General features: G+C 32.5%; 2 protein-coding genes and 1 long non-coding RNA gene across 4 annotated transcripts; all 3 read right to left on the bottom strand.

The window, feature by feature from the left end:
• Window positions 1–8,251: 8,251 nt before the first annotated feature.
• Window positions 8,252–18,990, bottom strand: LOC139499915 (uncharacterized). Its single transcript, XR_011658268.1, has 3 exons — window positions 18,812–18,990; window positions 15,264–15,300; window positions 8,252–8,921 (listed from the first exon to the last, which is right to left on the bottom strand). It is a non-coding gene; the product is annotated as an uncharacterized lncRNA (long non-coding RNA).
• A 3,558-nt stretch (window positions 18,991–22,548) lies between these two features.
• On the bottom strand, window positions 22,549–26,941 carry LOC139499914 (uncharacterized). Of its 2 annotated transcripts, none has more exons than XM_071288551.1 (5): window positions 26,876–26,941; window positions 26,034–26,627; window positions 25,643–25,679; window positions 23,663–23,785; window positions 22,549–23,552 (listed from the first exon to the last, which is right to left on the bottom strand). In XM_071288551.1, the coding sequence occupies exons 2-5, from the start codon at window positions 26,553–26,555 to the stop codon at window positions 23,137–23,139; spliced, it is 1,098 nt and encodes a 365-aa protein (XP_071144652.1). In that variant the 5' UTR covers window positions 26,556–26,627; window positions 26,876–26,941; the 3' UTR covers window positions 22,549–23,136. The 2 variants fall into 2 exon arrangements, with proteins under 2 accessions (XP_071144652.1, XP_071144651.1); XM_071288550.1 differs by having other exon boundaries at window positions 26,738–26,905.
• Window positions 26,942–39,482: 12,541 nt separating this feature from the next.
• On the bottom strand, window positions 39,483–42,587 carry LOC139499913 (CD40 ligand-like). Its single transcript, XM_071288549.1, has 4 exons — window positions 41,924–42,587; window positions 41,419–41,455; window positions 40,858–40,974; window positions 39,483–40,208 (listed from the first exon to the last, which is right to left on the bottom strand). The coding sequence occupies exons 1-4, from the start codon at window positions 42,512–42,514 to the stop codon at window positions 39,790–39,792; spliced, it is 1,164 nt and encodes a 387-aa protein (XP_071144650.1). The 5' UTR covers window positions 42,515–42,587; the 3' UTR covers window positions 39,483–39,789.
• Window positions 42,588–68,035: the final 25,448 nt, after the last annotated feature.

Below are 68,035 nucleotides of genomic sequence, written 5' to 3'. Positions count from 1 at the left end.
TTTTGTGCTTTGTTATGAATTGAACCTGCATTAATTTTTCATGAAATATCCAATGAAGTGACCACTGTCCAGTAAGAAAATCATTTGAGCTCGTTTAAACTGTATAATGTGATTCCAAAATCATTTCTGTCTAGAAAAACACGAAAACTTTCATTGAAACACTTCTTTCTGTACTGATTGTGTATTTTTTGTTTATTAGGACCTGAACTATATGTAAGAACATCATAATATTCAGTATGCTAAAAATTAGTGTTATGAAAGCGGCAGGGGCGGATCCAGCCATTTTAAAAAGGGGGGTCCTAACCCTGGACAAAAGGGGAGGGGGTTACATCTACATGTGCCAATCCAAATGCACTTATCGTCCAAAAAAGGGGTCCATCCCCCGCCTCCTGGATCCTCCACTGAGCGGGTACGGTATATAGCTCAATACATTTTTTTATAGTTTCATCCATCGATAATATCCGTTTGTTGCTAATTTTATCACAACATATACCTCAGAGGTTTTTTTTATCGTTCGTCTGCTGTCCTGTTGACATATGTAAAATATCTCCAATATTAAAAGTCTCTGGATCATAGTGGGTGCCATATTACCTATTATTTTTTTTGCCAAATAAGACATCTTTCCAACAAAGACATAATTTAGTAAAGTAAGCAGTCATAGGTTCAATGCTGAAAAGTAAGCTATTAATGACCCAAAAATTACTTGTGTAAAACAATCCAAACAAAATTAAACAAAAAAAAAAAAAACACGGCCCAATTAAATATATAAAAGAACAAGAAATCTATCCCATTAAAAAATATATATATTGTATATATAGGAGCCTGTATTTCAGTGGTTGTCGTTTGTTTATGTGTTACATATTTGTTTTTCGTTCATTTTTTTTTTATATATAATTAAGGCCGTTAGTTTTCTCGTTTGAATTGTTTTACATTTTCATATTGGGGTCTTTTATAGCTGACTATGCGATATGGGCTTTGCTCATTGTTGAAGGCCGTACGGTGATACATAAATGTTAATTTCTGTGTCATTTTGGTCTCTTGTGGACAGCTGTCTCATTGGCAATCATACCACATCTTCTTTTTTATTATAGGTCCAACTCTGTAATTTTCACAAAACATATCAAATTTTCCACCTTGTCGCACATACATATGGATAAAATCATTACAGCTTATTACCTAATGCATGTAGAGCAAAACTTTGGTTAGCTTGCTTGCTTTGTTTGTATATTGTACAAAATATAAAATATACAAGTTAAACTATGCCTTTATATACATTGTTTAAAGATGTCAATCTTATTTTCAAAGCTTGTATAAACAACTATACAAACAAAGCAAGCAAGCCAACCAAAGTTTTACTTTGCAGGTATAAGAAATCAGCTGTAATGATTTTATTCAGTTTGGCAAACGTCCGAGCCCGTTAAAAAACGAACAAACTGAAACTACAGTTGCTGGCTTCACTACCTTTAAAACAAAGGGAATAGTTTGGAAGTCCCATATACTGAAATGTGACAAAAAAAAAATACTTATAGATTTTGTTAACACTGCCATGTATGTAAATATTTCTTCGCCTTTTTTACGAACACAAAATTTAAGGATCCCACATTAATTATCTTTTCGAACATTGCTGTACTCGTGAATATCAGCGACGGCTTACTTTACACTAGTAAGTTTGTCTCATGGGTAGTTGTGTTTTTTCTCTGTTTTTTCGTTGCTGTCTGGTGGACAAATACATGAAATCTCTGTGCCACCATCAAACATGTTAATGGCTATATATCGGGTAATTCAAACCCCTTTTTCTTCGCATAGAAACAACTCTTCGCTAATCTGAGCATGGAAGTAATACTCTATATCACGAACGATAGATGAAGATACACAAAATGAAAAACTAAGCGAAATTGTGAATCCCGCATTGCACGAAAAAATGTGTTGTATTTCAGTAAATAACACGTGTTCTTGGTTGATTGTAAACACGTAGTAGTCCATCATGCATTGCGACTCATTTAGTGGATTGGTCAAAAACCTAGGTAAAAATAAATTGCGTCATATGTAAATAAACAATTACATGTGCGATAACATAAGTATGCTAATTTATGCATTTCCATATAAGGTAGTGGTCCTGACCTGTTTAAATGTAGTTATAAAAAACTTTATATTGATGTTTATATATATTATGTAATATGTTTAATTAAAAAATACTAACATTAATATAATATTTTATTATATATTCTCCCTGGATGTATAATGAGTAATGTACAGGGATACTTAGCCCAATATTAATGCTGTAAGCTAAGTAAATTGTTAAACATCATTTAGCGCAATAAAGATGATTTTATTTAAAAAAAAAAAGAAAAAAAAATATTTTCAGTATAAATTGAACAGCTATATATTATTAGTTTGTCACATATAATAGTTGCTAAAGAATAGTAAAATGAATATCCTGAGATGTCAGTTTGAGAGTAATGTCTTATGAATTTATCTTTTGTCCTCCACTGTAGGGTTTGTTGACAATCTTGAACTTCCTGTCGTGGTTTTCCTGGTAAAACATTTTAAAAGCAGTTTTGAATCCAAGGACCAATAAAAAGTTCTTTATTATCAAATAAAAAGTAAATCACCAAATTACCGATCTCCGGGGAAAATTCTAAACGGAAGTCCCTAATAAAATGGCAAAATGAAAAACTGTCATTTAACTGACTTGTGTAAGTGTAAGTTAGATGTTCAATATGTTATTGCAATAAACCAACTAAGTGCTTGATGGAAAGTGTAAAAGTTATACAAATATTTCAAAATTGGGTTAAACAATGAACATTGAAACAATAGTTTGATATCTAATAATGTCATCATCAACATGTGTTACAAACCAATCAAAGTCCAAAACTGTTTATTTATTTACAAACACTGCATGATCAAAATGTGTAACAGATTATATAGTCCAAAAGTGTTTATTTATTTACAAAAAATTATCTAAATGGGTCACAAATACAATAATGTATTGATGACGTAAATCAACCTCAAGTTTATTTTCATTTTGATATGAAAGTGTTTTTTTTTATAATCTGGCTCAAAGGCAACTATGTTTCTATTAAAAGTAGACAGATAGAAAAATCACTTATTGGTAATCAGAAGAAATATATTTTTATATTAATATCAGAGCAACACGAAGATGAAATGACAAACAATACCCAACAAATAATAAAGTACATGGAAATACAGACTGTACCTTGATAAAATGTAAGGAATTGTTCTTCACAGTCAAATATTGCGATACGGAATCTGCTCACCCCTTCTGGACCACCTGAGTTCACTTCCGGATTTTGTTTTGTTTTTTTCGTATTGCTAAATCTTTAATTGTTGACGTAGTTTTTTTGTGTCTTCTATTGTCTAATGGTCATGATATTTCTACGCATTTTTAATGTCCCCTCAGTTATATTTTTCTCTTTTCCTGGTCGTTGGTTTATTGGTTAAGCATAACTCATGCAGTTGGTTATCTTATTTGAATTATTCCATATCTGCTTCATGTCGAGGTTTTCTACAGCTTTAGGTGCTTTGTTCATTGTTTAATTTCTTACATTGTTGAACGTTAAATTACGTCCGTTAACAGAAGAATGTCTCGTGTGCATACATACATCATATTTTTATACAAAAGAATATCTATTAAAGTTAAAAGAATATTGGTTATTAAGAATTGGACCATCTGAGATCACCCCCATTGTTTTGTAAGGTTCGTGTTGCTAAGTCTTTAGTTTTAATGTTGTGTCTTGTGTTCTTTTGATTGTCTGTTTGTCTTTTATTTTTTAGCAATGCGTTGTCAGTTTATTTTCGATCTATGAAATTGACTATCCCTCTGGTATCTTTCGCCCTCTTTTATAAAAATGTATATGATATGCATACCACATGGAAGACGATAAAACTGTCTCCAGTAAATCTGTCCAAAACACCCCAGTATAAAACTTAGTTAAAACAAAATAATCAATACATAAAAAGTATATAAAATTAATTAAAACAATACTTACTAGTTACATGCATTCTGATAAAGTGTGTAAGTTATCGAGGCACAGCACTCACAATGAACTATTTAATTGCTACATATTCATCCTTCAAGAATAACATGTGTATTGCAATGGTCAACTTATGTTAAAAATCAACTGTCAAAAATAGAACCATTGCTGTATAATTATTTATTTTTGTAATTTATGTAATATAAATGAATGAAACTTTTTAATAACTTATAACAGAAAATTTAGACCTGACGTTCTATTTTCTTACCAAAAACATATAGAATGGCTTGGAAAAAAAAGAAGCACGTTTGGCTTTCAATCTATTCAAACTCTTGGTGGACTGTATCTTTGGAAACGATATATTTGTCACTATTCTGTTCAGACTGCTGGTGGACTGTATCTTTGGGGAATAAATCTATGAGTAAGTCATTTATCAAATTGAGAATTTATTAAACCATTTAAGAGTGTAATTTTGTCTTAAGTATTCAGATCTTACCATCTTTTATATGGGTAAAACAACATTTGATTCATATCAGTAAGCAGTATAATTTTATTTTACTGACAATGATCTAAATCCGGAGTATGCCTTAGTTTTTTTTATTAATAATTTCTGACGTATCTTTATATCTATTTGGTATTATTGGATTACAATTAATGTCAAGGCAATCTGATATGTTTACATATACCTTGTACCGTTTATATAACGCAGGGTAACAAAGGTGACTGTCATACAAATCAGAAACTGGGTTACTTTTTCACTTTTTTTTTTTATATTTCTAGGCCAAACTTTGGTCTTTCATGGAGTTTTATGTTCTTAGGTGATATCCAATAAACGATCCATACCATGATTCTTCTGATATTACTTAATCTTTGCCAATTCTATTACAATATACCTGTAGTGAATCATTAATGTAAAAAATACTCATTTTAGGATTTAAATAAAGCTACCAAAGGGACAGTCAAACTCGTAAATCTAAAACAAACTGACAACGCCATGGCTAAAAATGAAAAAGACAAACAATATTACACATTACACAACATAGAACACTTAAGAATAAACAACACGAACCACACCAAACCTAGTGGTTATCTCAGGTGCTCCGGAAGGGTAAGCAGATCCTGCTCTGGAAGGGTAAGCAGATCCTGCTCCACATGTGGCATCCGTCGTGCTGCTTATGTGAAAACAAATCCGGTAAATAGTCAAATTCGGTAGGTCACATTCATGAAAGGGAAGGGGATTGTAGGAACATATCCGATATCATTTTTGAAACGGTTATTCTATAACGGTTAACCAACTCGTGATGGCGTCCGTAAAATTTACGAAGGAATGATTTCAACTCCACCATTTGGAACTCTTGGTTTGAAAGCTTCCTTGTGAGCAGCAACCCTCTATCAAGAAAATCATGATAGGAAATGCAAGCACGGGAATATCGTACCAATTGGGAGATATATACCCCGTGTGCAGGTGATGCTGGAATGTTGCTACTTAGAAATGGAAAGTTCACAATTGGAAAGCTGAAATCATCTCTTTTGTCGTGAAGTTTTGTTTTCAATCGACCCTCATTGTCAATTTCTAGTCAAGATATGAAGCCGACTTGACTGTATATGTACATCAGTCAACATTGTGTTATGATCTTCATCACTATAAACACAAACAAATAATTCAGAAAAGAAAAACAAAGAGACATATAGAAAAAAAAGGCAAATAAGCAAAATCGAAAGAAAAACATAAAAATTTACAAAAGCACACTAATGCAATGCCTGGATATATAAGAACTAAACCACATCAAATTGATATTACAAAAAAAAAAGACTGATCATTAAAAGTAATACTCTACAAAGACAGATAAAGAACACTATAACATGTAGTTAAGATGATAAAAAAGGTCAGTACTTAGAATCTAAAGTTCAAGACCATGTAACAAATGGACGAATGAAAGTGAGAAACAGAAAAAAAATAGCACATATTCAAGGAATATCCAATCACCTGCCCTCACGATGGATGTTTTGTAATAACGTTGAGGTGAATCTTTCGGTAATGTTAGTTGGACAAATAAACCAAATAAGTTCTTGAGCTAGTTAATTCTGCTAATGTGATAACCATTAGCCAGTTGTAAGAACTGTGCTTATTGGTGACAACATATGCCGCAGCTTTCAACGGCCGAAACCACCGAATTTCAAGGTTAAGCAGTGACTTCTCCTCCATGGCCAACTGTGATCCTGAATTTGGATCCAATAGAAAATGTTAGTGACAGTTTAGGCCGTCGTCTTAATGCAGTCGATTATCCTTATCAAAACTTAAACACGACGGGTGCCGTATGAGGAGCAGAGTCTGCTTACCTTCCGGAGCACATGAGATCACCCCTAGTTTTTGATGGGAGTCATGTTGCTCAGTCTTTAGTTTTCTATGTTTCTTGTGTACTATTAATAGTCTGTTTGTCTTTTTTCATTATAAATCATGGCGTTGTCAGTTTATTTTCGATTTATGAGTTTGACTGTTCCTGGTATCTTTCGCCCACTTCTTCAAAGCCAACGACAGACTGGAAGAATTAGACACAGGCTTTAGAGCGTCAACAAAGAACATCTATATGTTCAATACTTCAAACTGACATGTTTTAGTGTAATGACTGGGTTTGTGATTTTTCGATTATATTTTTATTAAATTGTCATTTCTGTTTATATGTTTTGTGTTGCTCCAAGCTAATGCAATAGTCAGCAGGCCACATTTGTATTTTTGATTTTTTTGTCCGTATTGTTTTTCACTTCTCACATCATTTTTCATTTCAAGATTTTTTTCCTTATGTATCTTACATGTTTTATACTTTTACTGCAGGTATGCTAACATTTCTCAGGTTAATTCACTAATTCATATTCGAACTAATCGAGTTAAGGAGAAACAACCTTTAAAACGGTTAAAATATATAAATATTATATTTATGTAAAACTGAAGTGTGAGAAATACAATATAGCCTGAGCCAATAACTTTCATAACAAAAATGTGAATTGCAGCAGAAAGTCTATTTCACCCGTTTACATCATTCGTATTCATCGACTTTTTTTGGGTTATGAGTAGTATCACAACAATAAGCTACATAATATCTTATTACCCTAAAAAAAAGTATTTTTGGTCAATCATCAAAATTTTCAAACTTCGAAAGATACCAAAGGGACAAACTCGTAAATCTAAAACAAACTGACAACGACATGGCTAAAAATGAAAAAGACAAATAGAAAAACAATAGTACACATGACACAACATAGAAAACTAAAGAATAAACAACACGAACCCCACCAAAAACTAGGGGTGATCTCTATTAGGTTACGGGTGGTCTACGGATCTTGACAAGTCTTTCACGTAGTGGGTTTGAGTGTGTTATGTCACAAGCTGGCTGACATCAGTGTAGTTATAGCCCATCTAACATTCAATAGATTTAACCTCCTCTATGGAAGTTTCGAAGTCATACCTTACTCGACACTTCCTCAGAGGAGGTTGTTTGGTCGGTATTGATTTCTCATACAATAAATATTTAACCAATTTGAATAGAAGGGCATAATACGTAGCTAAAGTAATTTTCAACTTTATGTTCTTCTATAACGGTGATATACTCCCACAAACTATAGACAAATATAGATATATCAAAACTATAATTAAGGATACCATAGAAACAAACTACTCTGATATCTCGACGTTTTGTTTGATGTGTTTGAGAGTTTGATTTAGCCATATGGCAAGGTATTTTACGTTTTTAATTTTCCTCGGCGATCGGTACTTTTGTCATTTTACTTTTAACATGTATACAAAAGGCAGAACAACGTTTTGCCAAAAATAATCATTTCAGCTTTGAAATATTTTTCTTCAGGTAGTTTGTGTGTTTTTTAAAAGTCTTCTGTAGGGTTTTATAAATAAGCTAGTGAATGTGCAGGACATTAATTAAAACTGTCTACGCATCCGTTCTTGCTCCTTTATTAAAGTCATTTTTTTCATACTACATGTATTAGGTTTGGCAGTGCAATACTTAACTTAATTGTGTCTAAAACAACATATCGCGGTTTGAAGTATGTTCATGGTTTTTGCGTAATTATCGAATACAGTAACACATATATCTCTTTGACATAATATGTCGACCGTTTGCGCTGTTACATTGTTATCAGTAGAATTGATTAATAAGTTGAAAGAAAAGAGAGCCTTTAGTATATGATATTAATGCTATCTATGATCACCAATAATGAAGTAACGATAAGGAATCAAAGAAAGATAACCATGTCAAGTTTATTAATAGTTACTTAGTCAAGACGAACTACGGAGAAAACACAGCAAGAACATGAATCTTTTGTTTATTGGTTAACAAATTTACAACAAATAAAGGCAACGTTACTATTCCGCTGTAAAATAAACAACAAACAGTAGAAAACAATGAAAAGATATATAGCTTATTATATATCATATCAAAAGCGAAATATGTCGTACATCAATACAGAACATAAGTATGTTATTGTGCTATTATTACGGATACATCAAAGCAACCCCGAAAAACGACGCTTGTCTATCTCTTGACATCAATCTGATTTGAGATACCTTTACGAAAATTTGATCACCCACATTGAGCCTAAAAACTCCAGCAGTGTAACTTGTGTAATCACCAAAGAATTTACTTTTTGCCCAACATTCTGTGCGAACACTTTTTAGGAGCAGCTCTTGGCCATCGTTTGGATAAATATGGTTGAACCGATAAACATAATGGTAGAAAGTGTGTGATTTGTTTGATAGTGCTTGACCTTTATAAAGATCACTGAAAAATATCTGGCTGTATACAAAATAAAGACCCGATGTGTTGATGAACATTCGGCTGTCGTCGACAAGAATGTCATTTGTGTGAGATGTAGGTCCTTGCGAAACCCAGTTACCAACTGTAAATGGAGATTTATCTGTAAATAAATAAAACATTAAATTTATTAATGGCCAAAGTCCATGTAATGTCAAATAAGTTGTGGTGTGACATACTTCATCTGAAGAGAATGACATTTACAAACTCAATTACAATTCATACAGTCATGTTCTAAACATGAGACTCTTACATTGAAAAAAAATTGAATTCTGTTGTATGCATAACTAGAACACACTGGCGACATCGCGGGTCCGTGGTATCGAGATATTTGTCTTAATTTAAGCACATATGTATTATTTTTAGCCTGCATTTTTAGTTTTCGTATTGTCATCTGATACGGTCATGTTAATTGCGAGGTGCACAGCTTCCCTGCTTACAACTCTTCAAAGTCTATTTCCTGAAAGACTTCACGTCTTGAATTTTACTTAAATTCTGTATTTTTGTGATTTTACTTCTTTGAATTCGTACTGGTTTAATTTTCTGACAACAAAAACTCGCTATCAAATAATTTGTTTTTAACTAATTAAGCGGCTTGCTAATTATTTAAGAATTGAATGCTTCTTTTTGTAACTTCATTGGGGTGTAAAAGCGTTGACCGAAGTACATTTTGTATGAAGCGCTTTTACAACCCTATGAAGTTACAACAAGAAGCATTCAATACTTATAATTACATTAATTAGATATGATCATGAAAACACGAATTTTATAATTTTTTTTATTTAACTCACCTGTGCACTTTATTGTGGGACCACGTGTTATCATGAATGAAACGTTTTATTGAATGATGCAAATGTTTAAGGAATAACACGTAATGTGCAGTTAGCCTATCAGATTTAAGTATCATAATGACACATACATCTAATGTAATTATTGTACTATAGTGTAACATAGATATAAAACATCTTCTGAAAAAAAATTAAATTCACCTAATCGAGGAGGGATTTAGAGTAATAGGTAACAACAACCGGAAATTACATAATTATGATATATAATATTGATATCGGTATAGCATTTCACCTGGAACTCATTACTTATTGGTGATATTATTCATTGGGAAAACATAAGAGCCTGGAATGATTAAATTGTTTTACAAAACAATTGTCCTTTATTAGTTGCAATGTATATGATCTATAATTTTCTGTGTTTGGTAACAAGTTTTTATTAGTGGAGTAGGAAGCCGGAGTGCCAGGAGAAAACCACCGACCTTCGATATGAAAACTGACCATCCTAGTCAATTTACGTTGGAGTCGAGTGCACCCGCAAAAGCGGGGTTTACTCAAAACCTCAGTGTTGACTTGACTGGCTAGTGATGGCAGTAGTAATCAATTAGACCACTCGGTCACCAAGGCCGTTTAATAATTATATGTAAAGTTGCATTCTTTTATTCGTCGTTTTACGTCATACCGGCTCATTGTTCCTCGATATATTTGTAGTATAGATACCTACACATCAATGTTTTGTTAATCTTTTTGATTTATTTTGTTTTACTAATATAACGGGGTGAGTATTGTCAGTTGGATATAATCCAGTTTTGTAAACAAAAAATGCATGTTTTAATGAAACGCTTTTTGTTGACAAAAATGTATAAGATTAAATAGGCAAAATTAACCCTAAGCAGGTTTTCAACAAATTTTGGATGTCTTTTGAATGTACATCATCTGGTGTATTCATACATATAATAACCCCTATGATAGTTCCCCTTGATGAGTATGACAGAAACGCGATTCGATTTTTTTTTATTTATAATTTTAATTTATAATTTAAAGTTATTAAATAGAATAAAATTGAGAATGGAAATGGGGAATGTGTCAAAGAGACAACAACCCGACCAAATAAAAAACAACAGCAGAAGGTCACCAACAGGTCTTCAATGTAGCGAGAAATTCCCGCACCCGGAGGCGTCCTTCAGCTGGCCCCTAAACAAATATATACTAGTTCAGTGATAATGAACGCCATACTAATTTCCAAATTGTACACAAGAAACTAATATAAAAATAATACAAGACTAACAAAGGCCAGAGGCTCCTGACTTGGGACAGGCGCAAAAATGCGGCGGGGTTAAACATGTTTGTGAGATCTCAACCCTCCCCTATACCTCTAACCAATGTAGAAAAATAAACGCATAACAATACGCACATTAAAATTCAGTTCAAGAGAAGTCCGAGTCTGATGTCAGAAGATGTAACCAAAGAAAATAAACAAAATGACAATAATACATAAATAACAACAGACTACTAGCAGTTAACTGACATGCCAGCTCCAGACTTCAATTAAACTGACTGAAAGATTATGATTTCATCATATGAACATCAGGCACAATCCTTCCTGTTAGGGGTTTAGTAACATACCATCATAACATATATGAGAAGAACATAACCCGTGTCATGCCAACAACTGTTTTTAGAATAAATGTCTTTAGTTCCGACGTAGAAACATAGCTACAAGATTGAAATTCCACGTTTATGCTTTATTGACATGTCTTTAAATGACAAACACTTACGACCACCTGTTATTGGTTGTACGCCTGCAATCAGATGAACAGAAGGCCTCTTTGATCTTTTAATGATACGTGCATCACTTGAACTGTTCACTGGGGTAAAGCTGATGACCGTAACTGCATTCACGGTCATCCCAAGATGTCGGACGAAAAATTAGGTCAGTATTTGTATTGTCAGTTAAGGTGTTTCTACATCATTTTCTTCACAAAGCATACATTGGTACGATGTTAATTTATAAAAGATTCACACGGAAGTCACAAATCTCTACCGAGGAACATGTATAGAACGGGAAATTGGATTTGAAAAATTCGCTAAGATGACCGTAAATCATCTTTAAAATATTTTCAAGATGACCGTAACATATAATAAGGATGACCGTGATTGGTGAAATGATGACCGTAATTTCGAAAGGATGACCGTAACTTTCATAGTATAACCGTCATTTCTAAGAAATATCCGTATTTGTATTACTTTTTTTGTATCAAATAATTAATCGTGTTGGTGTAAGACGTATTTATAAGACACCATTATCATAAAGGTATATATATAGACAAAAATAAGACGTGCTTCAAATACATGGTTCGTCATATGTAGCATCCAACTACAAGCCAAAAGATTTTTTTTATTTCTGAGATTCCTATTAACTTTATATAATAAATACAGCTTTTTAAAAATGCCAAAAAGACAATGGATGTACAGTCAAATGGCCCTTTTATATTATATCGTTTCAACTATCATTGCAAATGGGTTTTTTTAATTTCAGATACGTACATGTGTTATCCATTTTCCACTTGCAAGTTCACCTCATCTAATGTAGACAAATCAAGATTTTATTCTGCTCCTCTGGAACCATACACTGGGATGGGCTCAATTACTGTTAAAGGTTCATCTGAGGGATTTGAAAAAATATGGCCGTTTTTACACACACATATCTATTAAGAGAACAGACAAACTGATGCATCTAGGAACGTATTAAGGATTATGTACCCTTGCAGTGGCGGATCCAGAGGGGGCGTAGAGGGCGTACCCTTTGCTTGGACATTTTTTTTTTTTTTTTTTTTAAATGATTAATCAGACTACTAGACTTCGTGACCATTGCCATTTCCCGTGAATCTAATCTTTATGCGACAATTCTTTACTTATAAAGATATTTTTCGCTGGTATTTAATGATTGTGTCAAAAGTAAAATCACAAAAATCCTGAACTCCGAGGAAAATGCAAAACGGAAAGTCCATTATATCAAATGGCAAAATCAAATTATAAAACACAGCATGCGATTGGACAACATCTGTCATATTCCTGACTTGGTACCAGCAATGTAGAAAATGGCGAATTGAACCTGTTTTCTTAGCGCTTAGCCTATAACTTGTATGACAGTCGCATCAAAACATGTGATTCGCTATGGTGGTGTTACCAGTTCCTCGAAAAAACGCCGCCCAGTCGATTTGAAATTCAAATTTAACAGAAACACATTGCATAGGCTTAGCATAACAATCACGACACCTTCAAAGCGATACAGGATTGAGCAAGACCGTATTGACTTCTATTTCACAATTCCACCAAACAGAAAGGTTTACTCTGTTACACTCTCATGAAAAAGTGCCACAGCAATAAAACTTACCTAAATTATGTTTAACCGCAAACGCCCCAGCTTATTTCAAAATAACGTAGCTGTGTAATAATCTCCAGTAAGTATACGCTCGAGATAGATTTAAAGTGCGAACCATTTGTTTGAGGAGGCAGTCTGAGATATTTGAATCGAATGTTTGCCTTAAACAACAATTCTGGTCGTATCTGGATTAAAAAAAAAATCTTGTCCACTTTTTTGCTATTAGAAACGAAAATTTCCAACAGAATAATATAGCATTAAATGAACATGATGAATAAAAAAACGGGCGTATTTTTGGGGACCGAGCGTTTGAATGTCTGTTTCGCCGAACTGATATATTGAATACTTTTCAAGACCAGACTGCAACCTGCCTACTGGATGGAGCCTTTAATGTCTCTATTTGTCGACCGTCATTCATAAATTCGCTGTCATTACAAACTCATTCGTAGCCTTTGGTTGATTTTGAATCCCTCCCTTCCCTTAAATTTGTTGGGTGAAACATATATCAACCAAACATTTTATGATAGACAGTTAAAAGGAAGATATAAAAAAGAAGATGTGGTATGATTGTCAATGAGACAACTATCCACAAAAGACCAAAATGACACAGACATTAACAACTATAGGTCACCGTACGGCCTTCAACAATGAGCAAAGCCCATACTGCATACAGAATCAAAAATGTGCAACCCTTACACTTTACAGCAACATTAAAATATACATACCCCACGCCAGGAACCGTTTAAAAAGTGCATATAACACTTTTATATTTTATGTTTTTAGCCCAAAAAACATTGGTTAAAAACTTCGCCCCCCCCCCCCTTTCCAAAATCCTGGATCCGCACCTGCCTTGTGTTGCTTCAATGCTAAACATATGTAATTTTATAGAAATTCCACAGCCTTTATCCTTGTTCTATCATATTTGGCAATTTGATGACCGATAGATATAGGATTATTGCATGCAGTGCTAGCATTGATTTCCTTAAAACAAGTTTATTAATTTAGTTATTAGTTAGAACAAATAAAAACATGGACCAAATCAAGTACAGCTTTTTGGGTGCGCTCGACTTTAGTTACTCTGCACGAGCTATTTTGAAATTTACAGGTTGGTTAGAACTTTAAAAAAAAAATAAACACTAGCACATCATAGAAAAGCAAGTGAGTAATCTATGTTTCAAATTTTATAACAAAAATCTCTTTATTAAAGGCTGTGAATTTTCTATAAAAATCTGGGTTAATTTGCCACAAAGTACTCTTTTTCAATTAAATGCAATGCAACAGTAAATAATAATGCTTTGCATCAAGTATATGTTTAAAATGGACTGTATCTATTATTCATTATATCTGTAGTTTTGATATAATTGATGTTTAAAAAAATTCGTACAAAAATGGCTACAGAAGGGTACATAAACGCCAAAGCATGGCAGGACCTTTAGATATGTAAAAGTTATATAAAGTCTATGTTTGAGAAAAAAAACTAACTTACCTGGTTTTTTAGTTGCATTTTTTTTAAATATGCAGAAGATAGCAAAATAAACAGACATACGAGTTTCATTTGATACGGTCCACTCAGTTACACAGTTAAAATCACCTATTGTTTGCAGTGTCTATTGTCTCTAAAATCAAAACTACTTAAAAAGAACTAACCAAGCCCCTATTGCGACAAACTCAAAAAAAACAATGCATACAAATATGGATATTTCTTTCAATTGACGGTCATCCTTTTAAATTTAGTCATTCTTTATAAATTACGGTCATCCTTAACAATTTACGGTCACCTTTTAACCAATTACGGTCAGCCTAGTTATGAATCGCTAATCCTGTAACGGTCATCTTGATTACGATTTACGGTCATCCTAGCGAAGTTTTCAAATCCAAATTCCCGTTTTATACACGTTCCTTGGTAGATATTTGCGACTTCCGTGTGAATCTTTTATAAATTTACATCGTATCAAGGTATGCTTTGTAAAGAAAATGATGTAGAAACACCTTAATAGACAATAAAAATACTGACCTATTTTTTCAGCTGACATCTTGGGATGACCGTGAATGCAGTTACGGTCATCAGATTTACCCCAGTGACTGTTGCATTTACATACAGATTCAGAAAGAAAAATATCTACAAAGAAAAGGAAAAAAAACATAGAAATAAAAAGAGCGGATGTTAAGACATAACTATGTTCTGAGACCTAATATTTACAAAGAAAAACAAGTTTTCAATTATTCAATTAAAAGCTGACATCAGATTAAATAAGATATAGGACAAAAACATTACCTTGAGTATTTTTCAATCGTTCTCGTCTTTCAAGCATCTACAATTAGAAAAACATACAGCGTTGTTATTTTCCTTAAAAATAAAATGATATGTTTTATAATTGTCCCATTGGTATTGATACAATCTTGTGAAATATCTTAATACACTCAGTCTGACAGACTTTCAAACTTAACACTAGATATTTCATTTTTAATTTTCATTACTAAATATGCCACGTTTGTAGCATGATTGAATGTAACATAAATGTTTATAAACATAAATTTCATTCATTACGTCATTGTCTTAAAATGGTTTGTTTTCAAAAGTTTAATTTATTACGTCATTGATAATGTTAAAATCATGATGAATGAAATGAAACATTAATGTTCCCCTTACCAATGGATGTATCACCCACGAGGGCAATACAATTGAGAATGTGTCAAAGAGACAAGAATCCCACTAATGTATGCCTGTAACTAAGCATAAACCAACGCGTTTTGTTGGGCATGTTTTGAGCACGGGTTTGAACCATCTAATTTTGCTGCTTTTCCGTTCATTACAGTGTTTATTTGCAATGCGGTTTAAACTGTTGGGCTTTAAATGTTTTTCATACAGTCGCTTCTTTGGCATTTCAATTATAAGGAAACATATATCTGCCATGGCGTTCCACGACTTGATAAGAAGTTGATATTGGGACCGTTAACATGTCTCATAAATGATGTTGTCACTACATATTTATTTTGTCAGTGGTGGTCAACAGCACATCTCGATTGCCTGCATCGTTGTTTTAAGAATTGAATGCATCTTTTTGTTCATTCATTGGGGGTGTAAAAGCGTTGATCGGAGTACATTTTGTATGAAGCGCGTAAGCGCTTTATTCTCATAATGTGCGCACGGTCAACGTTTTAATAACCCTCTGAAGTTACAAACAAAAGCATTCAATACTTATAATTACATTTTTTTCATGAAAACACGATTTTTATCAAGTTGTTATTTAATTCACCTGTGCACTTTATTGTGAGACCTCGTGTCATCATGAATGATAAATTTTATTGTGTAATGCAATTGGTTAAGGAATAACGCCAGATGTGCAGCTAGCCAATCAAAATAACGTATTATAATGAAATATACATCTAATATAATTATTTAGAGATAACAGCTAGTCATAGTAGTTGGAATGCCCAATAACTGACAGAGCTTATTTCTCTTTTTTATTGTAATATTTAAACAAACGTTTCAAAAGAGGGACGAGGGATACCAAAGAGAGAGTCAAACTCATAAATCTATTTAATACATCCTTCGACAACCATGCCGCTTGCTTGTTAAGACAGAAGTTCTAACCACGACACCCGCTCAAATATAAATACAAATGCATGCAATATTTTATCAGACAAATTCACTTCGTCAGGCGGAAGCATTTATTCAGATTTAATCAGAAGCTGGCTGATATGATTTTTTTTGTAGCTTATCGTACAGTTCATATGTACAGATGTGTGTGCTTTGTAACTTTAATGCCGTTTAAAATGCATTTTTATATTGTAAAACTGTTACTCATCTCTCTTATTGCGTCAATTAGTTCAAACTGGTGCATCCGAAATACATTTCTCCTTTTTTTGTTGACCGTTTATGTTTTGGTTTTGATTATAATTACAAAGGAGACATTTTTAAAAGAATGGCTTATTCTTAAGAGGTGTCTTATGATATTGTTTATAAGGTAGTTTGAGTTTCTTTTCTGTTCTTGTTTTGCCAACATTTGCAGCTTGTAAGTGGAAGAGGTAAGATCACACATGAGCTTTCTATGTAACACTTGAATGTTGCTTTATATTGCTTCTATGTTACTGTGCTGAGGAAAACAATTCAGTATTTGCAGCTGAACCTGTAATTGCCTTGTCCGTTTGGTTTAACCCCGGATTTTACAGGTCTCTTGCTATTTTGCTATGTTTTGTTTTGTTTTGATTTTTTTTTTATCTAGCTGTCTCTCTGTAGGACTGCGTAAGGGCCTGACAGGAGGTGATGACAAAAACCCTGTTTTAATAGGAAATAATGTCAATCAAACAACAATATTTGTTTGAAATATTTGTCAGATCGATGTAAAAGGTAACACCAGACGGAATTTTATATATATGAACGGGTCGTCTTATCTTCAATATCGAAAGATATTTCATCCCTTACCTGTGCTGTATCGAACATTTTTTTGTTAATTTGCGTTCTTTTTGGCTCAAGTTATAGTTTGCAGTAGTCCAAACTACTAGAAGTAGTTTGCGTACCCTGCCAAATCCCCTCTGTGTTTTTGTTAGATGTATTTTTATTTGTATCCGTCTGATAGGCTAAGCCTTTTTAACTGATTTTTTATAGTTCTTATTTTGTACTGTTACACCTCTGTCACAGTTTAGGGGAGGGTTTGTGCCTTCAAACTAGTTTAACGCCTCTACATTCTATATGTGCCTGTCCAATGTCAGGAGCCTGTAATGTTGTTTGTTGCTCTTTATCATATTTGTTTTTCGTTCTTCACTTATTGTTTTGTATCGTGCTGTTAGGAAAGGATTTTCTTGTATTATTTTTATTCAAATTATTCTTGAACGCGGAATTGCGTTTGTTTATAAAAATACGCGTGGTCTTCGTTAGTAATCAATTTATTTTAGATAGGCTGACTTTTGATACTATAAGTGTCCCTTGATGGAGTTAAAAAACGACTCAATCAACTTTTATTTGAGCATAAATGATGATTATAATTGTAGTTATTCTTTTTGCAATGAGACAGAACTGTCGGTATACAATGCATAGGAAACGCGTTAACCGGACATTATAACACATCATGTATTTTTTTATTTGGTTACCGCATCAGTTTTTTTCCTAAACTGATAGGTTGAATGTTTAAACCTTATATATGGTTACAAGAGCGCAATCAGTTATAACGCATTCTTGAAGAATAAACAAATTTGGAAATAAAGGTAACAGTTCCTAAGACTATAGATGTCAGCACTTATTACAGATTTTTTTTATGATTATACGGCAAATGTTGGAAAAGTTCATTTTGAATGGCTATTTATTCGGACTTTTATTCAGTTTGTGAGTTAACCGTCCCGGTTTACACATCAATAACCTCTAGAAAAAATGTGTTTAATCCTATAATAAAAACAACTAATAAAAAATCTTCTACACATTGTAAATTAAAAAAGTAATTATTTTTCATTATTTTCAAACCAAAATAGAGAAGCATTTAAATAAAACAAGTACAAATCAGTACATCCAATCAGCAGCCTAAAGTGTTTTTGTTTTATTATTATGAGTAATATCTAAAAAAAAAAAAACCTTGCCGGTTGAATGCAAACACATAGTTGCGCTCTTGTGACCAAATATGATTATTACTGAACTATTTTCATCCATCTCTTTTATTGTTACATTTCAGTGTTGTGCTTGTTCTCCTCTTATATTTATGCGTTTCCCTCGGTTTTAGTTTGTAACCCTGATTTTGTTTTTGTCCATGGATTTATGAGTTTTGAACAGGTATACTGTTGCCTTTATTTATTGAAAACGATTCTTGCATCATTACAAAAAAATCCACATACCATATTATTTTTCTGTTACAAAATTCCACAAACCAAACAATGATGCATACAGTCAGAAAAAACAAGTGAACGATTCTTGTTTGAGGTTTCCATTGTTAGATAAAGAACTGAAATATAAATTGGTTAATACGTATAATAGTTTCAAACAAACAAATATTTGATATTCCGTTGAAAATTTCTTGATAGTTTAAATTAGAACAGTGTAAATGAACTCATTCCAAATTTGTTATAGACCAGGTAGACTTCCTGTTTTGTACTTTAACCTCGGTTTCTCATGTATCCTTAAAAATTCTAAGTATCTAAACCAATATATATAGGTAATAATCACTTGGCAGAAAACTATTATATTCAATTATACAGATTTATATCATTCTATATTAATAGTTTTACCAATACGTTCTCGTACAAATATAGATGCAGTTCGTTTCCTTTTCCATCGTAGCCATTACAACAAAGGAAGTTTTTATTAAAATTAACCACTTTTTATAAGATATCAATGTAATAATATAAACATTTTTAAATTCCAGTTACAGGAGAAATATTCCTATTGACAAATCAGCTTCTTTCATAAGGTTTTTTTTTTTGGTCGACGAAACGAAAGGCAGGCTCAACAATCGAATGCGCCACATTGTCTTTGTATAAAATTAAATTTACTGTTTAATCTCATTTTTAATATCCATTTGACGTGGCTCGGTACTTATACATCCTGTCATTGTGTTAGTGTGCTGTTACGAGTTTTGTAATTCTTGTCCTTCGATTTTGGTGAGGTGCTTTGTCAATATGCACTTTTTTTTCTTTGTTGACATATTTTTGGTTTATATAGTTTTTAAGATTAAAACACAATGTTGACTGATGTATTCTTATTTTTGACATTTTTACCTATTATGTCTTTTTGTTTTGTTCACACATCGTGGTCAATAGAATAGAATTGTATGCGGCTGTCAAACACGTGAGCGGTTAAGCTAGCTATAAGACGAGAATTGATCCAGCATTTTTTTAAACATAGGAAAATGCCTATACCAAGCCAGGATTATGACAGTTGTCATCCATTCGGTTGATGTGTTTTAGCTTTAAATTTTGATTTTGCCATTTGCTGAGTGACTCTCAGTTTATAAATATACCTTAAGCTCGGTATTTTTGTTATTTTACTTCTTTCATAACAAGTGCGGGCTGGATAACTTGGCGATATCTTCTTATTACTGTTTAAATTAGATAACGAGAGTTGATATCAAGCAATATCCAATTCTTTTTTCTTTTTTGGTAAACATTAAATTGTCGTTGTTATGAATAGTCGGTAAATCATTGATCTGGTCTTTCGCACATATTAGTATGGTGTTATATGTATACTGTTCCGTTGTCAAAGAAAGGCAACAGTAGTATCCGTTGTTCGAAATTCATAAATCGAATGAGAGAAAAAAAATCCGGGATACAAACCAAAACTGAGAGAAACACAACAAATACAAGAGGAGAACCACAAAAGAAACACAACACTAAAATTTAACACACACAGAAACAAACTTTACCATACGAGATTACGAAACTTTTACGTTTTAGAATGAAATGAATTAGAAACAAATAGACATTTCTGGTGAAAAGTGTGAGTGTTTTATATATGTTGAATGAAATCATACATTTGCCATGAAAGAAATGTAGATCGTTTTGACTTTCACAAATCATCAATGACCAAACGAATAGCCAACGGAATTTACAATATCGTTTCATGGTGCAGAATAAACCAGTCAAATTATCGCATGTTTCGTATTACACTCCGTGTAATGTAATTCGATAAAAGCTAAAAAGATAAAAAGAAGAGAGGCGAAATATACCAAAATGGACGCTCAAACTCATAAGTCAAAACAAACTGACAACAGCATGTCTTAAAAAAAACAAAAAATTGTTTAACAACAGTTAAAACACACAACTTAGAAAACGTAAGACAGAGTAACACGAATGTTGTTTCATGAAAATAGAAAGTTCATAATTTGGAAGGTGAAATCATTTCTTTTTTTGAAAAGTTTGTTCTCAACCTATCAATTGCAAAATAAACTGCCACACAAATAAGAGAAAATTAAATTATCTTTTGAATCTCAAGCAAAAAAACAGGCAGGTTTATAATTATACGTTTTATCGCGTGTCGTTATATAAGTTTAAAAATACATATACTTAATTTATTTTAAAGATTGATAATATCTTCAATACAAATGTTATTGCACTTCCTTGTGCAGAGGTTAATATTCCATCACAAAGATATCCCTATTGAAATTAGATATGATCAGAAATATCATTAAATAACATTAAGGTGGTATGGGAGTCTAAAATAAAAATGATAGAATTTGTTCATACTTTGCCAAAACGTAGTATCTATTGATATATGTTGAAAAATATAATAAAAATGATAGGTCACCGCGCATATTTTCGAGCTACAGGACATGACAAAATGACAAATTTTGTATGGATTGTACAGGAAAAAACACCATTTTGTGATTAGAAACTAAACAAAATGATAGTATTGTTAAATACTTAAGGAAAAGATAGTTTTCAGACAATGCTTTGAGAATATCAAAAGAAAAGATAGGGTCACCGTACGTTTTTTCCGGCTACAATACAAAATAGGAAAATTCCATGTAGAATCCTTCAGAAAATGTTCTGTTTAAGAGTTACCTCCCCTTAAAAGAGGGACGAAAGATACCAAAGGGACAGTCAAACTCGTAAATCTAAAACAAACTAACAACGCCATGGCTAAAAATGAAAAAGACAAACAGAAAAACAATAGTATACATGACACAACATAGAAAACTAAAGAATTAACAACATGAACCCCACCAAAAACTAGGGTGATCTCAGGTGCTCCGGAAGGGTAAAATGCCTATTTAAAAAAAACCCAAAAAAACAAAAAAATAATCAAGATTTGCAAAAATATTAATATTTATAAGTTATATTCTTATAAATTGGTTCTTTTAAATGAAAATTCACATTAAATATCTGCATTCCTGCGTCAAATTCTGCTAACTTGATAGAAAATCTGGACCTTTGGTTCTCTGTTTTTTACAATCCAAGATGGAGGAAGACACCCATACCACCTTAAATGTTTCGAATACTCAAGGATTTTCTTATCCCAGGAATAGATTACCTTAGTCATATTTTGCACAACATTTTGGAATTGTGGGTCCTCAATGCTCTCCAACTTTGTACTTGTTTGGCTTTAAAACTATTTTGATCTGAGCGTCACTGATGAGTCTTATGGAGACGAAACGCACGTCTGGCGTATACAATTATAATCCTGTTACCTTTGATAACTATATATAAGTAAGCAATAAATATGGTTGTTACATTTGATAGATGATTTTTGTGCTTCTTTGTCATACAAGTGAAAGGTTTAGCGCTATAACACCAGGTTAAATCCACCAATTTCTACATTTGAAAATGTCTGTACCAAGTACGGAATATAACAGTTGTCCATTCGTTTGATGTGTTTTATCATTTGATTTTGCCATTTGCTTAGGGGCTTTCCGTTTTGAAGTTTCCTCGGAGTTCAGTATTTTTGTGATTTTACTTTTCTCTTTAAAGGTGAGCATAGTCCATACCACAAAGTCAGCTAATTTATGTACAAAATAATAAACGAAAAACGCATGACGCAAAGACAACCACTAAATCACAGCCTCCTCATACAAGTTTACATAATACCAAGATAAACGATTTTTTAGGTTTTATTTATAGGGGTTAAAATAATGTACACATATTCTTTTATTTTTATTCACTTCTATGAAATCTAATAATAATTCCAAATATTTTGTCAATTATTAGTTTCATCATAAAGATGTAGACTGTATGACACAAAGTGACAAATCTTACATAATATATTATAATTATCAAAATATATATAGTAAAAAACAAATAACAAAAAAATTATAACAAATTATTAAAAATCAACAGTTACAACTATTTTGGCACAATAGAAAAAATAAAGCACGTTTTTTTTCGATATTCAATTCCTGTCAGTACCTATACTCACCAGTGATGTATGATCGAACAATGCCTTTTTATCGATAATTACAATAATGCAACAGTTATAGACCTATAGAGCTTACAGATAAGTTCCTTGCTAGAAAATAACATGCAGGAACTACATTAACACCAATTTTATGTTAAAATGTTGGACAGGAATTTAATTTGTCCTTACTTTTTGTCATCTAAGACTTATTGTAAGTTGAAGTATTTTGTGAACTTTAAAATCCGATAATATAAACTACGTGTTGTTTTATACCTCTAGTGAAATATATTTTTAATATGATTTATTTAATAAGAGCATATTATCAAGGATGGAATTACAGCTTTGCAATGCCAAAAAATGATGCTTTAGGATCTCTTGAAATTAAATCAAGTTTTGATGCCTTTACATATAGGTTATCACCAGCGCTCAGTTTAAACACACCACTAGTATAACTAGTGTAATCCCCGTACACTCTGTTTTCTGCCCAGCACTGTGTCCGGACACTCTTCAGCAACAACTCGTTTCCATCGTTCGGATAAAAGACGTTCCATCGATAGACGTAGTGGTACAAGGCTTGTGAAGTGTTTGATGTTGTTTGCCCTTTGTAAAGGTTACTGAAGAATATCTGACTATATACAAAATATAAACCGGAAGTGTTTACAATTATACGACTGTTCTCCACATGAACCCCACTTGAATATGCTGTTGATCCAGATTCATCCCAGTTTTGTATTATATATGGGGGTGCTCCTGAAAGAAAAACAAGTAATTTAGATAAAAAAAATAATTTTTCAAGTTTTCAAGAGATTTCAGTATCATCAGAATAAAGTTATCTTTGAATCTATATCATAAATACCAACCATTTGGCATTGGTTGTACTCCTGCCAAAAGATGAGCAGCTATTCTACCATTATCTTGTCCATGGTTACTACCCGTGTCACCGGTACAGTTGTTCTTACTATTGGTTTCTGAGTCTATGATATCTAAAAACATAAATATTAAAACTTGCACTTTAATAAATCAATGATTTGAAAAGATTTAAAATGCACTATAAAACAACTAGAGGCTCTAAAGAGCCTGTGTCGCTCACCTTGGTCTTTCTGAATATTAAACAAAGGAAGAGGATGGATTCATGACAAAATTGTGTTTTGGTGATGGTGATTTGTTTGTACATCTTACTTTACCGAACATTCTTGCTGCTTAAAATTATCTCTATCTATAATGAACTTGGCCAAGTAGTTTCAGTGGAAAATTTTAGTTAAAATTTACAAATTTTATGAAAATTGTTAAAAATTGACTATAAAGGACAATAACTCCTTAGGGGGTCAATTGACCATTTCAGTCATGTTGACTAATTTGTAAATCTTACTTTACTGAACATTATTGCTGTTTACAGTTTATCTCTATCTATAATAATATTCAAGATAATAACAAAAAACAGCAAAATTTACGTAATACTAACAATTCAGGGTCAGCAACCCAACATTGGGATGTCTGATTCATTCGAAAATTTCAGAGCAGATAAATCGTGAACTGATAAACAATTTTACCCCAAATTTGCTCGAAATGCTTTGTTTTTTATGTTTTAAGCCAAAAACTGCATTTTACCCCCTATGTTCTATTTTTAGCCATGGCGGCCATCTTGAATGGATGGCCGGGTCACGGGACACATTTTTCAATCTACATACCCCAAAGATGATTGTGGCCAAGTTTGGTTTATTTTGACCCAGTAGTTTCAGAGAAGAAGATTTTTGTAAACGATTACTAAGATTTACGAGAAATGGTTAAAAATTTACTATAAAGGGCAATAACTCATAAAGGGGTCAACAGACCATTTCGGTCATGTTGCTTATTTGTAAGTCTTACTTTGCTGAACATTATTGCTGTTTACAGTTTATCTCTATCTATAATAATATTCAAGATAATAACCAAAAACAGCAAAATTTCCTTAAAATTACTAATTTAGGGGCAGCAACCCAACAACGGGTTGTCCGATTCATCTGAAAATTTCAGGGAAGGTTGATCTTGACCTGATAAACAATTTTACTCCCGTACCAGATTTGCTCTAAATGCTTTGGTTTTTGAGTTATAAGCCAAAAACTGCATTTTACCCCTATGTTCTATTTTTAGCCATGGCTGCCATCTTGGATGGTTGGCCGGGTCATCGGACACATTTTTTAAACTAGATACCCAAATGATGATTGTGGCCAAGTTTGGTTTAATTTGGTCCAGTAGTTTCAGAGGAGAAGATTTTTGTAAAAGTTAACGACGCCGGACGACAGACGACGGAAGACGGACGCCAATTGATGGGAAAACCTCACTTGGCCCTTTGGGCCAGGTGAGCTAAAAAGGGAGGAAACATGTCTTGTTATACTAGATACTTCGGTGGTATGTGTTTCCCTTTAACAGTCTTGAAATAAAGAAGATAATGAGTATTTTGTTCTATATGACATCAGCAGGCATATCGCATATCGTTGAGGTATAAACGGCACAGTAGCGGAGACTGTAGGAATCGTTATTTAAACAGACTAGAATGAACAAAGATCTGAGAACACACGTTAATTATTAAAAGCAATCAACTAGTATATATTTGACAACTAGTATATATTTATTTATGGGCCAGCTGAAGGACCCCTCCGGGTGCGGGAATTTCTCGCTACATTGAAGACCTGTTCGTGACCTTCTGCTGTTGTTTTTTTTATAATCGGGTTGTTGTCTTTTTGACACATTCCCCATTTCCATTCTCAATTTTAACCATTCGGGAAAAAACTTGATAAGTATTAAAAGAAACTAATGTATAGCAAACCTAAATATCTGTATACTAATCATTGAGTAGTTACCTTGTGTGTGGTGTAGTTTTTCTCTTCTTTTAAATAACTGCAAAAGACGAAAAGTAAAATATAAAAAGACATTTATATATAATGTTATACCTATAAGGTATACTTGATGTATGTGCCGTTATCAAGGATTTATATAATTAGATCTTACTATATAAATCTATGGTCATTATCCTGTATTCCTGTTAAGTAAGGCAACAATAGTTTCCCCATGTTTTCATTCTCATAAATCGACTTAAAAAAATCTAATGTATCAAATAAAAAATGCATAATTCGAATTAAAAGAAAGAGTATTGTATAGCAAGTTTCATATGGATCTTCATGTGAGTGAAATTTTTTGAAATTTTAACTTTTTATTAACAGCTCTCAATAGAATATTTCAATGTATAGTTACCAAATCCATTATAATCGACGTTTGATTAGATCCTTTAGCACAACAGACTTGAATTCCATCCTCCTCTTTACTGTCTAGCAGTTTAATATTTTCATTATCATGTTCTAATGGACCAAGAATTAAATCATTGCAAGGTAAACATAACGTGTTTGATTTGTCTTTTCTTTCTGTTTTCTCAGCCTCCAACTCATCCTGTAATTTAGTTAACATTACAAATTGAATGATTATCAGAGAAAACGCAATCACAACAATTGTAACATTCACGCATATAATCGCAATAATACAACGTTTGTTTTGACATTTGTCCTGTTTTGATCCCGACAGTAAACTGCTATTGCTTGTTGTACTACAATTTCTATGCATGTCACTGTTTGCACCTCTCGTACATTGTCTAATTTCATGATATTTATTACACTCTGTGTTATCCTCAATAGAGTTAGGTTGGTGTGTTATTGATACTGCATAAGCACTGCATGCATCGTCCGGCTTAGGGCGACTGAAGACTTGGTTTCCGTTGACCATTTTGTTACAAACGTCAAGTGATGCATTTTGGATCGCATTGGAGTATGATGTTGGTCTGTCTCCGATTTCATTCTGTGGAGAGAAAAATGAATAATAACGTTAACAACGTGTTTAGAAATAAAACAAAAATAATTAGTAATTGAATAACTCGTTTATTAATTGAATCCTTATTAGAAATGTACCATAAAATCTGAAACAAAGTCTGGTGAATTATTCTGTGGTCTCCCGTTCATTTTGGTAGCAAGTAATCAAGAGTATAAAACACTTAATACTATTAAAGTATACGATAGTGTCTTTTGCATGGTTAGGTTACTACATACTGTGTACTTCCTTGTTCAGTAGACCAGTACTATACCGGGGTAATTTTCAATAACATGAATATAAATGTCGATAGGTTCTTTAAAACATTTAATTATACCATTTCAAATGCAATGTTATCTAGCATTACATAAAAAGATACTTGTATTTGCATTTTATCTGAAAAATAAATTACCCTTTTTAACTTTTATAAGTATTATGACAATAGTATAAGCTTTTTTAAAGTACTATCTATATCTGCTTTAAATGCAACGATCACTTTTATTTGCAAAAGGAATCTGAGCGCAAAGAAATTTACTTTTGTTTATAGAACTTAAATATATTCCGTCATTGTGAATCTGTTTTAAAACTTTTCTTTTTCATCTTATCATCTCAATGATATTACAGATTTAATTTAACTGTTAAAATTGACTATGATTATTCTAATATAGACCTACGTAATACCTTCATTTACATAATTAAGACATAAACAAAACAGGCTTTTAATTTGGGCTCATAAGAATCATATCTTATTGATATATATTTGTATGTGTAAAAACTGTCTACTATTTAAACAAGGAAGTTTCAAATTAATTCCACGAAATTGGAACGTATTCTACGTAAAACCTGTTTGGCAGCAAGTCGTTCTTCCGGATAGCTAAAAACATCTTATTTAGAAATTACGAAAGAAGAAGAGCCTGCTCCACTAGTTGCAACCATCTTGTTGTTATTGGTAGGTACACTTTCGGGGGGTTTCACAATCGAAGAAAAGAGGACGGTTATTCTTTTATTTAGAACGGTTATGTCTAGTTAAAACCTTAACGTACAAATATGACTGCATTTGTGTTTTGTTTTTAGAAAGATCTGTGTCTGTGTGTTACTTTTCCCTTATTGCCCCTGGTGATTAAATTCTTAAAGCAGTGCGTTTTTCTTTTAAGATGTTAACCAATATTTTTACAGTTTTTTACATCATTTTCCATGCAACATACTTGCATATATATTTGAGAAAAAAAAAATTTGAAACATCATTGTTATGATATTATAGTGTCCACTGTTATTAGGTGTTAATGTGTATGTTTCTATGAATTTTTAAGTCAGTTGCAGTGAATGTTTGTGATGTATGTTTACAAAGTTTTTGCTGCCGGTGTCCTATAGCCATTCTTCCCCCATGCCAAAATTTCCGGGGGGAAATACTGGATCGATCCAATATTTCCCCCCGGAAATATTGGCATGATCCCACTTTTCCCCCTCAGCGTTATAAGGGGAAAACTAGGATCAGGCCAATTTTTCCCCCGTAAGTAGCATGCTAAGCTAAATTTTCCGCCTAGTAATATAACGTCAGCGACGTCACGATAAGATTTTTTAAATGATAGTTACTTTTTTAAGCTTATAGTTACCAAAGCTTCATCGTGTGAATATACATTTGATATGTATATATATGTGTTTTTCTATGTTGTGATGTTATACTATTGTTTCAGAAAAAAGGGAGAAAGTTTTGTAACATTAAAACGTTTAACCCCGCTGCAAATGTTTGCACCTGTCCTAAGTCAGAAATCTTATGAACAGTAGTTGTCGTTTGTTTATGTAATTTATACGTGTTTCTCGTTTCTCGTTTTTTTTTTTTATATAACTTAGACATTTGGTTTTCCCGTTTGAATGGTTTTACACTAGTGATTTTGGGGCCCTTTATAGCTTGTTGTTCGATGTGAACCAAGACTCCGTGTTGAAGGCCTATTATGGTTTACTTTTATAAATTGTTATTTGGATGGAGAGTTGTCTCATTGTCACTCATATCACATCTTCCTATATCTATATACATGTTATATATTTATTCACACGAAGCACATTCTGATCACATCCGTTCTCTTTCGTGGACCCTTGGTATCATTCAAATAAATACTATTACTTTAACCACTTCTGGTCAGTCAGTAGTTTTTTCCTTGCATGCGGACATATAGACAGTCATTTAAAAATGTTAAAAGACTAGGGGACACATAGAAAGACTGTTGAACAGAAAGATAGACTTGTTGACTCATAGACAGACTGATAAACCTGTAGACAGATTTGTGTAAATGTAAATGAACAACAAATTTGTATATTTATGAATAAATCTAATTCTAACACTGTTCGGTTTAATTTCCAGACTCTATATAAGCATAGTGAAATCTATGATGGGGGAAAGATTGGCATGGTGGAACAGTTACTATATGTATACGTATTGTCAACTTTCCGCAGGGGAAGAATGACAATGATCCAAAATTTCCCCGGGGGGAAGATTGGCTCATGCTAGTCTTTCCTTAGGGGGAAAAACTGGCATGGGGGAAGAATGACTATATAACACCGGATCCAAATTATTATTACATTAACCTCTGTTTTCTGTTTTCTGTGGTCTGTTTGGGTTACTCACCCCATTATATGAATAATAAGGAACTTTAAAGAGCTGTGACAAAGGTGGGAGGTTTTGCTAGAAAACCAGGTTAAACCCTCTGTTCGGAAAATGCTGGTGCCAAGTCAAAAATATTGATAGCGTTTGATTTTTTCAGTATTTACAGACTTTCTCTTTTTGGATTTGCCTGGTAGTTCCGTATTTTTGCTATACGTTTGTTTTGTATTTCTATGGTACCAAACACATTTATGATGTGTTTCAAATATATTAGTATAACTTCTTTATGAATGTTTTCACAATATCATTGAAATTTGTCTCTCTAAAAGCCTATATTATAGTTTATTCCATATTGATAAAATATTAGTAGGTTTTTCTATATGAATGGGATTTTGAATAAATAAGCATATTCACCTGCGGAAAAAGGATATTCACCGCGCAAAACGTCGCGTGCTTTTACGTGTATAATTTTGGTAAAAAACGTTTGATGTACAATTGGTTTTGGTTAATATTTTCCATTACATTAATTTCTCTCGGAATAAGGAATAAAACATTTACTGTCTTTTGTTTCGGTAAATATGTGGTTTTATTGACTTTTGAAAAACTGATATTCACTTCGGCCGTTGGCCTCAGTGAATATCAGTTTTTCAAAAGTCAATAAAACCACACATTTACCTCACCAAAAGACAGTAATTGTATATTATTCCATATTGATAAAATATTAGTAGGGTTTTCTATATAAATGGGATTTTGAATAAATAAGCATATTCACCTGCGGAAAAAGGATATTCACCGCGCAAAACGTCGCGTGCTTTTACGTGTATAATTTTGGTAAAAAAAACGTAAGATGTATTTGTCCTAAACGTGAATGATATTACATTTCAATTCTGATATTTTCAAACAAATCTTTAAAACTTACCAAAAGGAAGTCTATATGTTTAGAATCAACATTAATATATTTCTTTTCATTTGACATATTCTTTTATTTAATGCACTTTATTTTTTGTTTAAATCTTCGATGTTAAATATATACACTGAAAGTAATATTATCTTCTTTGCAGTGTTCTACTATCGTAAGACTTTCATAAATCTTAGTGCATACAAGAATGATTAAAGGGGACGATTTAACTGTTTTTATATTGAGAGGCAAACAAATTCAGAAGTTTGCCCTCAATAACCCTCCGCCTAGGTCTATTTGGATAAAAACGTTATCTATATTGGTCGTTTATGTGCACAGATCGAAAGTACTTTTGAATTTTTAAAAACAACCACTACATGTTACACTTACAAAGTTGGTGAAAGGTATCTAATATTGTGAATTATTATAAGTTTGATATTATATTTTGACATCTTGTTACAATGATGTACTTTTTTCGGAACACGCTCTATAATAACTAATATGTTGAATTATAAATTCCATTCGCTGCTTATAAAATGTTGATACATTTCCCCTTATTCAAGAAGGAAATACACCAACTTCAACCTTTGAAATCAATATGTTTTACCCCTCCCAAAATTGAATATGTACATCAGGTAAGGTTTAGATGGTTTAAAAAAAACTCGACCGTGTTTACAAGAGTTATAACAGACGGACAGGCAGTGCAGTAATAATGTTTCAGAAATTCTCAGAAAATTTTTAGAAAAACTTTTCAAATAGAATTGAGAATGGAATTGGGGAATGTGTCAAAGAGACAACAACCCGACCATAGAAAAAAACAACAGCTGAAGGTCACCAACAGGTCTTCAATGTAGCGAGAAATTCCCGCATCCGGAGGCGTCCTTCAGCTGGCCCCTAAACAAATATATACTAGTTCAGTGATAATGAATATTTATACATTTATTCTTATTGGCATGAGGCATAATCATAAAGTTAAAGAGAAAGCTGATCAGGATGTGGAATGATTGCAGTAATGTTTTAATCAATTCAACGTGAAATGTCGTGTAAATACATGTAATAAGAATATTGAATGATAGAGATATTATACAATTACTGTCTTTTGATGAGGTAAATGTGTGGTTTTATTGACTTTTGAAAAACTGATCTTCCCTGAGGCCGTTTTCGGCCGTTCGCCTCAGTGAAGATCAGTTTTTCAAAAGTCAATAAAACCACAAATTTACCGAAACAAAAGATAGTAAATGTTTTATTCCATATTCCATAAGAAATGAATGTAATAGAAAATATTTACCAAAAGCAGTTGTAAATCAAACGTTTTTTTAACCAAAATTGTACACGAAAAAGTACGCGACGTTTTGCGCGGTGAATATCCTTTTTTTTGCATGTGAATATGCTTATTTATTCAAAATCCAATTCTTATAGAAAACCCTACTAAAAGTTTATAAATATGGAATAATTTTTTTTATATCTTCTGTAGCTATTTATAACCACCAAACCGAATTTATGTATCGTAATGATGATCAGACGTTTTTTTTTGTTTTTGGGACGACCCCTCCGTTTTACCTGTAAACTGTAGTTGGCATTAGTCGGTGTCGAGAGTTGTTGAAAAGGTCTAGTAGCCCCGGAGTCAAACGCACGAGTGACCCATGACTGCAGTTGTATGACAGTTGTAATACAGTAATACGACAGTGACACGTGCATCTCATGACACGAAAACCTGAAAAACAGCCCCAAACAACTCATGATTGTCGTACAACTGTCGCACGACCGACTTGCGACAAGCCCACGACTGTTCAATTACAATTTATTTTTGACGTGTATACGTACCCATCGTGGTCATGTCGTAGCTGATGTGACCACTCGGAATATTTTTTTGACATTTTACACGACAACTATTTTATAGATATTCCACGACAAAAAATCGTTCGATCCGTGGCTTAATCTTAATAACTAAAAAAAAATCATTTGAGAAACTGTTGCTATCATCCGCCATGCAAATCACCTTCAAACTAAATGTCACAATCAGAAATTGAAATTAGGACATAATCGGTAAAATCACAGATTAGACGATTACTTTTGTATCTAAGTCTAAGACTGCGAGTAACGACACAGACACTTGTTTAGTGTCCGATCGGATTGTTTTTTGTTTGTTTGGAGTGTTTTGATCGGTCTTTCTTTATAGTATGACAAAGTTTTTTCGAATGGATATGAAATAAAATGTAAACAATTAAGACATGAAAATACTAATACTATTCCGTTTTATATGGTTTTGTTTTCGAGAGCAGTCCGTGTTGGTACGAGTGCGTCTTTGTTTTATCGAGTGAGAGAAAAAAGCCTCTGACTTAAATGTAAAATGTCGGTGCATGGCTGATATGAGACCAGGTTAAAACAACCATTTTCTACACAAGGAAACTGTACCAAGTAAGGAATATGATAGTTGATTTCCACTCTTAAAGCTCTGATAATTGATGAGTTACCCTCGGTTTTATTTTGTAACCCGGATTTGTTTTCTCTCAATCGATTTGACTTCTAGACAGCGGTAAAATACTGTTGGCTTTATTTTTTTAATTTAATTAGTTATTAAAGGTACCAGAATTATAATTTAATACGCCAGACGCATGTTTCGTCTACATAAGACTCATCAGTGCCGCTCATATCAAAATAGTTATAAAGCCTAACAAGTGCAAGAGCATTGAGGACCCACAATTCCAAAAAGTTGCGCCCAATACGGCTAAGGTAATCTATTCCTGGGATAAGAAAATCCTTAGTTTTACGGAAAATTCAAAGTTTTGTTACAGGAAATTTATAAAAAACAAGAACGACATGTAATTGATATTCATGTCAACACCACAGTGCCGACTACTAGTAGAGGCCTATGATACCCTCGGGGACGAAACTCCGCCAGCAGTGACATCGACCCAATGGTGTAAACAGTTATCAAAGGTACCAGGATTATAGTTTTTAAAATACGTCAGACGCGCCTTTCGTCTACATAAGACTCATCAGGGACGCTCATATCAAAATAGTTATAAAGCTTAACAAGTACAAAGTTGAAGAGCATCGAGGACCCATAATTCCAAAAAGTTTAAAACATAGGTTACATCATCAAGTAGCAGAAATTGTAAATGAATGCACCCGAAACAATGTTTGTACATAGGCACACGCATGCACGAAATGCGCATCTGGTGCAAGAAAATTGGTACCGTTAATTTTATTGTGCCAGGTTTACCTTTTTTTAGCAAAAGTAACTCAATTTTATTGCACAGTTTTTTTAACAATGACTTTGAATGTGATATTTTCTTCTTTAAAACTAACAAAGCTCTTAGTAGTGAGGATTAATCATGCTAAGTTTGATTAACGCTTTTTAGGGGTTAGAAAACTAGGGAGCGTCAAATAATTGTGTACATGTGCATATGGGTGTCTAAAGCTGATTGAACTTTTTTGGAACCATGTCAAATAAACATGCTCTCACCTCATTTCCCAAAAACAAAACTGAATGGTTGGTGACTAAAGTAATGAAGAAGGTTATTTTAAATCCAATATATGCACATTATTTTATTTATAAACCGTATACATGTAAAACTTCCGGAGCAACAGAACTCATAATGGGAAAAGCGATCGAAGTATTCAAGGAGAGGAAAATAACTGAGAGTGAAATTTGCGAGAGAAATCATGATAATTTTTAAACTCGTTAAACTAAATGAATGGACAAAGGTTTTGAACTGTTGATTGTATTTTCATAGGAGAACATAATACAATATACCAATACGAAGATCTGAAGATCTGAAGTGATTGCCAGTGATACAACTACTATAATATATAGACCAAAGGAAAGATGTAAATAAATAATTGGTATAGCCTTCAACAATATTAAGTGACATATCATTTGAACGGATTATATCACTTTTCGTAAATCTAAAACTAAAAACAAGTATGACTTGCACAGTTATTATATGTTTAATAACAAGTATATTATCTTCACCTCGTTATCCTAGACATAGTAACCTTTAAATTGAACCGAAACCTAAACATATCCTATAAGTTTGTGTCAACTTAAAAGAAATACGTCCAATTTCGAGTACACTTCAAATGCACACAAACAATAGTTATAATAATGATATAATGAAGACAATATCATGGATTTTATTTCTTTCTGTTTTGTTGTTTATATCACTCAATCAAATGTGATCTGTTTTTGGGACGTCGAGATACTCATCTCATCTCATATTACAACGCGTGTAGTCTGATAGGTTCTATATGTCTAATCCAACAAACCCCCAGGTTGTTACAGAAATATGGGTAACCATGGATTTCAATGTCGAACAGTAAAACCGTAAGTTTGATAATGTTGACATCTGATGTTGTGTTTGTGATGTATAAAAGCGCTATCGCGTTAGGTCGAAATAGGGACTACTTATTTCGTTACATTTTTGTACTTCCGTAGGATGACTAGGATTAGTGTCACGGGCTTTGCACGTTTAAAAACTCTTGCAAAATATAACGAAGGTATCTGTTGTTGGGCTCTAGATATCTGGGTTTTGCAGGATATCATAAAGAACATATCTTTTACAGTTTCTGGTCATGAATATGCAAAAAATACTTTATTTAAACTGAACGTTAAACATGCAACAGCTAATCGGTCAAATACAACGTGCATGCAGTCAGAAATCATATTCAAAATGCATATCCTTCCTTATTTTAATGATTTTGTATATACAATGTGTCATATATCAAATAAATTTGTGAAGTTTATGTTCACGTGTATTAATATGACTTTTGATTTAGTTAAGCCTTTTCAATTGGTATTTTCGTCCTGAATATGCATGAAATATTTGCCACTGGACGTTAAGCAACCAACAATCAATCAATCAATCAATTGGTATTTTATAGTGTGCCTTTCTATGTTGTGATGTTACATTTTTGTTTCAGGTAAGAGTGAAGGTTGGTACCTTTTTCACGTTTGAACCTGCTGCATTTGTTTGCGCATGTCCTAAGTCACAAACTGAATGTTTTTGATGTGGTTCATAAGTGTTTTTCGTTTTTTACATACTAGTAGATTAGACCGTTGGTTTCACACTAGAGTAATTTTTTATTGTCCTCTATAGCTTGCTGTTTGGTGTGAGCCATTGCTCCCTGTTGGAGACCGTACGATGAACTATAATGGTTTACTTTTACAAATTGTGACTTATATCTTACATATTTGACTGCAGAAACTAACTGTCTAGTGAGTGAAACAAAAATCTCTCGCAAGGTTATTTAATTAAACAGTTGTTTAGTTTTTAAAAAAGCTACATTATATGTCATAAAAATGCTATTCATGAATTTAAAGTATTTTATTCTTCTTTTTTGGGGGGAAACATTCCTACTTTTTTAAAATTGTTATTTGGATGGAGAGTTGTCTCATTGGCACTCACACCACATCTTTCTATATCTACTCATAGATCAAATTTATTCGTTCAGTGTATGTTCACTTGCGTTAATATGTCTTTGGATGGTTTCTGTTCTTTTGTCGGATTTGTGTCTCTTTAGCACATACCCCATTTCCATTCTGACTTTTATTTACTTTTTAGCGAAAAGGATAAAATTACCAACGGATTCTTAGATGACAACATAGACCTCTACGATATAGATTTCTGTTCACAATAAAAAAATATTATATTGATTAATTGTTGGTTTCTTTACGTCCAGTGGCAAATATTTCATGCATATTCAGGACGATAAAAAAAAAATATTATATATTTACACATAAAATTGTGTTCTTAACAAGACTAATGTTTAAAACAAAACAGTAAATATAAGTATCAATACATTTTACGCATAAAAGATATCCTTCATCGATAACATGCATGAAGGAGATATCTATGATTGTCATAAAGAAAATTAGCTATCAACGACAAAGAAGCAAGGATGCAAACAACTAAAAGGGCAAAAGATGGCCTATGATAATGAGCAAATCTATTACCGTTTAGTAACTTGTAAAAGTGCAAGGGTGCAAACAACTATAGAACGCACAACGGCCTGTTATAATGAGCAAACCCATTACCGTTTAGTAAACTATAAAAGGCCTTTGCATGACAAAATGTGAAACAATAAAAATGAGAAATTCAATGTTAAATCTAGTATGTATATATGTTTGCTTTGTAAACAATTTCATCCTGCACATTTGAATGTGGAATCACTTTCAATTACATCTCTATATTTACTAAATCTAACAAATCATTTAATCCGTTCCTATACTTTTTCATTTTGAAATAAATCTAACATAACGCGCTGAGTGAAATATGATACTTCATTCAAACAAGTGCCGAGTGAAATATGATACTTCATTCAAACAAGCGCTGAGTGAAATATCATACTTCATTCAAACAAGCGCTGAGTGAAATATGATACTTCATTCAAACAAGCGCTGAGTGAAACGTGATATTTCATTTAAGCAAGCGCATATCCAACCAGTTCTTTCAAGCCATCATTTTCTGCATAGGGAAACGACTTTACCAAGTCAGAAATATAACGGTTGTTTGGTGTGTTTGGGCTTTTGATTTTGCCATTTGATGAGGGACTTTCCGTTTCAAATTTCCTTTGCGTTCCGTTTTTTCTTTATTTTTGATGATTTTCTTTTATCTATATAAAGCATTCTACAAAATAGCACTAGAAAAAAGAAAAATAACCATAGAAAAAAGGAAATCTATTTTGTGTGTCAAACTCTAGGATGAAGATAAATGTTATATAACAAAGTATAACACAGATGTAAGATCACTTTTTACATTAAATATAGCGTGTAATATTTTGTTTTGATTTTTTTTTTATGTAAAAACAAAGATTATCAGTATATTTGCTGTTGAACAATGATTTTCTTTTTGTAAAAGAGGTAACAAAAGATTTACTATTTTTTATTTCTTTTATATATTAAAAAAGGTTGTTTGCAAATAAAAAGAAATTTAATGTTCTATTTAACAGTCAAACGCTTCAAAGTTCTTTTTTGTTATTGTCTATTGTACAAATTAAATAATATCAAATTTTAATTATTAACTTGATTTTTACAAAAGGCAAAACATATCTGTAAGGATACTTTTCAATTTATGCCAACCAAAACATTATTGCACCCATTGATCGTTTACTGATTATATAAGTATTAGTATTATATAATATCGTTCTTTCAGACAGCATGCCATCTTCAAGGCATTGATTATAGTGAATTAACTAGGTCTTCAAGTTTTGAGATATCAAATCTCTGTAGGAGATATGTATTATGTCTTACAAATGAAAACTCTCTTTGAACTAGGTCTTCAAGTTTTGAGATATCAAATCTCTGTAGGAGATATGTATTATGTCTTACAAATGAAAACTCTCTTTGAACTAGGTCTTCAAGTTTTGAGATATCAAATCTCTGTAGGAGATATGTATTATGTCTTACAAATGAAAACTCTCTTTGAACATTATACAACTTACATAATTGCCTAAACTACTGAACATTATGGGTTATAATTATCATTTGAATCTATTTGAAGGTGAATTTGTTAAGAAAAAATGTAAAATAGTTATTATTTAAAAAAAAAAACAAAAAAAAACACAACTCAATTCAAAAAAATTATAGCTTGAAATATCACTTTCAAAATTTATTATTACATATGATACTACGTATAATTATGAAGTCATTAGTTATAAAAGAGACACTGACATGATCTAGTCAGGTTAGGCCTAAGAATTATTTTCATATGTCCGAGCTCCTCTTTCACCTACATATCATATCATTTACATTCAACAAGGTTCAACATTGATGGTAAAAACAAAATATCAAATAAAAAACGTTAAATGTAAATGATATAGAACCATCGAAGTCTTATATTATAGGACCACATCCTTAATTGTTATATATTGAATTAAATATGATCAATTAAAAAAAAAATGTAACTTTCAATTTTTCATCAAAGAAGAAAATGATTTAACTCAGCTTTGGAGCAGCATTGTGCATTTGTAATAGAAATTATCTTAAATAATCGACTAAGTCAATAGAAACAAATTTGACACAATTCTTCATGTAACTTTTGTCCGCAGTCTGGTTAATTTGTTATTACATATTGCAGCTGTTGCTTACAAAAGCTTGATTTCTATACCGGTAGAGTAAATACTTTAAAAACTACCTTTTGCGAGCTGCGCATATGGATCCTTCGTATTTTTGGATTTTTTTTTTTAATTTGATTTTTTGGTGAATGTGTTTTGAGGCTTTATTTTTCTATGGAGGATGGTTGCCATTGACGTTAGGAGTCATTTGCAACAACGTTGTACTATCTTAGTAGTCGTATAAATGTATACGCTGGATTATTTATTCTTACCATTTTGCGAGTAATTCGAGCATTACATAAGCATATAGGAAAACAAGTTCTGTATTCCTTAATTTGGGGCACAGAATGAAAAGATTCTTTCACATTTTATTAACAATTTGATTAATATTCAATATTTATTATTACACTTCTTGGATACAAAATCCAGTTTTGATACTTATTCATTCAAATATATCAGAATAATGTTTGTATAAGTATGACATAACTCACTAATAAATGCGTAATCTTTGTACATAAAAATATGAAGATAGATTCTATATCATAGTGATGGTTATTTCCTGGGTTTTTTTTTATCAGGTTTCTTATTGCTCTCTATCGTTCCGTCACTTGTCGATTATCGTTCTACAACATGATTAACTTTTAACTTATTGTGACTTGGATGGAGAGTTGTCTCATTGGCACTCATACCACATCTTTTTATCTATATAATGCAGTTTTACATCCCTGACTTCTAATGTTTAGTGTAAAGCGTTACTGATCGAGGCATAACTCCAGTAAATCCTTTGAACGCATGCAGCCTTCAATGGAGCAATAAAACTTTGAAACTTTTTTATCTTTATGTTTCTGTCTTTAAATTTTGTTGTTTTGTGTTTCAAAGTTTCAGCCTTTTACTTTTGACTGTAGATGTTAACTTGACATTTGCACATTTCATTCTCTTTGTAATTTTGCATAATATTTAGGGGTTACTAATTAGTAACTTTTCTTTGATATTTTTTTTTTCTTTTTTCTTCATAGTCTTTCATAATACGCTCTGACGGCAAAACAATGGCCGTCTGATTCTATTTATGTGATATTTCACTTTTGTTGTGTCGCATCGCCTTCTTTATACGCGTAGATACTTGCATGTACATTTTTGCATTGTGTTTCTCTTTAGTGGCATATTTGTGTATATCTGCAATTTACTGTCGGCTGCATTTTTTTATATTCTTTTTTGTTTGCTGCTTTTATTGATCTCACACTAGCTACATTTATTTTATGTTCACATATTAAAAAAAAGTGGACGCTAAATATATAACAGCAAATTTTATTTTTAAGTGACGAAACAAAATGGACTGTGCAATGTGTTGTTGCTGTGTACATATATCTATGTGGAGGAGGCGTGTGTTTGTGGTCGAACTAGTATGTTGCACCGACCGAATTTGTTTCTCTGTTATCCTTATAATGGATAATTTGATTACCAACAATTTTAGGCAACCGTATGACCTTCATCGAGAGACAAACAAGTGTGCAATATCAAAGCACCTAGCTATATGTGAGCACTTTTTGATGATACCTTGCATAAAAAAAAGAATATGACGTTTAAGTCGTCACTGTGTCTCAAGAAATCTTAAAAATTCCAAAGAAACTAGCCTTTGTTTCTCTAGACAGGGTCGCAATATCAGATACCATGACATACAGTTTATCACCAGCTTGTAGTTGGAATGCAGCAGCAGTATAACTAGTGTAGTCAGTATATAGTTTATCCTTGGCCCAACAAAGAGTGCGCACGCTCTTTAACAACAATTCACTCCCGCCATTTGGATAAATAACGTTGTATCTGTAGACATAATGGTATAAAGCTTGTGAAGCATTCTGTTTGTAATTTTGACTGTTGATATTGCTGAAGTAGATCTGACTGTAGACGAAGTACAGTCCGGAAGCGTTTACACTAATCATGTCTTTTGTTACTCTTAGACCTTGGACATGCGCAATGGGATCCGTTGATAGCAGGTTCGTAATGGGAAATGGCGCTTCACCTAAAAAGCAATTCCATGGTGTTATAATACTTTAAAACATAAACTAATTTTAAATTTAAGAAGCGAACATTGATTCGGTACCTTAAGAATTCATTACAAAATATATAAACAAACATTCATTGTAAAAAAAAAAAGAAGACGTTGTAGGGTTGCGAATGATACAAACAGCTATATATACTAGAACGGTTCAAATTATGTGGATTGCACCCAACTATATGTCGCCGTACGACATTTATTAAAGCTTTTAGCAAAATTAATTTTGTTTAGTTCGATACCAAAATTTTCAGCATGACCAAATCAGTGTATATAAAGTGCGAATCCAGCTAGTTGATTTTTACTTTTATACATTAGACATTTATGGCATATACAGTAAAAATGATATTTTAGGATCCGCACTTTACATACACTGCAAATGTGAAACTATTTAAACGACAAAAACCGCATAGTTATTCATCCATATTCCTAGCAGATTCCTAAACATTACTGTCTGGGATTATGTTAATTTTAGATATGTCAACCAAATGATTCACTGTTGAGTAATTTTGTTTTCCTGTCCAAAAGGTCGAAACTATTTTTATGTAAAAGAATATTAAAATCTGTTAAAGTGTGACTGGAACTTTTAGTATTTAAAAGTTTTGTGTGAAATTACCTTGCTTAGGAACTTGTTGAGAGCCAACAAGCAAATGAGCTGCAACAGGTGCTTCCTTAATAGATGGATGATAGGATGTATTCCTCTGTTGAGTTCGTTTTTCCATGTCCAGTAAATCTGTCAATTACAATAAGAGGTTACTAAAACAAGAGTAAATGTTTATTTGTATATAGTTTAATATATATGCGTATCAAAATCTTTTCGATCAATAATTTTAGATTAATATGCACAATTCAATTCTAATCGCAATTGGAAAAAATAACTTAAAAATAACCATTTATCAAAGGCCATGATAATGAACTTTCTTAGCTCTTTGATACTTTTCTTTTTTCAATGATCATGTTTGGGACATTTATTAGTACATATTTCTCATCTGGACAGTTGTAATGTGATTTCTGTGAATACAATGAGTGACGAGGTACATATTGTTAGTTCCAATTATGGTGAGGAATTTAGTCAATCTGGCGACGGATTTTGGATATCCTCAGCTTAATTTGTTTATCGGAGCATATGTTTTGATATTCAATAACCATATCAATAATGTGAGAAAAAAAGACTTACCTTCTGTTTTCTGCTTTTTATGATTTCTTTCTACAATCTAAAACAAAGTAAAAGTTTGAAATATGGCCCAATTGCAAGATGTTAATTTATATTTTTGTTCATTTGTGATGCTAAGTCGTTCAGAATAGATGTTCACACATCTGTTGGCTTTAATAAGCATTTAGAGATCCCGACACTACCCTCAAAGAAGTGCAATATCAACGAAAAAAATGAATGGTAAGCTTGAATCTCTCCTCATCTACATTACTTTGGAATTATTTTCAGATTTGTTGATGAACTACTGCTTAACGTCCAGTGATAAATAGCAAATGAATATTAAGAAAGATAACTATGTTAATGGATTTAATTGTTTATGAAATTGAACAATAGTAAAGAACCTGATTACTTCATGTTCTTTTATTCATCATATATCTCTTAAAAAGTAAATTTGTTTGAATCCAGATAATAAGTTTCTTTTTATTTTCTGTATGATTAAGTACAGGTTTATGTAATATGAAATACTTACAAGATTTGTCAAAATAATAGTTTGATTTGGTGTTTTTGCACAACAAATTTCAACTCTATTGACAGTCTTCTTATCAAGATACAGTAATTTTTCGTTGTCCTCTTCAAAAGGTCCTAATCTAACATCGTCACACGGGACACAAAAACCAGTTAGAAAATTATCCATTTCGTTCCTTTCTTTCATTAATCCGTGTTCAATGGAATTCAGTTTCAGCAGTATGTACACTAATGATGCCAAAAAGAGTATTGCCAATGTTACAACGACAACTAACAAACTTCGCAATGCAGAAGGTGATGTCGCTGTAGAACTAGATGACAACAAACTTACATCAGAGCTTGTAGAATCGGTGCTATGGTTGCGTTTTATGTGAGACTTTGGAATCAAGTCTTCTGGTTTGATAACTGTCGGAATATTTTGATGAGGGTTTGGTAAATCATCTACCCAATAACCGTCCGGATGGTTGTACATACTGAATGGAAAAGTGGTTTTCACGTTAAGGGAAGATTTATTCACGTTTTGATCGTTCAAAGTACTGTTGTTGATTGCCTTTCGGAATGAGGAATGTCGATCTCTCGTTGGTTCTTCGTACATGATACTAAAAGTAGATGAAGTAATTGTTGTCAGAGACAAGGGTCGACAATCATTGTAAAACAACTAGGAAGAGAATGATCTATGGTAGTATACAAAGGTGTGTTTATCATCAAGATACATTCATGTTTATATACATATGCATACATGTATTGTGTTAACATGTGATAATCTAGACTAAGTACTCAATTGTAAATATTATGCAAAGTCTATTTAGTACATATCGTATATAGGTTAATAGAATTCGAGATAAAAACATAAGTTAATCACAATCTTTACATTGATATTAAAAGGTTAATAATCGAAAAATTTAAGTCATGATAGATGGAAAACAACATCAAGACAGCGAAAAATAACGATATTTTTTTTAACCTCACCATCAAATAGTACTCATGCTCGTTTTAAGAATAAGCTGTTTCTTGCTCTTCAAAAAGTACCCGTCATATTCAACATGATGATTGACAGTCCTGTGATCAGTTACAATCAGTAAAATTATAAAACAGACAAAGAGTTTTTACATGTATATCGAAATATTAATTCGCAAAATGAAGTTTTTATATGGCCGTTTGGGAAACACATATTCCGTACCGATTGACGCAAAATAATGACGTTGTCGGTGAAACTTCTAAAGGGATAAATATGTTCCTTTTAAGCAGTAACCTTACGACCAAGTAAACCATCAGGGTGAACACACGCATCATGACTATTGCATCAACCGGAAGAGATAGCATATACATTGTATATGAAGGTGGTAATGGAATGATACCATAAGAACAGAAAGTTTACAACGGAAAATATTAAGTCAAATCTTCTTTACTCTTACTATAATAAACTATGTTTGGTTAGAAATCTCCAAAACTGCTCTAGGGTAGAACAGTTTATGTCAGAAATTGTTCTTAAGGCGTCAGAGAAACTATTCTGGACACATGAAAGTGTTCAAGAACAGGCGCCTTTAGAACAGGCTCTGACATAAACTGTACAGCCCCGGAGTGAAGAAACAATGCTAACAATGTACTTTGTAGACTGGTTTCCGCTTCATTATGGTATAGTTATACCGTATAACCACGACCTATACCGTTTAACATCGACCTATACCGTATAACAAGGACCCATACCGTATAACAACGACCTATACCGTATAACAACGACCTATACCGTATAACAACGACCTGTACCGTTTAACAAAGACCCATACGGTTTAAAAACGACCTATACCGTATAACCACGACCTTTACCGTACAACAACGACCCATACCGTATAACAAGGTCCCATACCGTATAACAACGACCTGTACCGTTTAACATCGACCTATACCGTATAACAAAGACCCATACCGTTTAAACAACGACCTATACCGTATAACCACGACCTATACCGTATAACAACGACCTATACCGTATAACAAGGACCCATACCGTATAACAAGGACCCATACCGTATAACAACGACCTATACCGTATAACAACGACATAACCCATATAACAACGACCTATACCGTATAACAACGACATATACCGTATAACCACGACCTATACCGTATAACAAGGACCCATACCGTATAACAACGACATATACCGTATTACCACGACCTGTAGCGTTTAACAACGACCTATACCGTATAACAAAGACCCATACCGTATAAAAACGACCTATACCGTATAACTACGACCTATACCGTATAACAACGACCTATACCGTATAACAAGGACCCATACCGTATAACCACGACCTGTACCGTTTAACATCGACCTTTATGGTATAACAAGGACCCATACCGTATAACAACGACTTTTACCGTATAACCACGACCTATACCGTATAACAACAACCCATACCGTATAACAACAACCCATACCGTATAAAAACGACCTTTACCGTATAACCACGACCTATACCGTTTAACAACGACCCATACCGTATAACAAGGACCTATACCGTATAACAACGACCTTTACCGTTTAACATCGACCTATACCGCATAAAAAGGACCCATACCGTATAACAACGACCTGTACCGTTTACTGAACATCGACCTATACCGTTTAACATCGACCTTTACCGCATAACAAGGACCTTTACCGTATAAAAACGACCTATATCGTATAAGATCGACCTTTATCGTATAACACTGACTTTTAAAGTATAACAACGACCTATATCGTATAACAACGACCTGTATTGTATAACAACGACCTATACCGTATAACAAGGACATAAACCATATAACAGCGACCTATACCGTATAACAACGACCTTTATAGTATAACAACGACATATAACGTATAACAACGACCTGTACCGTTTAACATCGACCTATACCGTATAAAAAGGACCCATACCGTATAACAACGACCTATACCGTATAAGATAGACCTTTATCGTATAACACCGACCTTTAAAGTATAACAACGACCTATACCGTATAACAACGACTTGTATCGTATATAACAACGACCTTAACCGTATAACAACGACATAAACCACAAAACAACGACTTTTATAGTATAACAACGACATATACCGTATAAGAACGACCTGTACCGTATAACACCGACCTTTAAAGTATAACATCGACCTATATCGTATAATTTTGAGCAACGACTACATGTATATCGCATAATAACTGTGTTTGACCTATCAGCAAACATTTACTTAAAAGAGGGGGAAAATTTTTTGTTTGAGTCTGATTATGTTTCAATAATTACATTATAAGAAATAGGAAAAATCTGGATTCAGAATATTTTTTTGTCATCTGCTTGGCCAGAATATCTTTTTGTCATCTGCTTGGCCAGAATATCTTTTTGTCATCTGCATGGCCAGAATATCTTTTTGTCATCTGCATGGCCAGAATATCTTTTTGTCATCTGCATGGCCAGAATATCTTTTTGTCATCTGCATGGCCAGAATATCTTTTTGTCATCCCCATTTCCATTCTCAATTTTATTGAACAGAATATCTTTTTGTCATCTGCATGGCCAGAATATCTTTTTGTCATCTGCATGGCCATAATATCTTTTTGTCATCTGCTTGAACAGAATATCTTTTTGTCATCTGCATGGCCAGAATATCTTTTTGTCATCTGCATGGCCAGAATATCTTTTTGTCATCTGCATGGCCAGAATATCTTTTTGTCATCTGCATGGCCAGAATATCTTTTTGTCATCTGCATGGCCAGAATATCTTTTTGTCATCTGCATGGCCAGAATATCTTTTTGTCATCTGCTTGAACAGAATACCTTTTTGTCGTCTGTTTCACCAGATTATTTTTGTCATCAAATTGAGGCCCTTTTTTCAAATTAAATGGTCGTTCCCTTATAAGTTTGAATATCCTTTTGGTATCTTTCGATATCTTTTATAAAACGTGAATCAAACTGTGTTAATATCCTAAAACAGATGCACAACATTTAAACACAAAAAAAGAGTAAAATACAATATTTATTAGGAAATCAAATAAAATTTTCCCCACGGGACAAGCACGCGTGCTTATGTACGTCAAGTTCAACGTTACCCTCTGATCGCTTCTCCGACTGTGTGACCCTGTGCCCGTTACTGTCCAACTTGATGTCGTCAAGGTTACTTTATCGTATCTAATACACTTATATGTCTGGTTCGAATTTAACATGACAAAATGTCCATCAAGTGTTGACCGGAGTCTAAACGACAAATGCAAAACAGCTGTATGAAAATATAAAATCAATTCAAGAGGACCTAAGATTTGTCAAAAAGAGGTAGTTTATGAGAAACATAACTAGTATTTATTTCATCTATGGGGGATTTCAATTTTTCAGATTTTTTTTAACTTATATTCAAAACCTCGTGATTGTATTTGTGTGTCCTACTGATTGATTGTTGCTTGTTTTAACGTGAAGTCGTAAAGATTTCAGACAAATCATCTATGGGGGATTTCAATTTTTCAGATTTTTTTTAACTTATATTCAAAACCTCGTGATTGTATTTGTGTGTCCTACTGATTGATTGTTGCTTGTTTTAACGTGAAGTCGTAAAGATTTCAGACAAATCATCTATGGGGGATTTCAATTTTTCAGATTTTTTTTAACTTATATTCAAAACCTCGTGATTGTATTTGTGTGTCCTACTGATTGATTGTTGCTTGTTTTAACGTGAAGTCGTAAAGATTTCAGACAAATCGGAGAAACAGCTTGACGTCGGATTGGATATAACGTTCCGTTCCAATCAAACGTGTCTTCGTATTTATGCATCTTGTATATCCAAACGAATGCATCTCTCTTATATGTGTGTTAAAATGCGAAAGTCAAAACCAGTTCAGCATATTACAAAAAAATTTGAGTTCAAGAGATGGAATGTTCACAAAATTGTTTAATATGATTGTTTCTTTTTTTTAATAGTAGACATTTCTCGTATATGGAATATAATCTGCATTATCTGAATAACATGTTATGACTTCATGTTGGACAATAAGTAATAATAATGATATTGCATTTACTTAGTCCCTATGGTTCTTCTGACTTTATCATAATACAAAGAAACATACTAATGCATGAAACTGAAAATAAAAAAAAAACTATGCAATAGTTTGTAATACTTTTTGACTAAACGTGCACATCTGGAGAACATAAAATGCCATGAAATATGGACATGTTTTACGTCATATAACGTATGATGGGCTTTCCTGTATGTGCAGTTCAAACAGAGATACCTATATATAATCATACTGTCAATATATGTCTTTGTTTTTGAGATAATCAACCAGGTCGAATGATCTTTTATCGTGTTGACATATAAAGATTAGATTTGGTGAAAATTCAACTGCAAACAAAGATACATGTATAACAAAACTTAGACAAAACACTGTTATCTTATTCATCCAAAGCTTAAAAGGAAATCCAGGTCCATGTGGTGCTGGGGGCAGCTATTTTAATATCAAACAGTACAGAACATGTGGAGTTAACCCAGCCAGTTTCCAATAGAGGATCTATTTTATTAGGGGAATTAGTAGCTTTCAAGCTAGTAATACATTTTCTTATAATTCCAAACAACAGAAAAAACACTGAATCCATCCAAATTTTCTCAGACAGCCAATCAGCAATTGGAATTTTAACTTTAAATTGGAAATCAGATAATTATGGCAAAACTATTCATAATATTAAAATTGGTATATTGGCACTAAAATCTGAAGGAATCATTGTTTCCATTGAATAGACCCCTGGACACGCTGACATACAAGGTAATGAACTAGCAGACCAACTAGCTAAAAAGGCAGCACAGGAGGCAGAAAAAATACAAAGCATTCCAATATTTACAAAACAAGATAAACAAAAAGGAGCAAAAGTCAGTGTTATGGTAAAATGGCAAAACCGATGGGACACCAGTGATAAAGGAAGAAGATATTATGCCTTTCAACAAAATGTAAAAAATACACTTCCAAAAGACAAGCCGTCAACTGAAATATATAGAATAACTACTAGTTTAAGAACAGGATATTACAATTTAAACTTTTACAAATCAACAATATGCCCAGCACTCATCGACAAATGCAGCTGTGGATAAGTAGAAACAGTTGACCATTACCTACTGAATTGTAAAAATTATGAGGAGGCTAGAGAAAAACTCCGCTCAGCACTCTACTACATAACAGCAAAACTAACACTTGAATCTGAAGTATTGTTAAGCCTCGGTCACACCTTACCGGATAGCTCGGACGGACGCCTAACGGATAAAAAAAAGTTATCCGTTGACAAACTTTTTATCCGTTGGGTGTCCGTTGGTGTACTAGCGGACATGTAACGAATGCCTAACGGACACACAACGGACATTGAACGCACGTGAAACGGATACCTATCGGACAGAACGGACGTCGAACGTACATCCAACGGACGAGTACCGGATAAAACGGACACCTAACGGAAGCGTAACGGATAAAACGGATGAACATAATAATCTGAAAATTAAAGGCAATAAACCATCTAAAAATTAAAGGCAACAAACCTTCTGAAAAGTAAAAGCAATAAACCATTTGAAAATTAAAGGCGCGTCAGATGGTCATGGTATCTTGTATATATGTTATAATATTTACTTCTGGGAAAGTGTGGTCAGTAGGACAGGTATCAAGATCATACGTACCAAACAAATTGAACAATTTATCCAATTTTTTTTTTAACGTTTTTACACTCGAGTGTCACTTTAGTTAACTGGTTTAGCTGATTTTATTTTGTATTGCGTCTTGTTTAGCATGATATGTGTGCAAATATAGAGCTCCTCTGATTAAAAAAATCAAGGTAGAAGCAGTGTGGTAATTCAGTCTTATAGAGTTTAAGTTGATTTTCTGAATTTGTTCATATTATGGTATGAAAACGGATATGGTGTTATGCGGAACTCTCCATCCGTACTGCATGCTACGATATTTTGTTCCAGACGCAAGGTGTCTAAGTGTATAATTGCTAACTTGAGTCATGGTTCCAGCGGATTTTTGTAAAAGGTATTCTGCTTGGCTATGCGAGGTCCAACCCGCTGCAATATCTCGTCGAACATCTCTGTGGGCATACGAAGGAAGTGTAAAAAGGATTGCCGATCCTCCCGCCTAAGTTTGGTCATGAGTTGGTCATATAGACCAAAACTGCGTCGTCTTTCAGGACTAAGCCATGGTCGTGTCCACCATCTCCTTTGTCTTCTCCTTCTTCTCTTTTCGACAGCTATAAGGTTTATATTTGCTACATTTAAGCTGAGTCTGCCATGAATAAGAGCTGCTTGGTAGCGAAGACGTGCTCTTACTCCAAGATCCATCACGAATAATAAAAATTCATGACACTCAAGAAAATCTAACATAACAAATATTGGCATTTCTGACGCGAAATTTCAATTGGCATTTTTGCGTTTTACATCTGGTAGGCATCCGTTTTATCCGTTATCCTTCCGTTGATGTCCGTTTCACATCCGTTTTATCCGTTAGGCGTCCGTTAGGCGTCCTGTAGACGTCCGTTGGTGAATTGGTCTACCGGATCTCCAACGGATGCATAACGGACACGTAACGGATACAAAACGGACGAGTACCGTACAAAACGGACGCCTAACGGACGCCTAACGGACGTTCAACGGACATTTTATCCGTTGGACGTCCGTTCAAAGTTTTGAACATGCTCAAAATTTTCCACCGGACAGAACGGACGTCAACGGATAAAACGGACGCTTAACGGACATGCAACGGATATGGACGGACGCCTAACGGATAAGAACGGACGTCTAACGGACTTCAACGGATTGAAAAAAAGTTATCCGTTAGGCGTCTGTTCGAGCTATCCGGTAAGGTGTGACCGAGGCTTAAAGCAACAACAGAAAATGATAATTACAAACATCACATAGAAGATATTCAACATTTGTTAGGGGTCTTTATTAAAGATACTGGAAGGTTCACAAAATAGATAGTTAAGGTTTTATAAGGGTTAATTATTTATTTAATTTTAATTTTTTTTTTTTATTAATATTATTTAATTATTTATTTAGTTATATATTTTTTTCTGCAGTGCCACATCATAAATACAAATGTACCAATGAGTTTTATACAAAAGTGACGTAAATTTACCAGTGTGATTCAAATTACAGAGAGATTATAGTGTCAAGTTGACACTTCTAAAGACTAAAGACTAAAGACTCGGATGTATATAAGTGGAAGCGCCTCGGTTTTGGCGTATCTTGGTTCCTTTAATGAGGTTTCACCTTAATTTTTAAATAGACAAGTATTTGGGAACCAGTATAGACACAGCATCGTAAAATAATCGCATATTATAAAAATCTCGGTCGAAAAACGAACGTAAATTTAGTCCAGTCAAACTATGATTACCTCAAACTAATTGCAACAGAAAATGTTTTCGTTCTAATCTATAGCATTATGCCCTTTACATACACTAAAAAAAATCCCATAAAATCTAACTTGAGGAAAACTCAAAATCAGCATTTCTAATTTCCTATGGAAATTAACATTGGAACGGGAGATAACTCATGCAAAAATGAGTCTTTTTGGTCAGCTTTTGGTTGTTTTTTTGAAATTTTTGTAAAGTATGATACTTTGATGGGGTTATAAGTTTGCATTTGTTTAAATTATATTATCTTCTGCTTATGAAATGTTCAAAACTGAAGTGTTATGGGTAGTTTTATTTTTTTTAATGCATTTTTCATTTAAGAAATTGCAAATTTGAAGCTTTGTAACCATTTTGAAAATATAATGTGAAAATGTGGTATTGTTTATATCTGTATATTATATTTTTTCAGCAACTTACTTATCTAAAAACATGTTCTTGGATTAATTTGCACTTCTCATAAGTGCAAATTGAAACCACACTTTTTTTTGTCGTAGAATCATCAAATTTGGCAATAATGTACCTCTGGGGATAAATAACACAATACAAAAGTAAATTTGATATGGCTCGCCCGGTTCGGCAACTGGAGCGAAAACAGTGACAAAATCCTGTAGGATATTTTTTTCTCCCATAGGATTTTTAAAAATCCTACAGGATTTTGAGAAATCCTATAGGATAAAGTCATAATCCCGTAGGATATTTTAAATATCCTATGGGATATATAAATCCTATCGGATTTATTTATCCTATAGGAAAATTTATCTCCTATGGGATTAAATTAATATCCTATGGGATTTAAAATCCTGTAGGATTTTCAAAAAAAGTGTTAAATCCGATAGGATTTTTTTTTATCCTATAGGATTATCATGAAAGACTTTTTGACAGAAACTAATGTCCCTTAGGATATTTTTTTCTCCTAAGGGATTTATTTTGTCCTGTGGGATGTTTTTTCTCCCATGGGATATTTTTTTCTCCTACAGGATTTTTTTCTCTCCCTTAGGATAAATTTTGTCCTGTAAGATATTTTGTTTTCCCTTAGGATTAACTTTGTCCTATAGGATTATTTTTTCTCCCATAGGATTAAATTTTGATACGTTTTGTCATCTAAGATGGATTCGTCAGTTTTGTTGGTATCTTACAAACGTTAACAATTGTTGCTACATAGATATTGATCACTACGTAGCTACTACGATATTGAACTCAACCTTTGTATTTAGCCTAGCTGCTACATAGATGTTGATACCAGGGATCAGTTCAATATCGTAGCAGCTACGTAGCGACTATGTAGCTGCTATCAAAATCTAAGTAATAACTAGTCTATAGCTACACGTTCAATAGTCAATATCTACGTAGCACTACGTAGCTGCTACGATATTGAACGCGACCCAGGGTTGGGTTCAATATCGTAGCAGCTACGTAGCGGCTACGTAGCTGCTATCAATATTTATGTAACAACTAGTCTATAGCTACACATTCAATAGTCAAAATCTACGTAGCACTTCGTAGCTGCTACGATATTGAACTCGACCCATCTACGTAACCGCTACGATATTGAACACGACCTTGGGTTGTGTTCAATATCTTATCGGCTATATAGGGCTATGTAGATTTATGACTTTTGAACGGGTGGCTAGCCTAGCTGCTACATAGATATTAATAGCAGCTAAGCTAGCTTCTCGTTCAATAGTCATAAATTTACGTCGCACTACGTAGCTGCTACGATATTGAACGCAACCCTGAAAAGGGTCGTTATAGTTTCAATAATTATCGAAACGGATACATGGAAATATTACTTTATAGGATTGTGCAAATCTTGCCTTCGTATATGGTTTTCATGATATTAATTATTAATGAGTCTGTTTAATAAATGTTGTTTGTTTTACGTCCTGTGGCAAATATTACATGTATGTTCATAACGAGAACACAATAGGTAGGCTTTTCATAGCAAATATAAAAGGTCGACTGAGAGAATGGACATGGAACTTGGAATGGTAATGCAAAATGAGGATATATTGAATAAAAAACAGAGCTGCCTCAATTAATTGTGCAAGAGTACCAAATTTGCAGAAGTCTTCCGTGCATGAAATCTATGCTTAAATCGACCATCGTTTTTCAAGTACAGTTTTTAATAATATCAACTGGTTAAATGCATTTTGATGGCTTAAATAAAAGGGAGAGTTCTTTTAGATTGGATTATTTATAGCACTTTAGTTTTTTTGGTATGATACTATATTTCAGATTTCTCTTGGTTATGTTTTTGCACTTAGTGCGGGAAATCGTGGGTTCAAATCCCGGCCTGGTCAATCCAAATACGTCAACATTTAAAATTGCTGTTCCTCCGCTAAGCAAGTGGAATTAATAATTTAATTACACCTCTCCTCCATGACATGATATATCTGTAAAAAAAGACTGGTATGCTCGAGTGGCTAAATGATGTCCAAATGCGGAGTGTTACCTTGTGAACTAGCACGTTAAAAATCTTTCTCGACACTATCAGTCTAGAACAGGGTTCATATTCAGTATAACATTTGGAACTTGAATTTGTCTCTGGACAGGTCTGGATATAAGGCATATTCAACGTTCATTATATATCTACTAAATCGTTAATAAATAGAGAAGTATTTTCCTTGTACTGATTTTTATTTCATGTACTTGGTTTGATTTCCACGAATTGATATTATAAAAATGGTAAGGTTAAACTTTTCACAAAATATGTATGTGCCTTTTGTGATATTTTAAATGGCAGGTAATATGAAATTAGCTCCTTACTTTATTTATACATGGAACGTTTTTGTTTGGCTTGATAAGGTGTATAGGGATCTCTCTATAATAAAAAAAACCCAAAAGACTGTAAAAAAAACTTTCAATATCTTGATTGTCTGTGTTGTTGGGTTGTTGTCTCATCAATATTTACTATTAATCCCTTTTTTCGAACCCAAAGGGTAGACTTGAGCACAGAAATATTGTCCACTCTTGACTTCATCAGCTCGACTTTCGACTTAACCTTGCTGAAAAAGTAAAGCCCCCCCCCCCCTATTCCTACCAACGTGAAAATTAGTTAACAGACTAAGATGGCCACTACGATGCTTTATGCTGTTGTTTTTTAATCGCTGCCTATTGCAGCTATCATTCCCGGTTTTGGACAGAATAAAAAGTAGATGTGGTTCGATTGTGAATGAGACAACTTCAAACTATTGCTTTCCACCAAGGTCCACATGAAGCTGATGAACGCAAATTTATATAAAAAAAAAGAAGATGTGGTATGATTGCCAAAGAGACGAATGACATAGAAATTAACAACTATACATGTAGTTCACCTTACGGCTTCCCACAATGAGCAAAGCTTTTGTATCTAATTTTATTTTATATGATTAATGTATTGCCTTGTGTCGTTTCTTTTGTTTACTAGTATATTGAATGTCTCTGGTGGTATGAATCTTACTTCGTGAAATTTAAAATTATACCCTTTTTCAATAATAGGCTACCGCAATAAAGATATAAGCTTAATAAAATAATTATTTCAGATTTTCACTCGTTCAGGAAAATAAATGTCATACGGGACAAGAATGAGTTTTAATGGCGAAAAATATTTTTTTAAACAAATGTGCATGTGTAAGCTGTTTTGTGATGTTCTATTCTCCCAGGAGTTTCAGAAAAGGGGGAATAAAAACAACTATGCCAAAAAACAGTTTAACTTGCGAAGCTTTCTTTGGTATTCAATGTTACAAAAATAGTTATTCTTTTGTAGATTTAGAACTTTGAACACAATTAAAAAAATGTCTATTAAAATTGGTAGATGGCAAAATAGTTAAAGAGAACATTTTATTTATTATATATACTTTATGTAAAATTAGGTGAAATTGAGGACGAGTTTCATTATAAAGTTGAAACAAAACGAAAACTGTATTTAACGTTTTTTGTAAATAGCTTCTCAAATATTGAATTGATTTTATCAAAACAAAAAGTATAAGATCAAAAATTAAATTTTCAATCAAGATTCTTTATTTCTTATAAAACCAAGTTTAATGGTACAAGGAACGATATTTTTACATATAATAACATACAGATTTTGCGCATGACAAGTTTGCACAAAACGAGCAACAAGAATGAGAGATTTGGGATCAACCTGGAGAACATACGTCTATATTGATATTTCTAATTAATTTACACAAATTTTTCAATACACGAATATTTTTTGAAATAAATAAAGTGCCGAATGCATATCTATACCACATCTTCCTATATCTCACACTCACACCACATCTTCCTATATCTATAACTTGCCTTGGGTATACTTTTTATGTCCCTATTCGTACAGGAAGTCCTGTGTTGTTATTTAGACGTATCGATCCACAATATCTGACACACATTCGCAAAACAGGTCATTTGTAATATAAGCTGGAAAAATTTCATAGTTTTAGAATAAAGCGGAGCATCGCAATTGCGTTAAAAATTAATATTTAATTTCCTACCAAAAGATATTGGTTTTTGTTTTCAATTCTTTCTCAAATTTAGATATAGAGTTGACACTGCAATGTTTTGTATCAGGTTTATTCCACTCAGGAACTATAGAAGGAATAAACGATTCAGGGAAAGCCTGCAAAATGGAACCACAATTCAAAATTTTTGTGTTTACTTTGCCTTTGTTTTATTTTGTTTCTATGGAAATTGCTATGTAAGCTTCTTTATTTAAAGAAGCCAATTTTGAGATACAAAGTGAGAAACAAAGCTTTTGCGATTTCATTTCCTTATTTACAACACTAGAGTTTACAGACTATCATTATACCTTGAGAGACATGTGAGAGTATGTGGCGTCCGTGGGGTTCTTCAAATTCGATTACAGAAGTAATATAGAAAAACTCCAAGGGGTAAATACTATATTACGTTTTTAAAAGAGAATATAAATCATAACTGTCTTCTATGAACGATAACTTTAAAACTGATGTCAATGCTTTTTTTTTAACAATTCATCTTTATTCAACCATTGAAGATGAATACCATTTTATTGTATAATGTAATAAGCAGTGATGTAAGAAATATAATTCACAATGTGCATGGGAGAACTAAATAATTTAGTTAACTTAATCATATGACTCTAAAGCCCGTTCTGTCATTATTAAGAGACGCTAAAGAACTGGACAACTGTGGAAATATAAGATTTTAAGATTTGGAAATAAATGAAATTGGTGTCACAAATGGTATGTCTGCTTGTATTTGATTTTTTTTATAAATATATATGATGCTCTTATACACAATTATTAATGGTTGTTTTACTTCGCTTAGTTATAGCATTTAACAAATAACTTTTCGTATTCTTATTTTCAGCATCAAATAAAATTTATAATGGAATATTTTTTAAAAGACAAGGAAAATGAAAAAAAATATATACAACAAAAATAAGCAAAAGGAGATGTGGTATGGCTGTCAATGAAACACCTATCCACAAACGTTGAAATTGAAGTAGCTGTAAGAAATAAATAAGTCATATTTACAGTATAAAAATGTGTTTAGCCGGGGCCTGAACATCAAATTACACATATCTATACTTGTAATGCATTTGTAAACAAGTTCGTACCCTAAATATGTTCCTCTCCTAAACATGTCGAGGAAAGTGTTTAACCCTATATGTATTTAACCTGACCACATGTTAAAGATAAACATGTTTGGTACTGCCTCTTATAAATAAGTGAAACATTCTCAGTAAATCACATCAGAACTTAGATCAGACTAAAACCTCACTTAAACTGAATATATTTGTTTTTGTAGAACAGGAGTTTAGTATCCCATAAAACATAAATCATTATATAGAAACCTAGGCAGCAAAGATAGTCATTAGAATCTTTTTGCATTTGCCTGTGTTCTATCCTTTTAAAAACCTTGCGGTGAGGCATGGTTTCTGACATCAGAAAAAAAAGTGAAGTATAGGCCACTGGACGTTAAGCAACCAAGTATTAAACCTCACCTTTCCGTGAAGTGTTTACAATTATTTGTATTTTTAAAATAAAAAAAAAAGGATAAACATTTCCAAAAACTGAAAATATTTGAGAAGACGCTATTACCTTAGAAGTAAAAAATTTACCAGACAGAATAAACACGGCAGAAACAAACAAACGAAAAAAACCAAGAGAACAATTTGAAATACCATATACATGTTAAAATCGGTATATACAAGCGGATTATAAACGGGACAGGGTTGAGCGAACATGAATTTCTACTGATTACACTAAAGGTGGCAATCAACCGATTGAAGCACGTGTCGAGAAAATATTAGATAACTTTCTAATTAAAAATGACATAATTATAAAATTTGATTTTATGATTTTTTACAAAGTCTTTTTCTAGATGCCATATCCGTTGTGATAGTATCTTTCCATCAGGTCATTAGTACAATTTTGTTCTTAGTGCACTAAGGAGGTCCTTTGTAGTATTTCTACGAATCCCATGATTTACATGTATGCTGAGGGAAAAGTCGCACATGTTTTTATAAGTAGGACGAAAGTCACAAAAATGTAATCAAAGTGTACTTATTAGTCATTTAGCAGGTGCACATCAAAGTCGTGCACCTGTGGCAAATAACTTTGTCGGGAAAGAAGTAAAACAAAAACAAAATTATTTGTTCTGTAATCATTTTTCATAAGAACAACACATTTAATTATAAATATCAAGCATACATTTTTTTAGATACAATTGTTCATTACCTAAAATAAAAAGATTATGATTGTTTAATGAATTGTTTTGTCATTTGGCACGTGTCAAACGGTTCATTGATTTTCGGCATATCAAAGAAAAACGGGCACGTGCCTAAATAATGTTGAATATCTCGTTTATTTATGATTATTTTTCTATAAAATTTGAAATTTATGCATGAAATATCAATCTCTAACATAATATGTAAAAATAATACTCACAACAGCACTCCTTCTAGTCCTTAGTGGCATTGTATAGTCCTTAGTGCACTAAGGAGTCCTTAGCAGTGTTTAGACGTACCGTGATATTCTAGCCTAACGTGTTGATGTGTCTGTTGTCAGAGATGCACATAGACCTAGGTGGACAATACTGTCTTTAGTTACATCTAGTGTTTAGTTCCATAAAATTTCAGTTATTATCAAATTTTGTTGAAGAATTTATTGGTGAAAGTTAATGTAAATGTTCAGTTGCAAATACTACATGCATATTGAGGACACAATAGAAGAAGTATGGTTACTGGCAAATCTATCCAGGCATCTCCACAATAAAAATATCTTCACGGAAAGCAAGCTATACTAAATAAAAAAATAAAAAACACTTATGTACGATTTTCAAAGTTGTTTAAGTAATTGTAGTGTATTGGATATACCCGTTGAACGCATGTTTCTGTCTTGTCATTACTTTCAATGAAAAGCTGGTGGTATTCTTAGCCCCAACACCATGTGTTGTTTTAAAATTGCTTCTGATTTTATTCACAGTTTTTGTTCAGATGGTGTCACAGTCATGTCTCAGTACCCAACAAGTCGGTTGAGTACAGGAACCCTGATGAGTTCAAAATGATGAGTCCTCTATGCAGAAAGAAAATTCCGCACATAGAGGCGGGCCTCTTTTGGTCACCAAACAATAATGAATAATAGTTCAGAGAAATGGTTGCTACACTAAACACTAAAATGCACTTTTGAACTTAAATTGAAAAATAGCACATGAGATTACCAAAGGATAAAAGGTTTCTGCTTTGAGACAGGCGATGGATGTATACTCATGACTTTCGATATCTCAACCGGCCCCTATTCCTTTAGCAAATGAGGAATAAACAACCACAATGCATTAAACAAGAGAAAACTCGATTTAAAAAAAGCCAGAGTCAAATGTAGAAATAGGTAACAGAAGAAACTACGCAAATGGCAATAATAAACATAAAATAACAAACGGACCAGTAGCAGTAACTCAATGCAAGCTCCATGTTTGAAGTACACTTATCGGTAATTTGTGTCATTGGTAGAAAAATTAACAATTCTTAAACAATAATATCTGGGAATATTTGGTCTGCTCCAATAAAATAATATCCTTACCTACTACAAAAACATATAAAACTATTCTCTGTTCTTTGGTTGAGTTCACAAATAGATTTTTCTCTAAGATATTTCATTCTCCCATAGGATATTTGTTTCTCCTATAGGATATTTATTTCTCCTATAGGATATTTCTTTCTCCCATAGGATTTTTTTCTCTCTTATGAGTTGCTTTGATCTCCCATAGGATTTTTAATCTCCCTTAGGATTTTTAATCTCCCTTAGGATTTATTTATTACCCTTAGGATTTATTTATTACCCTTAGGATTCTTTTTTATCCAACAGGATATTTTTTCTGTTATGAAATCCCTTAGGATATTTATTAATCCTATCGGATATTTTTAATCCCATGGGATTATTTTATTAGACTAATATCCTGTAGGATAAAAAATATCCTATAGGAAATACTTTTATTTTTCCTAAGGGATTTTTTTAATCCTAAGGGCGAAACTATATCCTATAGGATATTTTTATTCTCCTAAGGGATTTATAATCCCTTAGGATTTAAATATCCTGTAGGATATAAAAAATATCCTATGGGATTATGACTTTATCCTATAGGATTTCTCAAAATCCTGTAGGATTTTTAAAAATCCTATGGGAGAAAAAAATATCCTACAGGATTTTGTCACTATTTTCACTCCAGTTGTCGAACCGGGCGAGCCACACCAATTTTTTTTTGTGTATTGTGTTATTTATCCCCAGAGGTACATTATTGCCAAATATGATGATTCTACGACAAAAAAAAGTGTGGTTCCAATTTGCACTTATGAGAAGTGCAAATTAATCCAAGAACATGTTTAAAGAACTTTAAACCACTAAAAGAAGAATAAATGCTTAATTATTTTTATTGCATTTGAGATTCTTTACCTTAACATGTGGAAAATTTCAATAAATGGTCAACTAATTAATTACGAATTCTAAATTATAATAGCTTGATGAAATATATGAAAACACCCTTAGAGTTGTTTGTTATACTCTAAAGACCGCTAAAAAAAATCAAGAATCAATACATTCTGAATGATGAATAGAAGCGGTAAAGTTATAATTTTGTATCAATTTTTATTGATATTTCTGCCTTTTTTGCAAGAATTACCTCCCTTTTCAATGCAAATCTCCATAGGATTATGTATACAAGAATATGTCATTATGTGTATTGTGTGTTTATCTAAATGTGTTGGTTATTTTTGTTGTTTTTTTTTCCATTGGGTATTTATCTCGAAATGTATGATATTTTGTTTATTGTGTAAATAATAATTAATTTCTTTTTGTATGCAAAATCTTCATATACGTGGAGGAAATAAAGATTCATTCATTCATTCATTCATTATCGTGATTTTTTTAGTCTTCCTCAAGTTATATTTTATGGGACTTTTTTCTGTGTATATTTAAAGTCTAATGCTAAAGATTAAAACTTAAAAATCTTTTGTTGCAATTACTTTCGGGTTAGGGTCAAATTTATGCTAGATTGACTGGACTTTGTATATTGTAAATATGTACATGTAAATAAAAACAATCAGTTTTTTTTAAATATTCATTAAATGTATTGATAAAAAGGCGAGTTTCTTCCTGTACATGCATTTAGTCATGTTTAATTTCTTGATATTTTGTTTATCAGTTTATCATATATGTTTTGTTTTGTATTTCATTTTAAACACGAAGACATAGTGCATATCCTTTAGCGGATATAGTTCAACAATGTTATGCAGCTCTATTCTTACAGTATGAAATTAAAAAATAAATGTTCATCCATTTAAAATCGAAAACAGTACATGTATATTTAAGAAAAAAAGAAGATGTGGTATGATTGTAAATGAGACAACTCTCCACAAGAGACCAAAATGACACAGAAATTAACAACTATAGGTCACCGTACGGCCTTCAATAATGTACAAAGCCCATACCGTATAGTCAGCTATAAAGGGCCCCAAAACTGGCCATTGGAAATGACAATGTAAAACATGTCAATAAACTACGACATTTCTCACAAGTATTAATTTATTATTTAGTTCCCCACATGCAAAAGAATAATCTTCGCCGATGGAACATTTCAATCCATTTTACAACATGTCTTCACTGAACCCATACACGGGCACAAATGATACGATTAAAGTTATTTTGTTTCTATCTTAGGGGACAATTTCCTCCGTTTATGGTACGCTTAGCTACTGTGTGTATGTTTTATAGCATAAAAATGTTAAAAGAGGAATGTCAGTGCAACCCATCAGTGTGCATGTATTATAAGAGTTTTTCAGAGCATGACATTCTTCTATCACGAAGTATATTATTGAAAAATCAACGTCCCAAATTCAAAACTACCAGTATCTTATTCATCCCGAAACTAGACTGATTTAATATATTAAAGAAAATAATAGATTTAATCCTGCTGTTCTGAAAAACGAAACTCTTACTTAACCAACAGGATTCTAGGGGTTGGTAGTTCAACTTGGAACCCCTCCTTTTTTTTGGACACTCAATGCATTTGAATGGGAACATATAGTTGGAACCACCCCTCCTAAATCTTGGGTTGGGACCAGGGAACCCCCTTTATGAAATGGCTGGATCCATCCAGGCATACCATCTAGCTAGCTATTAAGGCTTTAAAAATATGAAATAAATCAAACAAGGAAATTAACGGTGTAGGCAACTGTTTTGAATTTTAAAAAAAGCCTTTATTAACAATGTTAAATTTTGTGTGCATTTATTTTTGCTTATTTTCAATAACAAATAAATAATGGACAGAATTGCGTAATTGGTTATTGTAATTTACGAAAAATCTGCATACATGTTATAAAATGGGAAGTAGAAACTGGGAATTTGTCAAAGAGACAACAACACAAGTGACAACCAAAGAGCAGACAACGACCGAAGGTCACCTATGGGTCTTCAATGCAGTGAGGAAATTTTGGCACTGGTCTTCAGCTCATAAATATGTCTCAGAAATGAGAATGATATACACCTCTCATTTGCATTAATAAAAACCTCACAATATGTTCTGAATATCAGAATATACAGTATTGCAAGATACTCTCATATTGTACACATGGAGCTGAGAAACTGTAAAATTAATCATGCTAATTTAACATTTAAGTCCTCGGAATCAATCTTAATATGCATACTGTTGTACAAAGGAATATAAGTATGCAAAAGACATATATATATATATGGTATTCAAAAATAAGAGTATCAATGCTATTAATTTATGACAAGATCTTAATCAAGTAATTATTTTGGTTTGTTTAAATATTTAGGAGGTTAGTATGACCTCCTTTTTTGTGATGATGTTTTCCTTTTAAGCTGGGAAAAATTGTTTGTATCAACAAAAATAAAAACACAAAGTTAATCTAGAATTATGTTTTTATCATTTTTTTATGTTTAGATCATGTAGATTGTCAGCAAGATGAAAAGAAAAAAAAATATGCAGCTCAAAAGTCAAAATGTGGATAAGCTGAGGTTCAAGGTCCTACTTTTGTAGATTTTCATATTTTGCATGAATGAATTTAAAGTTTATACCATGGACAGCAGAGAAAGAAAAAAAACTTTCAATTTTCCTGCTTCTGAAGGATAAATGTAAAACATCTTGTTTTTGGTAAGTTTTATGCTCTGTTTTAATAGTGTTTGTGCATTCATCTGTCCAGTCCTTCCTCTAAATTGTATCCTCTTTAATTTCAGTAAGTAGCCTGTGGATTTACATATATATACTCAAAATTTAGTACTAATATTAAGGGATTTTAGCATGACATCCTGTCGAATGCTTGTTAATTATGTTTATGTTCCAGAACATATGAGTATTTAGACTACGCGTACAGTCTGCCCAATTTTAAGAAGTTGGTCAAGTTTATTAGAAACAAATATACATTACAGATCAACATAACTGAAATCTTTAATAGATTAATACAAAAAGTTTAATTGCAGTAGAAATAAAAATACATGTTTGGTTGAGCTCTGGTATTAGACAGTACAAGTACTGGGTATACTCAAATGGTCTGATTGTATGCATATGGTCGGACTGTAAGAGTATACTTATATGTTTCGGACCATAAACGTACGGTCCAAATACTTATATGGTCTGAAACATTTATACATGTCTTAAAATTAGTATCTGACAAACACGTTGGTGTTTGTGAACTTGGTAATAAGTTATTCGATAGAAATATAATGTTTTCAGATTATAAAAATAAAAATATCCCATATTTACTTTTAATAAAGAAGAAGATTATTGATGTATGTATAACTGTAAAATGAGACAGCAAGCCAACAACACAAAAAATAAGTATGAAACAATATATTTTTTTGTATCAATGTTATAATCATGATAATTTCCAATATGTCCGAAGATTTTAAGGTATTTTTACATTGAAATAAAACACAAATTGAACTCTGTCAGAACTTCAAAAGCTTAAAGATATATTGTTTCTGTTGTCTGCATTTTGTATAATATATTGAAATTCTAGTGAATAATGGAATATGTTATTATAATTGCCTAAAGTTTTAACATTGATCTTTATATATGATATAAATAACTTGGGAAAATACCCAAACGTTATAAAGAAGAATAAATTAATTGATTATTATATTACCGGCAGTATTAGAATAGGAAGATGTGGTATATTGCTAATTTGACAACTCTCCATCAGAGACCAAAGGATGTAAGAGGTTAGCAACTGATGACATTGGACAACCTTTAACAATCAGTAAAATCCATACCGCATAGCTATTTTTATTAAAAATCATATTATTGCTACATGTATGCAAAATTTTTTATATAATACTTCAGATTTTATTGGTTCCTTTTCAGAAGGATTGAAATTCATCATCTAGAATAAATGGAGAAAACATAGAAACAAGACCAGAATAAATTCAAAGACAAAAGTTGGATCAGCTATTATTTTCATCACTCAGTCAATGATTTGAAGTTCTTTTAAATACCAAAGATATTGAAACCACAATAATGTCAATGTTCTGTGCGCTGAATGACCAAAAAGTGGACTATAAGATCACACAATGCTGGATGATAAGAAACTATTAATGTTTTGTGTGGAGAGATATTGTGAAAAAAATAGATTTACTTAAATAGCTACTGTAAATTCAAGAATTGTTGTGAGGGTTTATATTTGCAAAAATTGCAACACAGATGTAAACGCAATAATTTAAACTCCCATTTAGAAATATTTTATATGAATTAAAGTGATCTCAAAATCGTAAAAAATTAAAATCTCATATTAGTCTTAAATGACAAAAATCCAATAATAAATGCACGCAATAATTTCTGAATTTACAGTACTAGTATGTTCAGCCTTATATTAGAGTTTTTCATTGATTTCAAATGGTAAATAATAGTGTTTCAAGAAAGTATTCTATAATTCATAAATAAACATATATTGATACTTACATTATCTACTTTGTTGTTTAAAAGTTTAGTTTTGAACAGTTATAGAACAATATGTTGAATTAACATTTCCAAAGAAAAAAGATATTCAATTAAAAAGATTCATCTTATAACAATTTACTACCAAATAGAATACATTGTAACATACACATTACTGTATATTTATATCTATATATTTATAATTTGAATCCCATAGAATTTTATTTTGTCCCATGGGATATTAAAAATCCCATGGGATAATAATAATCCCATGGGATTTTTTTTGTCCCATGGGACAACAAATATCCCATGGGACTACAATTATCCCATGGGACCAAAAAAAATCCCATGGGATTTAACCAAAATCCCATGGGATAATGGTAAATCCCATGGGATTTTGCCCTGTCCCATGGGATATTGAAAATCCCATGTTTTTATAAATCAAATAGAAAAATAAATATAATAGTAACAGTAGAAAACCAATGAAATTATTGAATCCCATGTAATTCCGCACATTTTGGTTATATTCATGACATTGTAGCTCTTATTTGAGGCGGCGGCGGATTTGCAAATGAGTGTTTTGCAAATTTAAAGTGTCCAGTGTTAACTATTCTGGCAATTTCTTGACAGAAGATCACAAGCAATTTTCAAAAGAATGTGACCAGTTATAAATAATCTGGAAGATTTTCCACTAACGTATATAAACAATATTTAAAAATCTACAAATGATGCATAATAAATTATTATAAATCAAATCACTAACACTGTTGACACCCTGTGTTATTTTATATTGTAGCAAACGAAGGATAACTCTATCAAATATTCACATCAACTTTCTGCTCTTCGATTAATAACTTACTTTTATTGCTGCTTAATTTCCCCCAAAAATAACACATTTCATTTTTGTACGAATTATACAATTATTTAAGCTTAAATTCAATTACATAAGTGTTAAAAGCTAAACCAAACTTTTCATTTTATCATTTCAATTAATAAATTATTCTATTTGCCATCACTTTGGGGGGTAGTTAGTTGCATGTCTAATTATCGTGCATATTCGCAATTATGACACCAATGAACGATGTGTAATATAACCCGTAACAGAGTAGTGATCGACTTCGCGTTTCTTTTTCCGTCAGAATAAGTTACGTTATCGACAAACTTATTTCAGAAGTGACATAATTTAATTTTCTTCATCGACAAAATATTTTATGTCCAACGTGTAAGTTTTCATTGTTTAAGTCGAAGTTTTTTTTAACACAGTAAAACATTTTTTATAATCAAACTCTGTCATTGGCATTTTCATTTTAACGATAAAGGATCAAATACGGGATCTCCAAAATTTCTATCATTTGTTACGAGGAAATCATAATTCAATCGAACATATGTCTTTGTTCATGACACATATTATGAAATACAAAGGAGTGGAAATGATCAAATACTTTCAAACTGACGGAAACAAAAATACATAATCTAGAATGTGTGTTCTGTCACAAACATTGGCTTCGTCGTGCGAATCGACGAGAACCAGTTTTATTTGCTAATTGAAAATTAAGCGGAATAAAATAATTTAAGACAGCAGAGAAGATAATTCTGTTTAATTGGTTACTACTAACCGACTTAAATAAAAGAGTGAGCTATTATTACTGTAAATGTATAATGTCTCTAGTCTGGTCAAAGGGTCAGAGTGTCCTACTTAGTTCAACGATAAATTGTTGAAATTAGATAACTTGTTTTCACGTGCAGAGAAATTTCTTTTATGTCCAATGCATGACCGGATATCATCTTTCTTATTGGTCAATGGCATTGCGGGTCAGCACGAGTTCACGCGTAAGTGCATTGTGGTCAATTCCTTTTATCATCAGTATTTGATGTGTTAACTTGTGATTCAATTTGTTCAAAATTATATGTGATTTTGTTTTTTATTTTATGGATAATTTTGGACTGGAATGATTTCATTTTAGCTATTTCAATTAAAATCGAACTTTACTTTTATTTTTAAGCTATTCTATGCTTACATTTTGAACAAACGTACAGTTAATTTTTTTTTAACCATCGTTTCATTCGGATAAAACTCACTATTAAGATTTATGCCAAACATGAGCAGTTGGTCAAATTCATTTCTTTGTCAAAGAGATATTGGGTCAATTTGATTTTCATGTGGGTGGCGACACTATGCGTTTGCGATCAACATGTAATTATTGATGATTAACCTGATTGTTATTTTACAAGTTACTGCATCCTTTACAGCATCATAATGTTTGCAGAACGTATATCCGCCTTATGTATTTGTAAGATACATGATTCGTTTAAATTTTACTACAATTAAAAATTGGATTATTGCATAACGATAATAATACCATGCATGATAGAATGCAAAGTTATACACTTATAATTTATATGATGTTATTAACGGTTTCATACATTTTAAGTACTTTTATATGAAAGAGCAAGACAGTTTAAGTATTAATGCTAAGCTATTGTGTTACAAACCCATTTGACTTACTTGTTTGGGTAAGGTTGGAGTTATTTCAATTGGTGCAGTGAGCTTGACTGCTTGTACTTATGACGTCTGTGTATGTGCTTTTTCATTACGTTTTATGCAGACTTCATTGTTTTATGCTATGTCACGAAACTCATGCTACTTTCGTAAATCTCGTCACGGCAGTTTGGTTTGAGCTTATCATAATTTTGCAAGTTAGCCTAATTGCTATAATTGTTAGTATTTTAATTTATGCAAGTGTACCTTGTTTGCTTTAAGTGATCGGTATAAAAAGGATATGTCTCTTTCCTATATGTTTATCGCAACCCAATGCTTATTTATTACGAACCAATTTACCTGTCTTTGCCTGTTTTTGGCTAATGTGGACGATATTTAAATTTTCGCAGAGGGCGTGGTTGCTTGTACTTACGTCCTCTGTGTATTATTTTTCTCAGAGGTTGTGGTAGCTTGGTCTATGACCTCTGTGTATTTACTTTTGCAAATATTGTAGTATGTAGTGGGTATTGTTTTATGCTTCGTCATGAAACTCATGCTACTTTTTCAGAGGTCGTAGTAGCTTGGTCTATGACCTCTGTGTATTTGCTTTTGTAAAGTTAATTTGTAGTGGGTTTTGTTTTATGCTTCGTCATGAAACGCATGTTATATTTTTGCAGAGGTCGTAGTAGCTTGGTCTATGATCTCTGTATTGTTTTATGCTTCGCCATGAAACTCATGCTAAACTGCATTTAATTATTTTTTTGTCATGGTGATTGGTTTGGAATAAATTAATTTTGTAATCAATTCTTTAACTTCATACAAAATTGCCAGTATTTTGATACATGTAGTCAGATTTACATATTTGTCAGTTTGTAATACATGTTTTTATTGTATTATTTTATTTATCTTTACTAGTATAATTCATGTAAATGATATAGTTTGGGTTGCGATGAACGTAATTGATAATTTTTATGCCGATACTTATGCACTGTAAGGTCGTTTGCTTTTTTCTATATACTAGATTTGTTATTAAAAATAACATTGGACAAGACATATCTATAATACTAAAATTACGAGGTCCAATTTGTCAGCCGTCATCACGTAAAAACCATGAATCAAAGAATTCAACTTTACATATAACTAATATAGTACAATGATGTTGATTAAAAAATTCACCACTCCAGGCCCCTTTGTTTTCCACGTAATTAATATTGCCAATAATTAAGAAGTTCCGGATCGAATCCGACACCGATACCAATATTATATTCACCTGTTACCTTAAGCTGGTTCTCGGCTGACTACTACACTTTGTTCATTGTTGAGTGAAGCGAATACAAGCGGATTCCAGTTTACTGTTACCTATTACCTTATCTGTACGTTCCGCATCCGACAGGCGCACCACCAAACGGTGTATTTAGAATTTTGCTGTATACATTTTTTTGTACTGTTGAGTAAAAGATACTCCATTCCAGGCCCTTTTGTTTTCCAAATTATTAATATTACCAATAATTGATAGGTTCCAGATCGACGGGTTCAAACAGAAATATTTTGAAAGTAGAGAAAACTGTGCATCTTATAATAAGATGCACAGTTTTAAGTTGTAATCGGCACGACTTTATCAGATGACAATACCAATACTAAAATAAGGCATACGCATAGTTATGTATTTTAATTCAGTCACGGACCCGCGATATCACGGGTGTGTTCTAGTATAGATATAAACTGATGATATTTTAAAGTTCATACTCTTCATTTAATACATGATAAAAATATCTTTTCTGTTTAATGGTTGATTATTAAAGAAG

This window comes from Mytilus edulis, chromosome 13 (genome assembly GCF_963676685.1).
Source record: "Mytilus edulis chromosome 13, xbMytEdul2.2, whole genome shotgun sequence".
Taxonomy (NCBI): domain Eukaryota; kingdom Metazoa; phylum Mollusca; class Bivalvia; order Mytilida; family Mytilidae; genus Mytilus; species Mytilus edulis.
This window is presented reverse-complemented; position numbering and strand designations above follow the sequence as displayed.

What these genes read in the sequence shown, in the direction of transcription:
- LOC139499914 (XM_071288550.1), bottom strand. Translation starts at nt 26,788, where the DNA reads ATGAACGGGAGACCACAGAATAATTCACCAGACTTTGTTTCAGATTTT. An exon ending in ACTTTGTTTCAGATTTTATG is followed by an intron (nt 26,628 to 26,737) that starts GTACATTTCTAA and finishes TTCTCTCCACAG; the next exon opens with AATGAAATCGGAGACAGACC. An exon ending in CGTCGATTATAATGGATTTG is followed by an intron (nt 25,680 to 26,033) that starts GTAACTATACAT and finishes CGTCTTTTGCAG; the next exon opens with TTATTTAAAAGAAGAGAAAA.
- LOC139499913 (XM_071288549.1), bottom strand. Translation starts at nt 42,514, where the DNA reads ATGTACGAAGAACCAACGAGAGATCGACATTCCTCATTCCGAAAGGCA. An exon ending in TAAAAAGCAGAAAACAGAAG is followed by an intron (nt 40,975 to 41,418) that starts GTAAGTCTTTTT and finishes TGTAATTGACAG; the next exon opens with ATTTACTGGACATGGAAAAA. An exon ending in TCAACAAGTTCCTAAGCAAG is followed by an intron (nt 40,209 to 40,857) that starts GTAATTTCACAC and finishes ATTGCTTTTTAG; the next exon opens with GTGAAGCGCCATTTCCCATT.